The following is a 72,089-nucleotide window of genomic DNA, read 5'->3' on the forward strand; positions in this document are numbered from 1 at the left end:
TTACAATTGTTATGGAATTCAACGGAAGTAATAAATGTAAGAGATTATATTGCTGCTTCGTTGCCTCCAGACAACATATTACGTGTCTTGTATATTGAGGATGGTACTTTACCTATATCATATATGTCTTTATAAAGATCGTTTTATACAATACGCTATTATTGATAACGTGTCTTTTATGTATTATACTGGTCTCTTCTGTTTTGATATATATTCCTCTATCCTAAGTAAGAAAAGGACCAATATTTAGCCACTTCCGCACATGCAGTGGTAGTCGTGCAACAAACGACTACCACTGCATGTGCGGAAGTGGCTAAATATTGGTCCTTTTCTTACTTAGGATTGACTTCCGTAAGGTAACGCCTGATTCCATTAAATATTTCTCTATCCTATTATATCGTATACTATTTCAAAAACTAACAGAAGTTAAAATCTATGTCAAATTTAAATATATCTGTTATCTAAATATAACTGGAACTAGTTAGGTAAAACCTATTTATAATATACCAGTAAAGCCTCATAAAAAGGTTCGAGGTAACTCAGAGAGTAATGGAAAAGGCTACGCTCGGAGCTTCGCTGAAAAAAAAATCACCGACGTAGCTCGAAGTATAGCTCATTTAAGTACCAATGGGTGGGAAACATTGTTCTCAAGTGATCACGAGCGAAGCTTCGAGCATAGTCTTCGCCATTGCTCTCTCGGTGATCTTGCGCCTTCTTATAAGGCTTATCGTAAGCGATCACATCGTGGATCCGAATGTCATCACCGGCAACACACTGGTCAAAGACCTTCGGCTTCACTTATTGCGGTATTTTGGCCAGGAAGATGTTTTTTACTTCTCCTAACGTCGAGTTTGATTCGACGTATGACCTTTTTCTGTTGGATAAACCAAGTTGGACGGTTTGTCTCATGTATATAATCGTCTACAACTTCGAGCGTAGCACTTTCGACATCTACTTGAGTAGGAACGACATAGACGTTAAAAAATAACTTCGTCTTGTCCATATTTATTTGAAGGCCTTCTTGTCTAGAGGCTTTTGCTGAGATCACAAGGCACTCATTAAACAAATAAATTTTAATTATGCAGAAACAAATAAGCTGGTAATGGCATAGAAAGAAGGATTAGTTAAACGAACGAATTAAGGAAGAGAAGCAAATGAAAAATTATTAAATAGATAAATAAAGTCTCTATTCCTTCCAAGATATGGGTACACGAGAGAGTTACCAATAACAGCTATAGTTTGAAAATAATCACTTTATAAAGTCATCGGTGAATCTGATATGGTTTATTAGGACTACATTTATATGAATGCTATGGTTATTCCAGTATAGCTGACGAAATATGTTTTCTAGTGTTGGTGAGAAAAGTTTCGGTGATGAAGAATCTCATTGAATAAAATCCGTTCTTAACTTAGACTAGAGAAATTTTCGTAATAATATTCTTCAAGGTTAAAATTATTACTTTTAAAGCGCCTAAACCAGTCTCTGCACGTTGTATTCGACAAAGCATTGTCACCATATGTCTCAACGAGAATTCTGTGTGCTTCTGCTGCAGATTTTTTCTGAATAAAGCAGTGCAATAAAATTCCCCGCAAAAACACTTTATTTGGCACAAAAGTACACATTTTCACAAAAGGCAAATAAATATGTAGTTGACACTGTGGTAAACTCTATTCTACTATAATTTGAGGTTACATATAGCACTACTTTGGTGATTTGTTACCGTACGAAATTCCAGGCACAGAGTGCCGCAACGCCATCTTTCAAAAAACAGCGAGAACTTATTCAAGGTCCTAATAAATCGTGGTAAGTGAAAACATAGATGGAAATCTATCGTTCATGTATATATATGTAACGAATATAAATATATTTGTAATATATATTGAAAACGACAAGTAAAGTATTTAAAATTGTCGATATGTTGTACTAATACCTAAACATTTTCAAATTCTTATACCGATTACTTCAAAGTATAGTTATTTCCTATACCCCGTTCGGGAGTTGTGCATGTTCGTCCGTATTACGTGCATTAAAGCCTTCTGTACACTAGGAAAATCCGCAATTTCCAAGCAAACGCATAATACCAAAGCTTTCCTATTCACTGGGCAAGCTCTCTATGTGCATGTCAGCTGAGCTACATGTATACCATGCTTATGTTACGTAAATGGGCGTGGTTTAATACTTTGTGGACTCGTGTTTAAATTTAGAACATATTTAAATATGATGACTTTAGATTTATGATAATCATCGTCGTCTGCCAGGACGTTCAATTCTGGATATAGATTTCTCCGGGCAGCAGAGGCAAAGGCGACGTTGGTACAATAAACATCTCTCTCTCTATATCATAAATTAAATTTTAGTTTAAATTTTAAATAAATCAGTAAATAGATACACACACATATACACACACACATATATATATATATATATGTGTGTGTATATGTGTGTGTATCTATTTCATGTTATCTATTTACAAATAGATAAGTGTATATATATATATATATACACTTATCTATTTGTAATATTAAAATAATCGCTTTTTACTTGATACATCTGAATATATATACGTAACATACACCGATATTACATATGTCTGTCTATTTCTCTTGACTTTGAAACGACTGGATCGATTTTGACGAGACTTATACTGGCAGGTAGCTGATGTAATATGGAGTAACTTAGAGTAATTCTATTTCCGAAACAATATTAGATGAAAAAAAACTTAAAAAATTGAATATTATTTTGATAAAATTTAACTCGGGGGAAGTTGGAGCACAGGTAGTACATATTATGTCTATAAAATACAGTATGTTATGTTAATATGGAAGGGCTTGTTTTCAGCCTAAAATATATCTATGGGGGATATACCATAATCGCCATACTTGGTTGGCGAGTAGGCGATCGCAGTGTGGTATTATGGGAAAAAAAATAAGAATAATATAACATTGGATCTCCAGAATCGAACCCGCGTCCCACGATCGCAAGTCTTGATCCTCTACCGCTGGGCTATCTTTCAAAATCACTGGTCACTTTGATTGCATTTAAAATTCGAACTCCGATTCTAGTTGAGAGAGTCGTGTTATGTTACCGTCAAAATTGAATATATTACATGGTTGTATATATATATTACCAGGGCCTTTTAAAGGCTTTTCACCGCATAAACCTTTTATTGGTGACCCGCACGTGATATGACGGTAGCCCACTAGGAAGACATTGAGCCTTGCTATCCTAGGTCGTGTATTCGATGCCCGGCATACAACCTTATATAATTCACACTTTGTGCATTAATAATTTAGGATTCCCACTGCTCAGAAATAATTTTCAACAGGATGGTGTACCATACTATCACACTGCTATCGCCAACCTGCTTGCCAAGCATGGAACCTTCTGGTATAAAAGCTACATACTGTATTTCGCATATATTAAAATTTTTTTTAATTTGTAATACTATGCAGTGGGCGTCTTTGGACTGAAACACGAGGAACATTAAGCAAGAGAGTGAGTGAGAACTATTCCGACGTTCATCCAAAAGGTGAACAGATTTTGTTAAATCAATTTAAAAATGGTGAAAGTAAGCCGCTTCCAAACGAATCCTGATGGAAATCTATGGTGGAAGTCTACATGAACCAGTGGACTACCCACGGCTAAGTTGATATAAGGATATACCAAACATGAACTAACTACCAGCTATTTGAAATTAGGCATTGAATTTTGATATAGGATATTTCTAAGCGAAATAAATTCATCATTGTAATGTCAGCAGATAGACTTTCCCAAAAGATCGCCACGACTATCATCCATCTAGCTACATCCCGTGGTTCTCCTTAGCCAAGAACATTTTAGATTCAATAGCAATTACGTTCCTCGATACATTACATAATGTTAAATAAAACGAAGTAATTAACTACCACAAAAGAACACGAAACGTTATTAAAACGGGTAGAGAAAACTCTAGCGAGTATTGTGTAAACATCAAATATGATCCTATTATACCTCAACAAAAGGCAACGTAATGAGGGGAGATTGAAAAACCTCTGCCATAAACATTATTCTTTGTAGTTGATAATTTTCTGTATAAAAAAAACATTACATGTATTTTTTTAAACGTAACAGAATTTGCTTTACATAAAATTAGGCCACCTTTTGCATTATCGCGATGAATAATAAAAAGGCCATTTTTTAAAGGTTGCTCGTAAAATATTAATTGTTTATTTTTATTATTTTACACATTGAATACATATCCATATCCAACGAAACGAAAGACTGAAATTTTCAAAACATCGAAGACATGTCGAGAAAAATACGAGAAAGAGATTTAAATTTATAAATTGTTTTGGGCCGCCCATAAAATAACACTTATTAATAATCTACACAACCTTTCTTGTGTATATATATATATACACACACATATATATATATATATATATATATATATGTGTGTGTGTGTGTGTGTGTGTGTATATATGTACATCAGAATAAAAAATGTAAAATTAAAAATAAGTAAAATTTTTTTATACAAATTTAAAACAAAAAATGCGCAGACGCATCTCTATGTGAGTAACTCGTCACAAATAGATTGTTTTGGATTAGTATACCTACCTACCTCTACTACCTCTTTTTTGTAATAAATTTTATAATATGTACTTTAGGCAGATAGTCGATAAATTAAACTCAATTTTCGAAATGCCAGGTAGACTGCACAGATATGTTTAAAAGGCCGAAAGTGATTGCGAGTTGTTCATTCCTGTTTTAGAGGATCATTCGTCGAATTCAACTCAACTGGCTAGTGTTCGAGAAACAATCCCATCATCACCATTATCATCAACCCTTTTAGTGCATTAAGTCGAAACTCTACAACCAATGATTTACCAATGAGACAAACATCTCTCTCTTTGAGTCTCTCAACGGGGTATGGTGAGAGATATGGAATTTTAATATCAACATTACGTACTTCTAGATTGTAAACGTTTATTGTACTTATCTCTACCAGCATTTTAACTTTTAAAAAGTAAAATTTATACTATTTATAAAAATGCAAGCGTAAATTTGATTTTAAAACTATATATAAACTTTAATTTGAGAAACATTTTAAATATTACATTTCCCTTCATAATATCAAACTTCGTAAAGTAACTTCAGTCACTTAACTACCGATTTATCACTTAATATTAATCTGTCTTAATCGCCACCTACAATATTAATCTAGACCACACCAAAACTTTCTATGGCAGTTACCAAATAGTTAGTAACTAAACACTTGTTAGATGCTTTCGATCAGCTTACGTGTTATATTGAACGCTCTCGGGAATTCTCGGGAGTTCGATTCCCGATATACAATGTTATATAATTCACACTAAGTGCTATAATTATGAAGGATTGCAACTGCTCACAGACGATTTACTAGAGGATAGGCAGCAGCTTCCTTTGCGTACCATACCATACCAATACCACACCACGATCGCTAGCTTGCCTGCCAAGCGTGGCGATTATGGTTTATCCCTTGACCCACACACACACACACACACACACACACACACACACACACACACACGCACGCACACACGCACGCACGCACGCGCGCGCGCACACACACACACACGCACACATATATCTTTAGGTAGGCATATATCTTGCAGTGGGCGTGTATGAGCTGATAAGGCGACGAATTGTAATTGAATTGAAAGCAATAAATAACATTCCATCGAAGACATGACAAGTTTTCAAGATATAGAAGCCTAGCTTGAAATAAAGAACCAACTAAAAGAATTAACTAAAGGTTCAAATCAATTAAATTATTCTCAATCTAAAAATGAATTAAATACTTTTTAGGTCTAATTATAAAAAAAATATGTTAACAATCATAACAGTGGAAAATTTATAAGAATTGATAGGCTTTTAAACATCAAATCAAATGTAAATAGACTGACAATATTCCAAGAAAGTAAGCCGAGGGACTGAATAATTGATATTACAACGTAATAATTCTTTGTTCCGCCAATCTTATTATTATAAAATATTATAATAATTTTCACGATAAAATACGAAATTTATTCTCTGATAATGCCGAAAGCAGTCTACCAAATAAAGTGGATAATTCTACGAGATTTATTAATAGTCACCTACAGTAGTTTTGGTTGTTAATTTCCTTTTAAATATTCAAAAAAGAATTTACCAAAAAAGGCACATATTTTAATATGAACTGTCCCTACAGGAAATTTAAAAAGGAGTCCTTTGTCCAGCATTGATCGTGGGAAATTAAAAATTATAATCATGATTTAGTGTCTGGTTGTGTGTTACCGTGAATGTTACGAAACATTCAAATGTTTATAGAGCGGCTTTTGCCCAGCGGTGGAGCATTGAGACTTTCGATCGCAGATCGCGAATTCATTGACTGTTAAGCGGTACGAAGTTCGCCGGGTCAGCTAGTTTTATAATAAAAAACTTTTGAAAAGAATTTGCTAGAATTTTACGAGATCGTTTTTTCTACTTCTTTTCTCCTGATGAATGACCACGGCAATATTATAATTATTGGTCCACATGCGTGTAAGGCTTTAGGGACTATCTGTTCTAAGCGCGTCTACTGTCACATATAACTTGCTAGTTCACTGGGCACTGTACTAAAACCGATATGGTTACTTTCGTTCGTTCTGATTACATTTCAGATATCCTTCTAATGAGAAGTCACTAAAATAATATTAATAAAAGTAATACACCTATCCCCCGATTTACACGGTACTTGTTTAACACGTTTTCGGTTTGGCACGGTTTTCGAAATAAGTTTTATTTTGGTTTTTATCGCACTCTACTAAATACTACTGTTATTGAACACGTCTGCTGTGTAAACATATCACGGGGAATCCCGAGCTTATGTGTTGACTTGGCTCGATATGAAGAAGTTTACAAAGATCTTACGAAAATTCGAAGCAATTGTTAATAACTGATTTTATTACCATCTCTCATAATGTAAATATTTCTGCTTCAAACATCGAATCGGCACAAATAACTTTGGAGTGATAAAAGTGAATTCGAACCATCGATTCCGAAAAAAAGAATGTAATTAATTTATGACAGTGATAAAGGATAATAAAACACTTTTGGTTTTATTTCTTGTTCTTCTGTTTAATGTATTGTAATAAAAAAAAAACAGTGTTTCCGTAATTTATTAAATATTTTAACTTGTCAATGCATTTTATTTTTATTTCTGTGTACACGAGCAAGCTTTTCGATTTACACGTTTTTCTCAGGAACGTATCTACCGTGTAAATCGGGGGATAGGTATATATATTTTACTTTATAAAAAAAAAAAAACTGTTCATATTGAAAGTAAAATTACGCGAAAACTAAATATAAATTATATTTTTCTTAGTAAAATTATTAAAGATTAAAAATTCACGTAGTTATTTTACGAAATGAATTCGATAGAGTTTTCAGTTCTTCGGCTTAGTGAGAAATTGTATTATGCTCGGTTAGTGAAAACATACCTGGATACATTAATTAGTACTCGCTTTTCGGAAGCTTCGCCCCTGTAGGCGAAATATCTTTTGATAAATTTTAAACAATATTATACGCTAATGAGATTTATAACTTGTTACCTGCTGGAGTATTTTCGTCTTTACATTTTATTCGATTTATTATATAAACTAATATATTTTCACATAAAAACATCTGCGTAATTTGATATATGTTGCTATATATGGCTCTTAGATAAAAATGGTGATGGGCTTAATATGTGAAGCGTTGTAAAGATAAAAGGTGGACACGTCTGTCATTGAAAAGGTCCAATTGATAAAAAAAAGTTGGATGGCCATACAAAATATGGAAAGATGAAATTTCGGAAATCACAAGAAGGGACTGGGTGATGGAGAGATGATATTTCAGAAATCATGCAAATGGACTGGGTGATAGAAAGATGATATTTCGGAAATAACAAGAAGGGACTGGGTGATGGAATGGTGATATCTCGGAAATCACAAGAATAGTCTGGGTGATGGAGAGATGATATTTTGGAAATAGTAAGGGACTGGATGATAAAAAGATGATATTTCACAAATCACAAGAAGAGACTGGGTGACGGAAAGATGATATTTCGGAAATCACAAGAACGGACTAGGTGATGGGAAGATGATATTTCTGAAATCCAAAGAAGGGACTGGGTGATGTGATAAATAAGAAAAGTAATAAGTTGACTAGTAATAAGACGTCTGTTAAAAGTTCCAATGTCGAATAATTTTTTTTTTCTTTTTTCTTTATCATTTAAAGTGAATAGATGTTTTTTTTTTTAAAAAAAGACCATATACAGTTAACATCCTTGCCATCAGACGAAAAAGAGTTCGTGAGAGTAAGTGAGGAAAACACAGATAAATAAAATATACGAAAAATATTTATGAAAAAAAAAACGTTTAACCAAATTGATACACATTTTTAAATTATTTTTATTATATGGAAAAAAGATATAAGAGAATAAATAAATAAATTAGAACAATAAAGGTTCAAAAAACTTAATGGTGACAACCCTTAGTGCAGTTTTATACGAACTCGTTACGAGAGCTCTATAGACTTGGCGAGCACGGTAATTTGGGTCAGTGGATACATAAGTGTCAGTAACAATTAATTTTATTATACATCATGCTAATGAATTTTCGATGCGTTTGTATTTTTTAATATCTTTATTTAACCATAAAAATAACGAAGTTTTCTTTCAATATTACTGCATATAGTCTCTGTTATTCCCTTATAAAGATATCCTTCTACTTAAAAGCCTGTAGACGCTGCCTTCAAAGCATAGGCTTCGACTAAGGGTATCTAAAGAAATTTAAGTTTTAAAAGTAAAAATGTGATATGTATAATATCAAATTCAACATACCAAACACGGAAGTATATATGTTATATGTTTTTATAGATCGATCCGTGCAAAGCTACTCCTGATTCTGGGAAAATCGTATGTGCAGTAGTGGATCTCTAGTATATACATAGCCGAAATGTCGATGATGATGTGATGAATAAACAGTTTTACATTTTTTCTTAAAAGAGATATTTGCAAAAAAAGCTTAATAGTTTATGTATATAAGTAAGAAAAGGACTAATATTTAGCCACTTCCGCACATGCAGTGGTAGTCGTGCAACAAAGTGCACCGCCCGCCAGCTCGCTGATAAATGCGAAATACACAGCTACCACCGCTAAATCACTCCACACGTGTTTCACCCCTCCACGGAGCATCTTCAGGAGTTATGTTACACCGATTCGTGCCAAACACAGACTCTGTGTTAGCGTTATCAGCGGACTGGCGGGCTGTGCACTTTGTTGCACGACATTGCAGTCGTACTGCATGTGCGGAAGTAGCTAAATATTGGTCCTTTTCTTACTTAGGATGGACTTCCGCAAAATAACGCCTGATTTCATTAAATAATTTATGTGTATATTAAAACCACAGGGAAGGATATACTTTCAAATATAAACAATAATAAAGGTTCCTAACAAAATGTTTACAATTATTAACAAAATGTTTCACAATTATTCTGCCATACGACGATGACGTTCAAAGGGTTTTACGTTGAAATATAAACAAAGCTTAGCCGAGTAGGTTCACAAAATTAACAATTCAACATTCAAGTGGACAATGCTGGAAATTTCTGTTTACTGAATATTACAATACCCTCGTGTAGACGTGTTTAATTCGTAATTAGCTTTTAAATTTTACATCTTGACAGATACTTAATATGTCCTGGTAAATTCAGGTCCAATTTTGTGTCAATGAATAATAATTTTTTTATGTCTATTCTCAATGTACTGTTTCTTCATGGCTCCGTTTTAGATGCCTCTTGTAGTTCCTAGCATATCGAGTATAGATAATTTGTTATTTTAAATAATTGTTTGTGTATATTTAAATAAATACTTCTGTGTTTGGCACTAATCGGTGTAACATAACTTCTGAAGATGCCCCGTGGAGGGGTGAAACACGTGTTGAGTGAAATAACGGTGGCAGTTATGTAATTCGTATTGTTTTCCGCATACGCATTTATCAGCGGGCTGGCGGGCGGTGCACTTTGTTGCACGACTACCACTGCATGTACGGAAATGGCTAAATATTGATCTTCTTCTTACATAATTATTAGTGTTTTTTTTATCTTCTCCTCCGTTCTTCACAATCTTTATTATTCTCCTTCTTTCGTTCTCTTACTATTTATTATTTTGTATCGAATAATTTTACAAAGTAAAACAACTGTAGTAGACCAGTCGGTTAATTTTAATGAATTAAACCTTACCAAATTATTGTTTACAGAATTTACTGAGTATTTTGATGGACGAATGAGTCGTAAAATACGTGACTTTTGCGGTATTCGAGCCGGGTCGAACTGACGATCGATCGAGTAGTGTGACTCTTCCTCCACGACCATAAGAGATACCAGTAAACATCTTGCTTTGTTTGGTTTTGGTTGAAGTTGATACTGTTACCCCGGGGGCTTTTACAGCTTCACCGAAACTGGATCCGTGAACCATGAACATCTGGTATTCAAACAATAGCGTTAATTTCACACAATTAAATACATACCATGATCATGTCATTTAGCACTTGATGGTTATTTTAAGGGGTCATGTTAATCATTGATTCATATTTATTGTCATTTGTCGGCCTATAGATATAAATGCAAGGCATAGACGCCAGAGATCGCCACAATGACTAATCCTGTGCTGCGCGCATCCAGCCTCTTCCTGAGACCTTGACTATTTAAACACAAATGCCTTCCAAGATAAAGGAGGTTGCTAAAACTAGTCGTGATATAGTTCACGGACCCCTCCGTTCCGTGAACTCGTTTCCGATGAAGCTGTAAAAGCCGCAAGGCTACCAGCATAAACTTCACATGAGACAATAGATAATAGACTAGTCGTGACCTAAACACGGACTCCACACGCCCAAGCAAGGGAATCACCCGAAAAAAATAGATTCTAAATTAAGAAGACAAATGAAGAAGAATCCTACAAGAGCACGGGAAGAAGCGATGAAGATCGATAGCGGAAGCGAAGTACCGAAATCATTTCTCCCAATATCACCTGGAAGAACAATGTACCAATGAAATAAGCCACATATCACCCAAGTGGAGTAAAAGAGAGAGAGAGAGATAGAAAGAGAAGGTCATAATACACTAGAAGTAGGAACGTTGATTTCTAGCCCAGAAATCAATGAAGCTGTGACATCTCCACAAGGCTAACAGTGTCAAAGTCAGATGATATGAACTAAAATAAAATCGAGATGCATAAAATTCTGGTTACTAAAAGGTTGTACCGCATAATGGAAGCGAATAGTCCATTTAAAATTTACGTTCGATGCACTTAGGTGATGCGATAGCAAAATGAGTGTCTACAAGCAGGAAAGTAAAGAGAAATAACGACGTCGAAAGAACATTTTATAACGAAAACATTGAAAAGCCTTTAAAGCTAGAAGGCTCTCAGTGGCTTTAAAAGGACGAGGTCACCTTTTAACGTAACACCCTAAAAATCACTCTCACGATGTTTTTTTTTCCACTAAATGTCTGACCTTGGAGAAATTCATTTTGTATGTTTAGAATTTAAAACAATTCATGATATAATTAATTCTTGATAATGTATTTTTGAATTTAATTATAATAGGCTTTTATACGTGAATTAAGAAAATCTCTATAGCCTTCGGGCAACATATAGGATCATTTTTCATCTTGTTAAAAGCGAAGTCAACACAAAAGCAAAACACGGATCTATTTTTAAGGTATTTCCAATTAAGATAAATTTACAAGGAAGTAAAGTATATTAAAAGGTTTATTTATTTTATAATTAGGCTATCAATTAGAATACGGAAATTTCCTTGTATTGATTTTCATTGGTAAATAAATAAAACATACATAAATGGTAAAGCATGAAGTTATTTTAAATGTAAAAAAATATATAGTAATCTGTCAAGAATAAAGTTGGAGATGAGAAATGTTCTTTACACACACACACACACACACACGCACACACACGCGAAGACACGTACACACATGCACGCACGCACGAAAGCACACACGCACACGCGCGCGCGCGCTCGCACACACACAGGTACAGATAAGAAGAGATGGGGAGAAACTCAACAGTTTCTCTTTATAATTACAGTTTCACAAGGAGTGCTTGACAATAATTAGCTTCCTGAGTAAACGTCAAAATTTAATTCGAAGCATTAATATCAGGATAGAATAATATACTTTTTTAATTACTTTTATTTAGATATATTTAAATGTATATTACTTTTAAATTACTCCAGTGACAGATGTGAAATTGTTCGTGGAATTTTATTACACATATATATCCTTGCGCCATAAAGAAGTTTAAAGTGTAAATATGCAATAGTAACATATATATGTTTAATTCTAGCCATTGGTATGTATCGAATGATTCCTATCGACATAATTAAAGGATACTAACTCAGATCTTATCATACAGACTTTTGAATTTTGAATTTGAGTCTGTTCTACTTTGGGACAAAACATCACCCGTCTAATTAGGCGAGGTAATTTGACAATCTAGTCAATTGTACGCTACGATACCTTTTAAATCTGAACACGGTTACATTTTCGCAATGTTACAACGACATAAATTGGTACTGTTTTGGTATGCATTCACGTCTGCTGTGTTTTAAAGATGATACCTCTAATTAGAAGTAATGTATGACTGAATTTCTAAGTAATTTGGATTTGTGAAAACCAAAAACCAAAACAAATATCAGATTTTTTTAAGTTTCTATGAAATTATACGCAAACGGGCATGATCGCTATGATTAACGTCGAGGACCTATCATGACATAAATTCTATCCAATCTATCTCTAATTACAATGAAAATTATTTTTTCCATTAAAGTAAAAATGATCTCATACATTACATGGTCGAAAACATTCGTTTTCAATATTCAAATTAGATAAACACGAGAGTACATCGCCGAAATTTTCTAGACCTCTGTAAAAAGGTTATAGAAACTAAGATGAGAGCCGAGAAATAAAGGGTACAGTTGAAATAATTAAAATAAAACAAATAAATAGTATATCGTGTAGCATATGTGTAGTGTATAGTAATGTATGTTTATTGGAATCAGGCGTTACCTTGCAGAAGTCCATCCTAAGTAAGAAAAGGACCAACTCAACACGTGTTTCACCCCCTAAAGATACTCCGTGGAGGGATGAAACACGTGTTGAGTGATTTCACGGTGGCAGTTGTGTAATTCGAATTTTTGCCGCATACGCATTTATCGGCGGGCTGGCGGGCAGTGCACTTTGTTGCACGACTACCACTGCATTTACGGAAGTGGTTTAGTAAAATACTTAGTAATGTTTTTATCCAAAGGTTGTCTGGTAGATATCACCTCGAGCGATAAGATCGCTTGTACCTGTATATAAATTGTTTCTTTTTTATTTATTATCTGTGTTATTTGGTAACATATCCTTTTCTGTTTCTATATAGAGTTTTGATATACAATAAAGTTTAAATAAACAAAAAATATATATAAAGACTTTCTATTTTACTAGAAGATATCTTTTTAAAGAGTGATGTTGAAGAATTGAAATAAAAATCATTGTTTACCTCTCACGAAATTTATTTTGTCTTATATTTTAATTTGATAGTCCTCATAAGATTCATAGTAACGGTTAGATAACATTTTATTAATATAAATGATGAAAACATTTTGCTTTGCATTTTTAACTTGACGATACTCATATATATAACAAGAAACATGATACCAAATTATCTCATTACAAAGAATATAGAAAGTAAATATATTAAAAGATGTTTATGCAAAATAAATTTAAAAAGTTTTTTCTATAAATTCAACGTAAATTTGTTTAATAAAAACAATTTTGTAAGCCTACTATACAACAATAAATGAGGAAGCACTTTATAGATTTTATAAACAGCTCTACAGGGACATAAAACAGATATATTTATAATAATTAAAGTTAATACACTTATGTATTAACTTTAATTATTATAAATATATCTGTTTTATGTCCCTGTAGTATACAATAACACAATACAAAAAGCCGAAAGTAATTACATTTCACATTACAATTACAAAAGAAAAATATAATAATTATTAATAATACAGTCTTCGAAATTCTAAATTATTTACAACGCCGCCATTTTGAATGACGTAACATCCGAGCGGAATTTTCATTATTCAAAATTGTCTGTTATTTCAGGTTATACTTACAATATTGTTATTGTTATTGTTATGAACAGTTTGATTAAATTGACAACCATTTTATAGGTGCGTCAATTTAAAACGATCTCGTTCAAATTTTTTTTGTGTTCAATTAGTTTCATTTTATTTACATTTCGTATTATTTAAGTTAGTTATACCTCTTAATTGTTAGCTAGGTTTATTGAATGTCTATTTACACTTTCACTTTACGATATTTACAATTATGCACCGGTGTTGTATTGTCTACAATATTCACTTTTATACATAATTGTAAATATCTTCCATTTCTCATACGTTCATTTCTGACATTGCGGCTTGGGGTACCCTTGATTTTTGCGTGAAGTGTTGAGGTGATGTAGGTATAGCAGAACCGTTCCCAGGGGATTGTGTTTGTCCTGTTTGAGCTTGTACATCTGGTAGATTACTCGCACTCATGAAAGTTGCGTTTTTAGGTAGCGTCATACAGTTGGATGGATTGCAAATTTGATTTTGGTAACTAAAACCTACTTTTCTTGGTAAAGTGGTGCATTGACCTCTGCTTGATGGAGGACTATTTTTCTGTCCGAGATTCGTTATTTGCATACCCGTATGACATACATTAGGGCAATTAGAGCTCGTGAAATGTGGTACTCGATTTGTGAGTGCGATTATTGCGTTTTTATCTTGGTGATCTATGTCTACAATTGTGCTTGAACTTTGGGAATGTCCTACGAAATAGTGTGGATGTTTAGATGACACACTATCGAACGTTGAATTATGATTTCTCTTCTGTTGTTGCTGTAGCGCTTTCACTTGTAGTCTTGTCTTATCTCTCTGATAATATACTCCGGCGAAAATAAGAACATTGAGTATCAGTAAGGAACAACCTATGGCTATTGTTACACTTAGCGCTGTGGAATATGCTGTGTATCCTGCCACTTCTAGATTTGATACATCTTGAGAGTTATTTGGTGCTTGGTTCTGTGTGACCGCAGACCCAGGACGAGCGGAGATCACACTTACGCATGTTGTTACATATGTATCCATTGTTGTTGACGGTACGTCGAGAGTCATGTTGTATGGCTTGCGATATAGTTCTAGAGTTGGATCGTAATAGTTTGGACGGGTCAAAGGGTCGGCTCTTACTAATCCGTCGTATAGCTCCGGGTCGTTGTGGTTGCGGAAGAGGTTATGTTTTGCGACGACATCCTTCATTCCGGCTCGGTGAATTTCGGGTATTAGTCGCAACCATACGGATAATTGATGCGCCCGATAGTGGTTCTTCATGCGCGGTTTCATACCTGTAATATATTTTTTCATTTAATTCATACAAATATTTATATATGAAAAACAAAAATTTATTGTTTTTAACAGAAAAAATATTAATTGTACCATGCGTGGGATAAATATTCCTTCATTTATGATATATTGGAAACTAAAATATATCATATTAAGTAAGAAAAGATATATATTTAACCACTTCCAAATAGCCACCACCTTTCCACCTTTCCATTAGCACCTCCGATTAGTGCCAAACACAGAGTCAAGGTGTTTGGCAATAATCGGTGTAACTCCTGAAGATGCCCCGTGGAGGGGTGAAACACGTGTTGAGTGATTTAACGGTGGCAGTTGTGTAATTCGCATTGTTTGCCGCATACGCATTTATCAGCAGGCTAGCGGGCGGTGCACTTTGTTGCACGACTACCACTGCATGTGCGGAAGTGGCTAATATATGTCCTTCTCTTACTTCGGATGGACTTCAGCAAGGTAACGCCTGATTCCATTAAAAATTATATTAATTTTGAAATTAATCTATACATATGAATATAATTAAAGTGTCTGTTTGTAATATTAAAACAACCGCTTTTTACTACATGAATATGAATGTACATATGGTACATATTTCATAAAACCCTCTTTTTTAATTTTTGGTCTCTCTGTCTGTTTGTTCCTGCTAATCTCTGAAATAGCTGTACTAATTTTGACCGGAAACTGGCAGGTAGCTTATGTAATAAGCAGTGACGTAGGAAGACGAAGTTGCGGGTACAGCTAGTATATATATATATATATATATATATATATATATATATATATATAAAGTTTATATTAATATTCGGTGTGAAGGCATTGCAGTGGGCAGGCCAAATAGCTCTCAAAATAGCTGTTGGGGTCTTAAATGAAGAGACCACGGAGGTCCACAAAGTGGACAGACAACCTTTTTGACGTCATCAGAAGACGTTAGATACAAGTTGCTTCCAACTGGTCCTTTTGGAAATAGAAAAGGAGGCGTTTGTCCAGCGCTGAATCAGTTACGGCTGTAAAGACAAATTATTGTGTTTCTATATATCTACTAGCTGATCCCGCAAACGTTGTTTTGCAAAGAAATAATGTTTTAAATTTACAATTAAAAAATAAGGGATGATCATAGAGGGGTGAAAATTTAGGGTTGTATGTGTTTTTGTATGCTGTATCATAAAAAAATTAAAACAAAAAATTTCGTCAAGAAATAAAAAAAAAATATTTAGGGGTGGACCGCCCTTATCACTAAGGGGTGTGGAAAATAGATAGTAGCCGATTCTCAGACCTACTGAATACGCATATGAAATTTGGTAAAAATCGGTCAAGCCGTTTCGGAGGAGTTCAAGTTCGAACACCGTGACACGAGAATTTTATATATTAGATAAATAAATAAGCAAAAACAAACTTTACCTATTTCCAAATACTTCTGGTGAAGTGTATCGTATTCATCCCAAACTATGCTCTTAAACTTGTTGCGTTCCCTCGATATCGGAAGAACGGATTCTTGACGCTGCAGCTCGTTCGGATTTCTACATATATTATTGGATACTTTAATATACCTCTCTCATTTATAACTTCAATCAATGCTTAATATATATACAGGAAACTTTAATTTGAATATGTTAGACTAGTAACTTCTGGCATTAAAAAGTCTACAAGGATAGACAGTAAACAATAATATGTAGTTGAACGAATTTTGAAAACGGTTTTTTTATTTATTATCATTACGTATTTATAATTTTTTTAAACTATTGACTTTGATCAGATGTACCATGCAATAATTTATTGCTACTTAACTGTACATTCAGATAATAACAGCTTTTACTTACCACTAATCAATTTACATACTTATAACCTATCAATTTCTATGTCTGTATTAGTTCTTATTTATAAGAAGGTTAATAATTATTGTAGATTTAGTTGGAAATGGGTATATAAAATTTATTTAAAGTTAAATATGGGATGAACATATAAATAATATCATCCCTTCAATGCCATTTAATTAGACTTAATATCGCCAAAAGTATGTTAAAAAAACCATCATACGATGTCGTACGATTTCTTTGATATATATAAAATTTTACAATAAATAATAAATAAATAAATATTTTATTTTTATATTTAGGAAGCTCCTCAATAATTATGTACATCTATGTAATGGCAACATATAGAATTATTTCTTCTTATCGTCTTATCGTTCTTATTTATTTATTGTTGAAGATGCGGTTCAAAAATATCAGTTTCAATTTTATTAAAAACTGAATTATACATATGTCTGTCCCTTTTTTATATATAGGTGATCCGAACAAACTGTGGGTTTTATTATTATTTTTACAAATGCCCTCCACAAATAAACTAACGATAAATTAAAAATAATACAAACTAATGAAAAAATAAACATTGCAGTAAAAAAACACGGTAAAGGTTCGCGTGTTTTCGCAAAATAAAATTATTCGAATTAACTGATATCTCGACAATGCGGAAACAAATAACTCTGTATTATTTCAAAAGGTAAACCAGCTCAGCCGTAATAACAAAGTTCGCTTCGAACGGTAATTTTCTATTTTATGCGACCGCTGAACGAAGCAAGGGAAGTCGTTCATTCGTCTGTTGGATTTCTTTGCGCGTTTTTATACTCCGGTCAATTCATAAGCTAATTTACTATCTAAGTTAACTGCAAATTTAATACATTATAATATTTTTTTAGTTAAAAATTCACGGAGGCCGAACAATCACATGGAACCTCCTTTCGGAAAACTCAAGAACTTAAATCATGTGGATCGAATGACACCTTATCTTAAATATCTTTCAGGGTTTGAATGCAAAGTTAACTCCATTTTCTATCGAAATATGACTTACGTATACATAGTGATAGGTTGTAGATATAAAATATTTTAAGAGGTTAACATATAGCTCACTTATCAGCGAAAATTTCATCTCATTTACACCTCCGTATATAAACATGTTGTATTTTTTGTATTTAAATGCGACTGGCAAATGACTTTAGGAAGTATAGAGTAAGCAGGGAAAGATATTAAACAATAAATAATTTAAGAATGTAATAATTAGTATTTTGAAAAATCTTCTTACTATATTAATACTAAAACTTTTCATTTTTCATGTAAACATTTTTGAAGTTATTACAATAAAAAAGTATAGAATCACAATATACTGATGGCTACTACATAACATAATTAGACATAAATACACCATAAAATATTTATTTATATATCTACATATACTATATGTATATACATATGTATATGTATATATATATATATGTATATACATATATATATATATATATATATATATATATATATATATATATATATATATATATCACTAATCACGATGTAAAGCGAATACCTAATATATTGATATAGAGAAATAATTCATTCTTTAATTAAATATATATGTATACATTTAAATGTAATTCTTATTATGTATAAGAGTTACAATTTTTGATAGAAAATAGCTCAAAAATCCAACTATATTCACTACTATCTTAATCGAACAATGTTTTATATCATAGAACATCAGACATCATATCCAAATTGTATATTTTCAAATTGAGCTAAAATGTTGCCCAACGTGAAAGGAACAGTTATAAAAAAAGGTTATCCCTGGTAAAAAAAAATATTTAATAGCGATACGTCTGACATCTTTATTTTTAAAAAAGGAATTTATTTTAAAAATTATTTAAGTAATTATTTTATTTGTAAATGAGAAGAAAATATAAAATATATGCATTTTATTATTTCCATTGCACTCACCCAGTTCTGGCGAAGTTCGCTATGTACAAGATGAAAGCTTCCGAAAGTGCCACTTCGGATTTCGTATAATCCTTTGGAAAGTGTCCGAGCCCCTCAACTAGGGGCGCTCCAAATAAATAGGGCAGCTCTTCTCCGTGCACGGAACCCATCCTCTGGAATTTCGAATCATTATATTTCTGTACCGGAAAGTTAAGGATCATCATGCAAGGACATTTATTTATTTTAATATAAACACATTTTTGTATATTAAATGTCGAGTCGGAACTTCTTTGTAGTATATTTATTACAAAATACAATAGGAAAAGTGTTTACCATTTTTGACTCATTATATTTTTTAATCGGAAATGTACATTAACGCAGTTTTTATTGAATGACGAGTCTGTACTCTTTTTAAATTTATTTATTACAAAATACAACGGGAAAAGTGTTTATCAATTTTGACCCATTATATTTTGGAATCGGAAAGGAAAAGACCATCATACACAAATTTTTTTTAATATAAACACAGTTTTTTTATTAATGAATCTGGACTTTTTTAATTTATTTATTACAAAATGCAATAGGATTTTTTTTTTCGATTTTTTTTTAAAAAAATATTTTTAACAAAATACGCTTGCAAAGTGTTAACCATTTTGACCCATTATATTTCTGAACCGAAAATTTAAGAGACTGTAAAAGGATCAACAAGGATCATTTATTAACATTATATCTAATATTTAAACTGAATATTTCGATCTATTTTATTATCAAAATACAATTATCAATGTGTTTTACTTTAAATCAACATAGATTTTCAACTATTTTATTCTTACATTACAAGATAATTAAAAATTATTAGCGTTAAACTTTCACTTCCAACTGGTTCCTGTTGAACTATGGGGGAGGCTTATGTTTTGCAGTGTATATCTTAAGGCTGAAACGGTTTCGATACGATAGTATCTAATTGTATATATTTTCCTATAGATATAATTTAACATAGTTAAAAACAAATTAAACACTAAAAAAATAATTCACATTTTGCTTGCAAAACTATTAAGTAAAAGTAAGTAGTCTTTAAAAGAGGAAATCTATAGCTCATTTACCAGCAAAAAACCTTTGAAGGTTTCAATGAGCACCTGTTTTCAGTCAACCTGTATCAAGTGATCTCTCTGAAACTCTATCGGAATGTCACAGGCCGATAAATTCTGGCAGTGCAGTAAATATTATAATTATTATTATGTATATAATAATTCAATAAAATGAATTTTGAAAACTTTTTTCTCACTATACGATCATTAATTTATTTGGTACCGTTGATTCTTAGATAAGGTGTTGTCATGTTTACAGACATACATAGGCCTCCTTGAAAGGTATCTATGGGAGTATATGCTGTAATTGGTGCAGGTACGCAGATGACGCATCTTGTCAACCTTTGAAACCTTTATGTGAGCAGTGGCAATCCTATATAAATAATGCATAAAATCTAAAGTATGTAAAATTTTATCACGGGAATCAAACTCGCGACCTGCGATCGCTATTCTCAATCCTTTACCACTGTGCTGTTACTACTTAGTATACAGGATGTCCGGTAATGAATGGATAACCTTGAAATGTCTTATAGTACAACTTATGTCCGTTTTGAAAAAAATACGAAACATAATATATCACAAGTAGTACCTTCGATATATATTTTTTTAAAGAAAAGTCGATTTTTTTTCTATCTTATTTTACTGTCTTGAACACTATGACCAAAAATGAATGATTTCTATTGGTTTTTTGTTATTTTATTATTATACACTAACTGTGCTAATAGATAAAAAGTAAACAGTATGAATAGCTTTTGCAGTTTTTATTTAAAAAAAAATTCGCAAATTAATTTATTTCTGAAAAACATGCAAAAAATATTATTTAAGCGAAGTTCAAACCTCTTGGGTATGAGAATTTGACGATTTGGCTTGTTTCTGGACTAACGGTAAATGCTTAAAAATTCTGTATAAAGTTAAACTAAAAATTTTGTACAAAAAATTCAAGTTACTTACTTGAGGATAATCTCCGTCTTTCGTTTGATAGTCGAAGACGTAAAAGAATGTGCTCGGTCCTGATTCAGTCGAACTTAAAAAGTCACCAGTCTGAACGAGCGGCGCGACATATTGAGCGTCTGACAGCGCCAACACTGCAGCGTCTCTGGTGTTTATTGGATGCTGTTGAAAAACAAATAATGCATGCCGCTCTCGTACTTCCGCTCCGTACGTATTTCTGCTTTTATTGCACACGTCACTTAAGTTTATTGCTCGTACACGAATAACATGCGATCGAAAAATAAAAAATAATAATAAATTTAATTTATCAGTTGTCAGTGAACAAAAGCCTTTCTTTAGTGGTGATCTCGGACAAAAAAGCGTTGTGTTTTTACAATAACAGTTTATACATACGTATTTCTCTCTCTCTCTCTCTCTCTCTGTCTATATATATACATACACTTATATATATATATATATATATATTACAAATATATATATATATATATAAAGGTCATATAAGCGTATAAGTAAGTCGCTTAATATATGTGTATATATAAACAATTTCCAAAAATATATATATTAATCAATACCTGAACCGTTCTCTCCCAATCGGTATATTCGTTAACTATTGTGAAAAATATTTCACTTAAATGATATGTGTAAGCATTCCTGACGTATGTCCTGAAACAAAAACATATTAGACTTGTTTTTACATATATCTAGTATTCGATTAATGAAAAATAATAAAAAATCTAAAAGTATATAAACAAAACAGATCATCTAGATATAAAAAGAAATTACATTTGAAAAAACTTGAAGTAACTTATCATATAGGAAGGAAGTTTGTGTATATAGTTTAAGGAGACAAATAAGCCAGAAGAATGTAAAACATGGTGACGAAAAATAAATGATTAATGAAAGAATTTGTGAAGAATGTAAGGAGAGAAATAAAATAAAAATATTAACGTAGTTCATTTCACACAATAAAATACACTGTTCCTATATAGGGACGAAAGGGTAAATTGAATAAAAAGTTTTCGATCAAAGGTACATATTATAAGGCCTATTGCAAACTCAGATATATGAACTAAAGCTAGATATATTCAAGAGAAATTTATTATAAAATTTCTACAAAATACAGACTCGACCGGTAGAAAATTCAAAATAACAATAAGTTTAACAGCAGAATAATCTTTAGTTATTTACTAATTATAAAGAAGATTCAAATGTTATTATATATTGAAGATCGCCACGAAGACTGGCGCTGTCCGCATCTAGCAACTTCCTGGAACCTCAACTATGTCATCTGTCCCCCTGGTGGGAGACCTGCTCACACTTCTGGTCGAAAACCTTTTGGCCCCAACGGTCATCGGTTGCATGAGTAATGTAACCCGCCCACTGTCACTTTAATATCTAATAGAATCAGGCGTTACTTTGCCGAAGTCCATCCTAAGTAAAAAAAGGGACTAATATATAGCTACTTCCGCTATGTAGCAGTAGTCGTGCAATAAAGTGCACCGCCCGCCAGCCTGCTGATAAATGCGTATGCGGCAAACAATGGGAATTACATAACTACCACCATTAAAGAACTCAACACGTGTTTTACCACTACACGGGGCATCCTCAGGAGTAATGTTACAACGATTAGTGCAACTCTGTGTTTTGCACTGTATTGCACGACTACTGCTACATAGCGGAAGTAGCTATATATAAGTCCTTTTTCTTACACTGTCATTTCAGACGAGCAATTCTTCAAGTTTCGCATTTCTGATTTAATCGTCGTTCTCTGTGTGACTGATTTTATGTAATATACTTATAGAAGAGTCTATTTAATTTAAAATGTGTTTAAATAATTGAAAAGTAACATCAACACATCTAAAAAAAACTGTGTTTGGCACTAATCAGTGTAACATAACTCCTGAAGATGCCCCGTGGAGGGGTGAAACACGTGTTGAGTGATTTGATGGTGGCAGTTGTGTAATTCGCGTTGTTTGCCGCATACGCATTTATCAGCGGGCTGGCGAGCGGTGCACTTTGTGGCACGACTACCACTGCATGTACGGAAGTGGCTAAATATTGGTCTTTTTCTTACTGAGGATGGACTTCTGCAAAATAACGCCTGATTCCAATAAAAAAAATAAACAATTTAAACCTTTTGAACAGGAAAATGATATTTCACTGTAAATTAAATGTCAATTCGCTATATATATATTCACCTCACCTTATTATTCTGTCACGTCTCTCCCCTTCGAAACCGTTTTGTATATCCTGAGCGGAAAACTTCCAAAGTGCTTCGCTTGTTACAACACCGAATAGTAGGTCGTATTTATTTTGTCCGCCCCTTATCCCGAAGATCCTGTCTCCTGCTCTTTTGTCCGCTTTGAAATTGTTCACTCCGGACACACTTGTGAAACCTTGCAAGTCGTTAGGTATAAAGAAAGTCAACAACTCCTTAGCGTAGTCTGTTTTAACAACAACTCCGTCTACAGACGGCCCGAAAGCAGTTAAGTAACTTGGTGTGCTTATTTCAGCTGACATCAGCTCTTGAAGAGGCACTTCGCGGAGGCAGTCGACGATAAGTTCATGATCCTTGACGATGTCATCTGGCAAAGTACAATTTGACTGCCTTGCAAGTTGGATGGAAAAGCTCACAGGGTCTTCCACTAACGCCCAAGAGCTTAATGCTGAACCGGAAAGGAGTATTGATCGATGGAACAGACCTGAAATTATTGTCTTGTTTATTTCTATTTTCTTATATTAATCCTTTTTATTATTTAAGGTAAACAAAATTTAAATTCAAATTATAAATACTTTATTCAGGTAGATACACGTACTTTTAAATCATCAATTATTTGTAATATTATAAAAATAGTCATAGTTGCTCTTTCAAAATTAAATTAAGCAAAATCGAGTGTTGTCGTTGTAATATACTTTTAATTTTAGATTTTTAATTAAGAAAAATAATGTGCGAGATATATTTTGTAATTTGATTATATTTTCGATCTTAATTAAATTGTAATGTCTTAAAATAATATTTGATTTTATAGTTATTCAAAGCGCTTTCCAACAATCTACGTATTTACCAAAATATTCACGAATCGCAAGATTAAAACATAGAATGGTACGTCAAAAGATATAAACTCTGTACGTGTGTGGAATTTCGAATGTAAATTGAACTCACCCGGCATCACAGTTGGTGAGATCATAAGAAAATTTATGCACGCGGCACCCGAGCCGTGTCCGAGCATTGTGACGTTGCCGCCGTCGCCTCCAAATAGAGCTATATTTTGTTGGACCCAATGCAACGCCGCTATCTGATCCATAAGCCCGTAGTTTGCTACCCGAGCTTTTACGTGAGGCATTGGATTTGCATTTAAAAAGCCTGACGACAAAGTATATGAAAATATTTTGTATTTACTAAGATATATATTTAAATTGAAAATTTCTTATTTACTTTATTGGAGATAAACAGTAAAGACAATAAGAAAGTACAAACTTAGAAACTTAGATATCTATAATTAGTTACAATTGTTACCTTATAACTATCTCACTGAGAACATTTAATGATTTATAGTCAAACAAAAACAAAACAAATATAAACATTACTAAAAAGCTCCATAACCATCTATATGAAATTTCATCAGAATATCTCTGGAAATATAAGGTATATAGAATTTAAATTTTGTAAGAATGTCCCGTTTGTCGAATATAAGTAGATGACTGAGACATGCAATCGTGTCATGGGTTCAAATCCCAGGAAACCGACTTGTATAGTTCAAACTTTGTACATTAATCATATAGGATTGTCACTGCTCATATATAAGTTTAAACAGAATTGGTAGCAGTGTTTTGCGTATCATAATACAACAACATTATGGTATATATCTCCCTCCATTTCTAGATATCTCTGAGGGTTGCCCAGGACATGCAGTAGGCGTCCATGCGCTGAAATTATAACGAATCCGATTGCAAAGTAGAGGTCAAATGTCAGATACGAATGTATTTTAAATCATATCCGTAATTGAACCTCCTTTGTTAAAAAAGTGCCAGGGTTAAAATGGTGAATTTATGGCACGTTTCTCAACAAAAAGCTACAAAACTTTTACACTTATTTCCAATCTCTCGATATAAAGTTATCTAATGTCATCTCTGTAATATAAACCACTACTTTTATATTACAATGCGAAAGGTTAGTAAGAATAGTAGTAAAAAATAAATGATTTTAATAGTTATTCGAATTTTGAAAATGTTTTTTCTTAATGTAATATCATTACTTTATTTATTATTTTTAAAAGTATTTATTTGATTTAGGATATACATAATTTGACAGCATGAGCTATAAATTCACCCCTTTCAGGCTTTTACGCTAAAGCCAAACACATTTTATTTAGGAGATTTCCACCGATGCTATGGATCATTAGAGAGACTAAATGGGTAATATTATTACGTTCCAAATAGAATTTTACGAAATTCTACCAGCAAGAGATGATAGAAGGTTAATTAAAAAAGCATATTTTCAAGCTATAGCTCTTGTAAGCATAAAATATAATCAGAACAATTTAAAAAAATATATTACTAAAGTTTTTTTTATTAAATTACTCTAAAAATGATAGACCACGAGAAACGTGAGATGGCCAGTATTTCATACAGTTATACAATACATTTAAATACAATACAAATGTATATTAATATCTAGATTGATTAGAACTGTAGAGCAGACATTACCGCTTACCTCTGTATTGAAAAAAAAATCTACATTTATGTGATATAAAAACTTTTTACAGAAATAAAATTTAAAAGTTACAATTTTTTGTTTATTAAGACATTTTTTAAATTAAATAATTTATTTCGTAAGATCTATTTGATATTAACAAAACAAATTATGAATATACTTTTGATACTAATGCACTTGTAATTGATATTAACAACGTAATGTTTTTATGTTTATTTTATATGTTTTAATAGCGTTGTAATTGTACTATTTTATTTTGTGTTCTTGTGGTCAGGCTTTACCGAAATCCTTATTTAAGTCATTAATTTTATTTATATCTATGATCTGCTGCACCAGTTCTTAGTAACACCGTAAAGTTCGAAGATGAAATATGATTAGGAATATTCGAAAGTGTTTCATAAGAAATAACTTACCTAATATACCAAGCCTGTAGTTGATGGTGATGACCACAAGGCCGGCATAGCTTGCAAGGACTGCGCCATCGTAAACATTGCCTGAATTCCATTCGAAGGATTCACCGTGAATGAAAATCACGACAGGATACTTCGCCTGTAGCGTCGGACCGACTACAAAGGAGAAAGGTTTATTATAAAGTAAATTGTTCAGTTAATAATAGAAAATTTTAATAAAAGTTTATTCTTAAACATAATTTACTATTGAATGCTAAAATTAGAAGTTGTTTTATTCGATAGTACATTAACAAAATGATATAGAACCTCCATTAAAAATATATTCACACTAACATATTTAAAATTAGTTTGTCTTCGGATGTCTTGTATGTCAATGTAGTCAAGTTTCGTAAATCTTATTCTATTGTTTAACTTATCTAAAAGTCGATTACGGATTCTGTGAATCTGAGGTGGTACTCTGGTGAGCACCAGTTCCCCCGGAACCTAAACCAGAACTGAAGTTATAACTATCCGATGTCTTTCACGTTCTTGAGTGTCTTGGAAGGTATGTCGGTTGTTAGTTTAATTTGCAGACAGCTTATTTGGCAAAGTAAAGTCTTGTAAACAGATAAAGCTTCTTGCCTAGTTTGCACGTTTTCTGTAATAAGCCGTCTGGTTCTCCGAAACATATACCTATATATTTTTAGCTACTATTTTGGTTACGAACATATTTAAATGTTGCAAGGTTGTGAACCATAAAAATATACGAAAAAAGGTCATACAAAAGTTTAAGACTTGTCCAAAAGTTAAAGATATATATGAAAAACATCTTGATTTAAATTTGGAACAGACATTATACTAATAGAATCCATAAATTTGAAAAAAAAAATGGCTAACGAAAAATTTATAATAAAAATCAGTGTGGTGTAAAATCACCATTATTATAAAGTCGTAGGAACACGCCAGATTTTAACTGCTTCCTACAGGTTTCATTTTATGTTATATGGTACCATCTTTGGGATCTTTCATTCAACCACGAGTTGACAGGATTTTTATTCACATTTTTTTTGTTTCTATATACCTCTTTCGTCCTTCTCTACGTCTTTCATTCATTTCATATGTGTATATAATAATGATGATAAAGTAAACCATAGAATCTATAATGTTTAATATCTCATAGTATTATTTCTAAATGACGTCATCAAGTTACATACAGTAGGTATATATCAAGTAGTATGCCAACAGTTAAAGTTAAAAGTAGGCTTCGATTTACAAAGATATATAAATGCATTCTTTAGAGGTTTGGACAGCAAGAATAATTGTCTTAAAACTTGTTAGATATATAACGAAAGCGATAGCGAAACTTTGAAAAAAAAAAGTGGATAATAAATCACACTTAAGTCAATTTTTACCGTACCCTTTTCGATATCTCTTCGTTACTTGAAAATCTATCGATATAACTTTCGCAAGCGTGATTCAACTGTTATATACTTTTAGTATTTCTTAAGACAAGTTGTTTTAGTTGCTATAAAGCGTGTTTAGCTTTTTACAGTACGAAAGGTTCTCGAGTGACGACTAACAAGTGCGGGTAAGCCTTTTTGGTGGACCAGCGACACAGTTACGGTCGCGTGCAAGAAGAGACATGGTGGAGAACATTGGAGAAGACTTACGCCTTGCAGGCCATCGGCTAAAAAGAAAAACAAGAAGTTCGAACACATACCAGGGGTTCGGCACGTGGGACCCACGCCCCATAGGAGGGCAATTCGAAAGTGAACTCATCACGAGATTAGCATTTCCGCTTTAATGAAAAGTTATGTACGTTACATAGGGTGATGATAGAATTTTAGAAAAGCTAAGGTAGAAGCATGGCACAAAAAATGTTGGTAAATACTGCATTAGACGATTGTCAAAAAAATATAATTACATATTTCCTCCCAGGTTGATAAATTAGATTAATAATGGTAAATTACCATAGCAACATATTTAATCTTATTTAACATTATAGAATATTCTCTAAGATAAAACTAATTTATTCAATTTGACCTTTTAACAGAACTCATATTGACCGTCAACTTTTTTTTAAATATATTTTATTTTTGACTCTAATCTGCTTCTCAAAGTGTTATAGTTGTGAAGAAAAAACAGGAATAAACTCCACAACAACACATCTTTTGATAAAGTTTAACAATACGAATGTATATATATACACTTTATCAGATATAGCCTAAATGAAATCAAAATAATCAAGCGACATCATTGCCAAGGATTCTTGTCATTTTAATATTTGATTATTGAATAATATGTCTTTTCAATTGACTCACTTTTAATATGCGTATTGAATTCTATAAATGGCAGTCCAATAATATTTTGCGGAATTTAATTAGAAAATCTGTTTATATACAGTTTGTCCGTACGTACGTATCTTATTTCTACAAAGTTACGATGTTTAACATTAAGTCTACTGGTCTCAACATATTTGGTACATCATTATGCAGGTTACAAAAACAGGCATTAAGATATTAACATAATAAATAATATACATAATAAATCATAATAAATAATATAATTAAATTATCGTGATATTTACTAATTCTCGATCCATTAAATACCATTTATTCTCTACTTATAATGTAATGATACTGTTAATATTATACACTAATTATAAAAAACCTCACAATCACTCAAATAACTAATTGCGTAATATTTTTAATTGTTTATCACGTATAGAAGTAATTTATTTAATTTATGTGATTCTGGTATATTTTAAATAAGCGTATTTTCAATTTCGTTTGGAAAAAAAATATCCGTAAATAAAAATTCTGTATGTCTTTATATATAGATATTTTAACAGTTATAAAGAATCGAAAATCACATATATGACGTAACAAAGTTAATGGAATACATAGGGAGTGACGTAATATCAAAGAGATGGATCATATTCGTCATGTTCACGAAAAAATTGTTTTTTTTTTCCTATATTTCCGCTATCAGCGTCTTGCATGAGAGATTCTTCACGCTCCAAATAAGTTACTGGATACAATCCAACAATACAGAAAATATTTTCCCCCGATTAATAAGAACAGAAGCGGTCGCTTTGTTTCGGGCACCGCTATGCAGGGGTTCAGAACATTTTAATAATTATTCTTTTGTAATTGAACTTTTATATAAATAATATGATATTATAAATATTAATTGTGATATTAATTACGCTCATTCATTTATTACGCTTATACTAAACATTCGAATTTTTGTCACCAGATTTTATTTTAAATTTTTTGGCAGTTTTTTGTCGTTGGAGAAATTCCTACATTGGACACTCAGCTGCGGGAACAACTAAAGGTTAATTACTCCTAACGGCTATAGTACCGAAGTCTTAAACGCCTTTGGTCAAAATCTTTTCAATCATTTTTTATAAGAATTTATATTCCACAGACATCACTGTAGTGCCTTACAACTGCATTTACGTTTGATATTTATGAAAGAAAACTTGTTTGCTCATGTTTGTGCATGTTACAGTATTTACTAAGTCTCTTGATCTATTTTAACTACGCCTTAGTAATGTCCAGTTTTTAAAATTATGTATGGTGCGACCACTTCCTCATACCTACTCCATATTGTCATCATCAGGTTGTACGACAGGATTTGTGAATTTCAACCATCACCCACTGCTGGCCTTGGGAGAATATGGGAAGCAATCATTTTCTTTAGGACCAATTCTATACTATTTTGTATAAAATTTTTAGATTGAATGAAAGCTTTTGAATAGCGAACTATGTAGATTCAAAATCTCATTCATATGAATCATTTTATATCATATACTATGTATTTTATGAAAATTCAATATCATTACACATTTATAATTAAACTTGTATTAACAACGAATTGATTTAGATTAGTATTCTGAAGGTTACAAAACCGAACATAAAAGGATTTTTTTATTATACCTAATATTTTTATTGAGTAATTTATGTATGTTATTTCTAGGAAACATTAAAAACAAATAAAAAATAAGGGTTGATCATAGGGGGATGAAAATTTAGGGTTGTAAATATTTTTGTATGCTGTATCATAAAAAAATAAAAAACAAAAAATTTTGTCCAAAAAAATTTAAAAAGTTAGGGGTGGACCACCCTTAACATTTAGGGAGATGAAAAATAGATGTTATCCGATTCTCCACCCTGGCCGATATGCGCGCTAAGATTGTCGAAAATCGGTCGAGCCGTTTCGGAGGAGTTCAATCACGCACACCGTGACACGAGAATTTTATGTATTAGATTTACACAGCTGTGTATATATTATACAGACAGATTATAGGTTTAATACCGCTGAGCTAACATAGCTTAATTGACGTCTTTATGGAGTAAAGTAAAAAATGAAACACACAATTTAACTTATACGTAAGTAACAAAGCGACAAAATGGTTGCAAAGCTAGAACTGTAATCCAATGTAACAGTATTTAGAACTTTCAAGGCTGTTAATGATTGGATAAGACAAAAGTAAATCGTGATGTAAGCGAGTCTTTTGCCTTGCGGTATATATATATATGTAGCATATACATATATGTATATATGTAGCAATTTTTCTGCACCTATAAGAAAAAATAGTTGATAAAGTAAGGTAGGTTTTTGCTGATTCGTGACTTATACATTTTTAGAGGCTGTGTTCTTGATGACGTAGTAATCTTTAGTATTGCATACTTTACTTTAATAATGCTTGTTGATATTATACTATAATAAGTACATAATAGTAAAGAAAACAGTACAAAGGGCAGTGTTATCACACGAGGCAATTTCTTCCAGACAACTATAATATGGAAACAGTAGAACTATAAAAAAGCGGTAGTCAACGTGCACATTTATAAAAAACATACATATATAAATACACATACATACATATTTTTATAGCATAAATACTTATAATAAACGGTATTATAAAAATGTGTTTTTAAAAACAACAAAAACATCAAACTGACTAGGATAGCACTTGTACAAAAAATAAAGAAGCAGAGAATGATAAATAAATAAAACGAAGAACAAATAATCATTGATCTAGCAAATATATCTTAACCGTTTTCTTAAAAATCGGTAGTGAATTAGCACGTCTTGTATTCTGCGGTAAGTCTTTCCACGATCAAATGGCCTGTGTGGTAAAAGATTTGACCATAACAGAAGAATATGCCGGCATTTTTAATTTCAGATTATCTGATGATCTCAAAAACCTCTCGTGTGTCACGAAGAAATTGACAATTTTATTCGTGATAATGGAGTGAGAGTATTGAAAATAATAATAATAGGTAGATAAAGGATTAATAATGATCCAAGTCAATTTAATATTGTCTCTACAATGAGCTTGACTTAATAAAATGGACGGTGAATCAAAATTAATCAAAAATATAATTTATATTACAGATTCTTGATGTCAAATAACGAAATTATTTTTTTATTAATATAAATCCTTATAAATATTTGTATAGAGTTTATTAATTATATTACCAGCCAGCGAAAGATCCTATTTGTAAATGTCATGAAACGTAGATCACAAGGGAGTATCTCGGAGACCAAAATTTAATCATAGTTTACAATGGAGTAAACGTCTTTCAAAGTGATAATTTAGCAAGGTAGCGAGAGAGTAATTCTTTGTAATAAATTTAGATTTCCCAAAGCTTTTAGTATATTAAATTAAATAATTTATATTACAATTATTTACAACGTTAGATATAAGGTATTATAAAGTCCTTCTTTCATATTTTTATCTAATACCTTTTTTTATATTCGCACAACATTATTGGACGTAATTCAAAATGCATATTAAAAATTAATGGACAGCCTTATTATTTTCATTTAGGCTATATCTAATAAAGTATGTATTTATAAATCTGTGTTAAACATTAATAAAAGATGTGTTGTTGTGGAGTTTCTTCCTGCTTCTACACAACCATAACACCTTGCGGACCAGAGTAGAGTTAATAAGTAATTTATATCTATGTATATATATATATATATATATATATATATACATAGATATATATATATATATATATATAAATATAAAAATTGGTAACAATTGACAATCAATAAGAGCTCTGTTAAATGCTACGATGTTTAATAAACGTATTTTATCTTTTATTATAATTTCTTTTTTAATTAGTATTTTTATGGCCCCTTTTTGGGGCATCTCGTTCAACCTCTATCCTGCCAGGATCTTTGTCAGAGTTTTTATTTACATTACTATTTTTAAACAATTTTAATAAATTTCCATTCTTATTTTTCGTATTTATCGATATCTTTCATTCTTTTCTCTAATTTCCTTCACAATATTATTCATTATTTTTCATACATTCTCACCGTCTTGCCCTCCCTCCAGAATTTTACTTTTATTAAGTTTATTATTTTTATCATTCAACAGTTTATTTATTCCTAATTCTTATTATCTTACTATCTATATTGCACCTACACTACATTTCCAATATTACAGTTATTTTATCACTGTTGTTATTTATTTTCATTATTCTTGTCATTTTTATTGATTTATTGTTTTTACTTATTTCAGTTTGTACTACGAAAGATGACTAAGAAATTTCAGAAACAGATTTCTGGAGCAGCATTGGTAGGATTATTCACTTTATTTAGTTAGGCAGGTAGAAAAGTATTTTCAGTTGAGGTAAATGCCAATACATTGCGAACATACCTTTCTTAACCTACTACCTACTTACTACGTAGTTCGGTAGACCCCAGACCCATACCCGACCTCTCTTACAACAACAAGAATTTTTTAATAGACTATAGGCAAATCATTTGACGTAAGTCTCGCCTGGTATTAAACATAGACAAGATCTGCGATGCTACATGCTTTCCTGGAAAACTATTCTCTTGATTTGAAGACTCCTTAGTTGGAAACAATGCCGCTAGGTTTGTAGGTTTCATACCTTGAGTATTTGCACTATTAAAGTAGTATTAAAACTCTTAGATATATATGTATATATTTCGTCAAAGATAACCAGCGAGGAGGTTTTGGTGTGTAGGAATCTCATAACACATCGTACATCCTGAAAGATTACTCCAGATACAAAAAAAAAACGTACAATCTTTTTAGTTTAATACAGACAATTGCTGTCAACTAATTTATGCTGCATCATATTTAAAAATCAACAATTTTAGAAAAAAAACTGGCATAATCATAATATAGTAAGAAAACGTGATTTAAAAGCTCGTATTACTGCATGTTAAAATTAAAACTATTGTTTATTATCTGTCTCTGAACTTCGTACTGGCAGAAGACCTGCCTGTCGAATTTCAATAGAAAAAATAAATTAATGTAACTTATATCACAGTGATCACTTAATAAAGTGTGACTGAAAATAGATGTAATATATTTACAGTTTTTGCTGACAGATGAGCGGCTCTAGTTTTTACACTTATTTACAATCGCCTTGTATTGAAGTCATCCAATACTTTTGAAGTCAATCAATCAAAAGGATATTAGGATGGTATCATTAATAATAGATTTTTTATAACATTACAATTAAAGGTTTTGCTAAACTTTTGCAGTTTACAAAGCAAATAATTTGACAAATACTTAGATATTAAGACAAAAAATAAAATAATTAATGTAAAAGTACACTACAGAAATAAGTTGTGATATTGCTCGAATTTTCAAGGAAGGAGATAATAGTGATTTCAATTGAAAAATTAATCCAGATGATAATGACAAGTTTTAGAAAGATATTTAGTGGAATCAGGCGTTACCTTGCGGAAGTCCATCCTAAGTAAGAAAAGGACCAATATTTAGCCACTTCATGCATGTGCGGAAGTGGCTAAATATTGGTCCTTTTCTTACTTAGAAAGATATTACAATGATTGAAATGAATACAAAAGATTTAGAGATATCCGTTTCAAGTAAAAGACTAGAATTAAAAAACTTCGACGATCTTGTAACATAAGTTGGCACATTCTAGCAAACTCGACATTTGTGTGAAGAATGTAGATAGTTTCTCAGCGAGATGGGAATCACGGAACGTTTGCAGAGATGAAAATAAGGCTCTGTATTGTTTTAGCAACGCATTCATTCATCTCACGACGAGTCGGTTAGTAATCACAACGTAAGAAAGAGTTTTGTAACCTACTTTGCTTTGTTCTTCGCTTTATCCTACTGTCCGAAAAGCAGCGTTATTTCTTTCTCGAAATGACTCACTTGAGTAAGCCTCAAACACAGTCTACTGATTTATTTTCAAGTTATCTTCAATAATACTTGTGTTCATATTTAAATACTTTAAAATATCAATGTACAAGTTATAAGTTAAAAAGCTTTAAAGATGTGAATGCATACTTCTTTTATTACCCTTAACCTTTTCCACTCCAATGCTGTTATGTAGCATCGATAAAATTTAATTGAATTATAGTATCTTGCGATCCTAGAATATGTTTCATTCATTCGTGATTCAAACATTTTAGTAACAAAAATCTTTCCTGTTTTAAAATTTTCCGCAAAAAGAAGTATTACACCATGTCGAGTATCACTCGACAGTGGAGCTTGTGGAACAAAATAAGTGTCGAGTGACACTCGACATTGGAGTGGAAAGGGTTAATAATAATTATGTTCTTGATTTCAATACTTTAAAATATCACTATACAAGCTATAAGTGAAAAAGCTTTGAATCTTTGAGCTGAAATTTTGAACATGTGAATGCATACTTCTTTTATTATCTTTAAACCTTCTATTGTTATATTTTTTATTATTATTAGGATCTGTTCCACAGACATTAGCGTTCGTGCCTTTGTTTTTATATTCACGTTTTTGTATGTCACTTAATCTATTTTAATGACGCCCTAACATTGAGTTTTTAAAATTACATTTCGTGCGACCATCTCAACCCTACTCTATATTGTTCTCAGGTTGTACGCCAGTATGTGCGGCGGTTGTCGTATTCACATCGATGAATCTTGCGTTCGCATCTTGAGTCTCATCCGTGTAATACACGCACGTTTATTTCGATTGATTTTTTTTTCTAAAATTCGACGAATCAGTAACTCCTTTCAGTACAAAAAATTATTAATTTTAACTTGTAATAATTCAAATTTTTAAAATACTTTATTGTACAACATTAATATAACGATATTTATTATTTCTAAAATCATTGACTTTAAAATAGGCAGTATCATACATTAATTTACAACAAATGAGCTATATGAACCTTTAAAAGTTCTATACACCTATAATTAATCAATATATATATATATATATATATATGTACTTTAATAAAATAGTAAGTTTGTGAGTTGTTTTGAATGAGCCACATGACCAATTTAATTAGAAAGCCGTGTTCACGCTGTTTTGTTCGAGTACCTTCACAACGTGCTTTGATCAATAAATCTGTTTGTTATAACATTTTAAATGAATATTATATTTTCAGCTGTAAGATGTCCACTAGACATAAACTTATCCCATCGATTTTTAATAGCGTCTCGCATGTAGCGTATAGCGATGACTTCAACAAAGAGGTCTGTTGACTTCATAGATGAAAGTCTTGCTGTACTTGACGGTCAATAGTCTGGATTCCAAAATCTTAGGATTTCAGAGGATATCTCTTTATGCAGTAATTGCCCTGCTCATTATAGATTTTACTAACCAATACACATTTAATACATATACCGAACTCGCTTTAAAAAAGTCATTAACTAAAATTTTTAATGTTTGTACAATCTTCTGTGTTATATTATCAATGTTATTTTATATTTAAAGTCTATTTGATAAATATAGACAATTTTTTTTTAATTTTATTCAATTTATGTACATTTATTATTTTCTATATGTTTTATTCTTATATATATCGGATTATCAAACAATATATGCAGCGGTCCTGAACACAAGCCTTTATTTTAGAATAAACAGAGTAACAAACTTTTTACTTTATATTTCTCGTGACATTACATCCACACACATACACACACATATATATGTATATATAAATATATATATACATATATATATATATATATATATATATATATATATATATATATATATATGTGTGTGTGTGTGTATATATACCTTCGCCGACGTTTGAATCCTCTAATCATTTAATAAAAAAATATTTATTTGTAAATATGTTTAGTTACTTCTTTGTCTATCTCCATTGACCACTTTTGTTTCGGAAATAAGTAAAAGTCAGAAATATCCAGGTTTTAACAATACAGTATCGGAGGCTTCATTAGTTTGTTATTTTAAACTACAATCGCACTTGCAACGATATAAACTCAGTATCTTTATGATGTTAAAGCCAATTATTTCCCCACAAATCAATGAAACTCTGGTAAATTGTTAGGAACTAGCTCATATATATAGTACTCTAGTTCAATGGATGATAATATATTTTGTAAGGATATATTAAGTCAAAGTATAGTTCACTTTATACTTCGTAAAGCGTACAACGAAGCATTGGAACTGCGCTTCATCACGAACAGCAAAGTGAACCGCAAGGAATATCCGCAACAAAGGGATACTCGACTTACATACTTGAAATACGTATCGATCTTATTTGCACAAAGTGTCTCAAAAGAAAGTATATGCTTGATATCAAATTTCTATTTGCATGATTAATTGTTACTCTTTTATTTAAATATAAGCCAGCATTATTACAAAATGAAAACTACAATTATCACTTTTCACGACTGTCATTACTTCGTGATTTTGTGTAATAGACTCTTTATAAACTAATAGAATAAATATTTTTAGTGTTGGCCGCTGTTTCGGACACATTTAGCGTTGCGTGTTTAAAGAAAGACGTTTAAATTGAGAGTGATTTTATTTCGAAAAATGACTTTTATACAAATAGAAGTAAGAAAAGGACCAATATTTAGCCACTTCCGCACATGCTTTTGTTGGTTAATTGTAAACTAGTCATGTTTTTATCCGTGGGTAGAAAACATGATCAGACTGCCCGTCACCATCACCGGTTCTACCACCGTTACATCCCCGGGACCAATATTTAGCCACTTCCGCACATGCTTTTGTTGGTTAATTGTAAACTAGTCATGTTTTTATCCGTGGGTAGAAAACATGATCAGACTGCCCGTCACCATCACCGGTTCTACCACCGTTACATCCCCGGGACCAATATTTAGCCACTTCCGCACATGCTTTTGTTGGTTAATTGTAAACTAGTCATGTTTTTTATCCGTGGGTAGAAAACATGATCAGACTGCCCGTCACCATCACCGGTTCTACCACCGTTACATCCCCGCACTACTTCTCCATGTACACCACCATATCTACCACCCTGTTGAGCTAATGGTAACCTACGTAACTTATGTGTTTGAACTATATATTTATCATGCGCTGCCTGTGAAGCGAAAACTCTTGCCTTGTGGTCTAAAAGGTCAAATTCTACTTTATGTAAATTAAAAACTAACTCGGCATGTAACACTTTTAAATGTAATTTTAGATTATTTCTAATCTTAAATCACCGGCAAGATTCCGCCTCTAACGAGACCTTCTGAGCCTTGAGTATAGCCATATCAGCCGCATGGCTGACCGTGTTGGAACGGATATTAAGATGTTGTTAAATATTGTGGCTAAACAGGAAAAAGTTAAATAGTGGATAAATATTGGTCCTTTTCTTACTTAGGATTGCCTTCCGCAAGGTAACGCCTGATTCCATTAAACAAATAGAAGTCATATGAATAAGCGAATGAGGGCGCTTTTGGCGTTACTCTCGTAAGTCTCTCTCGCACACTTTAAAAAGGAAATAAAATAAAAATAAAGACATGAATTCTAATCCATGTTTTTTTATATTTTTAATCTTTTGTTGCAGTATAAGTATTTGTTAAAATACTTGAGTTTCTATGGAGTATTCAAGTGATGATTTCGTCCAAATATATGTATAGAAAACGTATTACTAAAAGATAAAATGTTTAATAAGTAGAAAGATGTCTATACTTTGTGTTAAGCAAAAAAAAAATACATACGTTTAATATTAATAATTACCTTACCTTGTACGGGTGTATATATATTCATATACAAGCAGTCCTCGCTTTGATTCTTCAAGCGTGGCAGAAGGCGGCGCAAGTACTCGAGCCGACCTTTCGGCATCCTCTCCAACGCTTGCGTCTCGTTCGAGATGTCTGGCAGCCGTTGAGGGCATACAGGTCCCATTTGATCCACAGTTTTCACGTCGTCCCACGGTGCGGGCGCGCGTGTTGGAGCAAATCTTAACATCCAAAAATTATTTAACTCAAAATACATTTTTATCTAAAAAGTTTAACACGTTCACTGCGGCTTGAGGCCGATTCAGCCTCATGGTAGACTTTGCACTGGTGCGGCGCGTAAAACTCGTGTTTTCTCTCTAGTGCGGCGGCTGTTTACACTCAACCGAAACATGAGGCAGAAAAGGCCTCAACCGCACTACTAGGAAGTTCAGCTTGAGGCTGATTCGACCTCAGCCGCACCAGCTGAAAGTTCTTCAAAATTGGGCCCGCAGTGAACGTGTTAAGTACTTTTTCACGGAGATTGTTTTATATGTAAGTTCGTTTTAAACACCTATTTCTCACTCTGAAATATATTCATCCTTTCACATATACACGTACACTGAAAGACGTAGGGCTGCCCTAACGATATCTATGAGTGGATTACCATAATAACCACGCTTGGCAGGTAGTTGATATTATTGTACGTGTGAACACCAATCATCTTGTATTAATATAGATTTGGCGACGTATATATCATTACCTTTACGCTGATGAAAGACCATTTTCCGGATTAGAACTTCTTATAAGGATTATCGCATGTCTTATATGAAGTTATTTTCGTCGATAATATATTAGAGATTATATATAATGGTAATCCGGAGAAATGATTTAGTTAGGTGAATAGAGTTGAGTAATTTGTTTTACGTAGTTGAACGTAGATTACGTGGTTTTTATTAAACGGTTTTATTTAGTTCGACCCGTACGGAATTTATTTAGATCAAAATAAGAAATTGAAATTTAAGCACCTTCCCGTTGTCAGATTGATCTGAAATTTGGTACACACATTTAATTTAGATGACAATACAATATAATAAAATCAATAACATTATAAATCTAAGATGGCCGCCGATACAAAATGGCGGATTACGTATTTTTCCTTAACCCCCTCAATATCGGTATCAAATGAAAGGGCTACACTAGTAAAACACGATGATTATGTCAAAATTTAAAATTCAAGATGGACGCCGTTCCAATATGGCGGACTAGGTACATATTTTTCCACAACCACCACAATATGGGTATCAAAAAACCGTTTAACTTAAAAGTTTTTTACTCTAGTGTAAGGGAGACAGGTGAAGGCTTGAGGAGATACGAAATTAACAGTTCCTGAAATCAGAAGTGTCTAAACTTAAGTACCATGTAACAAAGGTATGGTCATGATTTGATAGAGTATGGTTCTTATACCAGGTTCCGAAATTGTAAGTGTTCACCTAAACCTTCAAAGAGAATGTTGGTGATGATGCAACCCTCACGTAACAAGGTGATAAGAGTGGAATAAAAATCAATATTTGTCGTAATTACTCAAGTAATCGCCAACATACGAGGGTAATACTTTTCTCAATAATTACATTTCATGAATAAGGTGTTTTAATATTGTTACGTATATATACTGAGATTGGCGACTGGAAATGATGCAATGAATTGTAAATGGTGCCAGATAAAAGACGTATGTTGAGTGTTCTAATTGTTTATTCACTTTTTAAATATATTCCTTAAAGTCCTTTTTATTGGGGCTTATTTTTGGTTATTGGAGACCTCTGCTTCCACCCATATCTGGTTTGGTACAGGGTTGTTTTTTATCTTTACTTATTTTAAAAGTCATCTTTCACATAGTCAATCATTCTATTCTTTCATACCACAATTCGTTCTTTCTCTTCCATTCTGGTTGCCATTCGTTCATTTCTTAGTTTTGACAAAAAATACATTAGTTTTTTTTTTATTTTTACATACTATTAATATTATAATAGTATCTTATTGTAGTTGATTCAACATTGTTTCTATAATCTTCTTCGTATCGTAATTACACGTAATGTCTGACCTATCTTGCAATTTTAAATAATATCTAGTGGAAAATGTATAAACCAAAATAATCATATGTGTGGAAACTATTTATAACCGTTATTTAATCAAATAGAATTAACAAGTTATTAAAATTTATTGATAAAAGTTAATATAAGCATACATATGTATACATATGTACAGGTAACAAAATACAATAATAAAGTTTATAACATGATTTATTATCTGTCGCCAAAATGTAACTTTAGTGATTTGTTCGTAGATTGAATTTAAAAGTTCGTGAGGATACATAAGGAAACTGTGAGAGAAAAATGTAATATGTAAACGTATTGTTTTTAAAACTTATTTATAATTTACTTTCGTTTTAGTTTATTTTTATTTATGTATGATTAGTATACAATAAATATGTATTTAAATTATTAATTATGGATAATTTATATCTCATTAATTTATTTATTTGTGTGCAATAAATACTTTTTTAACAGCTTTTTTAATTTATTAAGTAATTTTATGTTTGATAATAGTTGTACGTAGTTTTGATGTAATTAATAAATAATCCATTTTAATTAAATACATCTTGAATTATTTATTATCCACTTAGGCTTATTTACAGTAACATATGTACTTCACGAGAGCCTAATTTAATTTAAAACTAGATTTAAATTTAGTTTCAATGACATCAGTTTAAAATTATAAGGTTACACGCGCTATTTTGAGAAGAAATGTATTTCTATAGCATTTATGATTACTAGTGTATATATATAGATGTATATATAGTATTTATGTAATAGAATATTACCTGTTAGAGCCAGTGGGTGGTGTTGCATACGGAACACCGAGATACGCTTCGACCGGCTTCAGATATTTATGTTGGTCCATCGGCAAAATTACACCTTGCAATTTACCATACCTTGTACCTATTATTCTAGTTCTTAACATAGAATTTCTTCCACCACTGTAACTGTTACCGTTTGAATTCACACTTAAAAGTAAAACTAATAGTACAGTCAATTTAGCTCTATCGTGAATGTCTAATTTGAATATTAACTTCGAACGCGAGTGCTTCCGAAATCTCTTGTCTAAGCATATTTCTATAGCGTACAGTAATAGTTTGAACGAATTTGTTAAATGTAGCGGCAATCTATGATAGGCCATTTTAATTAAATATCACCTCTCTAGTTCCATTTCTAGTTATTTTAATAAATCGCAATTCAACAGTTCCATAGATCTATTCAATGGGTTCAGCATTATTGGTATTGTCTTCTACTGGTTTCATTTTCATTTCCAGTCATCGTGTTATCTGTAACAAAGAGAAAACACTATTGTTTATTTATATTTCTAGATTATTAAATCTGAGTGACGTAATATTTAGTTTTTGGACATTACGAATTTGAATCAGAAATTTGGAAATCTACAAAACTAAGGTAATTGAATAAGGGTAGGTTACATTGCTCGTGGAACAGATGGTCGTTGAAGACGAAAAGCTTTCGAGAGGCGACCATAAGCCAGAGGACGCGACGGAGATACGCCCCTTACTAGGTCGCGGAGAGTCACCAGATGCGGGTAGCGCAAAACCAGTTATCATGACGATCTGAAGGTGAAGCCTATGATTTGCAGTGAGTGTTTATTTCCTGATATTACTATTATGAATATAAGCATAAGTAAGTATCCGATGGCTGGATTTGTGATGTGAACTGATGATACAGTTAAGATCGCATTAAGTAACTAGATGCGGGTAGAGCAAGGCAGATCATCGTTATGATCCTTAGAGGAGGTATATGCTTTACAGTGAGAGTTCATCAGCCGAAACGAAAAAAAAAGAAGAATCAACAAACGTCAAAGAATTGCTCATCTAAATTGTCAGTGAGATCCAAAGGCTGTTGGGGGTCAATAGACTCTCGAATACTACAATCCAATAGACGCAAAGTAGGTATGCACTTCACAATGTACACCGACGACATGTTCAAGATCCCTGGAATTTACTGACCGATCATTGTGACAATCTTTGGAAAAGGCCAATGCCTTGCAATGGTTGTCTATTGGCTGACAATAATGATGATGAATTTCTCAGTATTTCATGGATTTACCATCAAAGTGATTAGTACATCACTTTGTCAAGAGAAGAGTTAGGTGCGGTTCTCGGGGCTGACGACCCACTTAACAACAGGTTTAGAATGGATTTTTACAAATCATATAAATTCACATTCACTGAACATGCTCCTGTTTTAATCAAACTAAATAATATATGATTCTGCCAGTGATGTTTTAATAGCTTGTTTCATAACTCGACTGGTAATCTCTCTCGTCAAATTTAAACCATTCAGCAATTTAGTAGATTACTTCGATTTGACTCTATATAAATTCTGTGTTTAGCACTAATCGGTGTAGCATAGCTCCTGAGGATGCCCCGTGGAGGGGTGTGACACGTGTTGATTGATTTGGGGGTGGCAGTTGTGTGATTCGCATTGTTTGCCGCATACGCATTTATCAGCGGGCTGGCGGGCGGTGCACTTTGTTGCACGACCACCACTGCATGTGCGGAAGTGGCTGAATATTGGTCCTTTTCTAACTCTATATAAATTGATGCAAAGTAATTTTGTCGACTGTCTTAGTGTGATAGATACATTTCCCAGGTAACAGTTAGTTGTAAAGTACTACAATATTCAATGTGCTTTAACAGGAACAAATACAGTCTACATCACGTCACGGCTATATCTTCAGGGATTATGTCTTGCTTCTCATACATATCTATCGTAACTGTTTACTCAGGAGCTGTTATTGAACCAGAAGATATTTCGTGTAAGATTTAACGATTTTGATATGAATTAATCCTAATTTGGAAAAGGTTTTTCTAACTACACCATCGTTACGTTTTTTGAAGTCCTTTATTTTTGGATAAGTTGTTAAATAATATCTAGATAGAAGGTAAGCATTACATAGTACAATCGAATATAGTAGTAAATAAAAAAATTAAAAATGAAAAGATTAAAAATTTATAAAACTTAAAAAGTGACTACAATATACGGTATGATTTTTAATCCTCTGCTAGAACCTTTCTGCAGATGAAAGCCTCCTCCAAAGATGCCCAATGTTCTCTAGATTTGGTTTTTGAAACCAATCTCCACCGGTGACTATATTTACGTTAATTCCATCTTGCGCAGGATCTTTTTCTCTTTCTTTTTCCAAGTGTACCTTTCCACGCTGTAACTATTTGGTCCATTTCTGATCCTGCACACGTGCTACGTAACGGCACCATTTCCATTCAAAAGTCAAAGCTTATACTTGCCCACCTTTGGCGTTTGTAGTTTCTCTAATTTGTGTGTCGTATTTTATAGATGTTTGGAATCCTACGCTGTATTCCTCATTGACATGTTACTATTTTTCTTTTATCGTTTGTTTATAAACTACCATACTTGGAAGGCGTGTAACAAGCATGGTAAGATGCAAGAATTCATCACCTTTGCTTTTATGTTGATTGGTTTGCCTTTGAATATTTTCTTTAACTTTCAGTTGTGGCGTTCATTAGAACGCACCCAAATTTATTATCTGTGAACGCATCTGTTTTTAGCATGCCCCTTCTTACACTCGGTACAACTTGCTCTCTCTCTCTGACCGAGCGGACGTGTCGCTTCAACCGCTGTTCAACAAAGGAAATACTTGTAACTCAGATTGAGATTTATTGTTCTGTGATATTATAAGTTTAATTATCCGGCAAGTGTTTTTCCTTACATCGAATTATCTATTATGGGACGAGGGGCCCGTACGAACGACTTTACTTGTTTCATGTTAGTTGTGTCCTTCGTTCAGCCTCTCGTTCGGATAGGGTGTACTGTATATTAATTGACAGAAAATGAGAAATACATTCACCTCTTTGAAGCGTGATCACCTATAACAAATCACACTAAACGACGACTCAACAGTTATTTTCATCGGATCATATAAATAAATTTATTAATATCCCATATATGTAATTAACAAAATTCGGTTAGCGAAAAATGAATTTATGATATATTTTTTTCATTTTTACTGCTTCCCGATGTACATTTTAAAATTTAAGCCGAAAAACTGGACAGCTATCGCCTAAAACACGACCGCGCTGTTTGAATTAAATATGGTTTGAAAATTTAACGTACCATGTCCGTCTTTATGTCATATTCGTTTTCAATTTTCCACGTTACCATTTCGCTTGTTATTAAATAAGTACCTTTATTTTGCTCTTTTTTAATAAATACAGATAATCTGGTAATTTCACTCGTAATGACATTAATTTTCTTTTTTTTTTAACTTAAGTTTTAACCAATCTGAGTTTAGTTTATAATATAAAATCAGATGTATTAATATAGTTTAAAATAATGAAACGTTATAACAATTCAAAATTCTGATGGTGTTGCTTATTTAAATTGTGTACAACATTCATAATACTTATGATGTTTAACATCATACACACTCATACACGTACACACGCATGCGTGCATGCATGCACGCACGCACGCATGCATGCACGCACGCATGCACGCACGCACGCACATATACTGACGAAGCGAAACGGATACAAACTTTAAAATTGTAAAGTATGTAGTTTTAACTTGCATTAGTAAAAGATATAACAGAAAATGCATCAAGAAAGTTTAAGTTTCGGATAACGGTGCATTTTGAACTCTTGCAGTCTGGTAAAACAAATCGATACATTATTAAAAAAAAGCGATCTCATATCAACTTATTGTTTTAACATATGATAGATATGACGTCACAAAAACATAAATATGACGTCACAGTTATAACTAAAAGATTGTTAGAAAGTTTTAAATCGCTAAAAACATATATTTCGACGATTATAAAGATAAACGTACAAAATGTTTGAAGTTATAAACACAACTTATGACGTTAACAATGTATTATCGCTGCCAGAAATTTAAATGGTGCATTTTGCACTGGGAACATTGCGCGATGATTGTGTAATAAATAGCTTCAATCAACTGCATTGAAAATAATTGACTAACTCCTCCGGGTATTATGTTCGTTCGTTGTAGTTACAATTCAATTTTATTATATATATTTTTGATTGTAAATTCGTTAAAATATTTGAACTAAATATAAATATATACTAGCTCATTTCCTATAGATAAAAAGCTTTTAGGAGGTCAATATATAGTTCATATCTTGTAATTAATATATGTAAACCTTATCCAAAAATCAATGTATTTAAAAATTGTAAATAACAATTTTTTATACACTTTAGGTATAACATTTGACATCTGTCTCGACTGATGCTTGTTTAGAATAAATTTATTGATTAAGAAAAGGACCAATATTTAGCCACTTCCGCACATGCAGTGGTAGTCGTGCAATAAAATGTACCGCACGCTGATAAATGCGTATGCGGCAAACAATGCGAATCACACAACCGCCACCACCAAATCACTCAACACGTGTTTCACCCCTCCACGGGGCATCTTCAGGAGTTATGTTACACCGATTAGTGCCAAACACAGAGTCAAACACAGTCACAGAGTAAATTTATTGACTCTTGACTTAAAGACAGCCAAACTGGAAACAACGATGTTGGTAGATTGTTCCATCCCTGTTGAAACTATAAGTAGTATCAAAACACTTAGCGCGGATTGAAGAGATGTCAGTCGTGTACAGGTGCGAGAATCTGTGCGTCTTATTTTCCGATGTAAGAAAGGATATGGAGAAATGAATTGATTTAACTTCGTCGCAAATTTTTAAGACTGCAGTCTATAGGACACCGATAATCGTTTTATATTACAAACATGCCTCGAAAGTTAAAGGTAATGTGAAAAATGAAAGAAATTGTGAAGGACGAGAGATAGAAGTATAAGTTCTTGTCCAAAATAGGAGAAACTATAGCCCCCCAGAAGCAATTGTCATAAAAAATAGAGAACATGTGAGGTACACGGTATTGTTGATCAAGCATCATCTCAAGTGGGAGACGGTCGACGAATGGAACAGGAGATACGTGGAAGGTAAGATTGCTTCGATAACAAAAGAGAAAGAGGTCAAGTCGACCTACAATAGGAGATTGTCAGAGTATCTACACAAGTTTTAAGCTCATGTACATCGTGTAACTGAACTCCGGCGGTGGACCAGAGAGCAGAGTATGACATGTATCTTTACAGGATATAGAGCGGCAGCATTGATTTCTTAATGGAAGATAGCGATGGCCGTCACATATTCTTACACTACTATAAACAGTAATAAACAATAAATATAATATAAGAATTGCGGAGAACAATGGTAGGTGACGCAACGAAGGTTCGTTATTAAAAGTTTGGAATAAAACTATAGAGGAGAAAATTCTGGAAATTTTTAAAAATATTAATAGTTAAATTACTAGAGAGTTCAAAGGGGATGTCATAGGAAAATAAATAAAAAATATTTAATGGAAACAGGCGTTACCTTGCGGAAGTCCATCCTAAGCAAGAAAAGGACCAATATTTAGCCACTTCCGCACATGCAGTTCCGATTAGTGCCAAATACAGAGTCACACAGAGTTACACTTATCGGTGTAACATAACTCCTTAAGACGCTCCGTGGAGGGGTGAAACACGTGTTGAGTAATTTGGCGATGGCGGTTGTGTGATTCGCATTGTTTGCCGCATACGCATTTATCAGCGGGCTGGCGGGCGGTGCACTTTGTTGCACGACTACCACTGCATGTGCGGAAGAGGCTAAATATTGGTCCTTTTCTTGCTTATAAATAAAAAAATCCTGTGATATTACTGTAAGATAAAGCGTTATCAAAATTGCTTTATTTTAAAATCTGTACATAGAACCTTTGTACTGCCAAAAGTTAAATGCCTGTCGAATTATTATAGAAAAAAAATAACATGTTTATGAGTGACTTTATATGAGAGAATTTTAAACATGTGTAAAATATTTTAAGCTTTTTGCTTTCAAATGTGATGTACATTTAAATTTGATGCCTTTACATCTATAACCACACCTGTGAATATTACTAATAAATTTAGATATATTTCTTTGCAATTATTGTGAGCATTCAAAACGTGTTTGCTATAAGAAATCGACAAGAATTATTTTCCTTGAAACACTTCCGACAAAACAGAATGAGCAACGATAAGCATTTCACGAAAATCAAAGATGAAAGAAAAATAATGAAAAAAAAATCCAAGTGGGCTCTAATCTTTCCCTGAGCGCTTTTCTTTCGTTCTTCGAGCGAAAAGCCGTCGCATTGTTTTTTTTTTGGCAAACGATAATTTTCACTTTCACGGTTCAATGGTTTGATTTATGTTCGATATGAAATGATATTTGAAATTTTTTATGAAACATTACTAAATAAATTATGATATATATTATAAAGTATCGCAGAATACTGGCCGATGACATTTAAATTTAAATTTTTTTTATGTCTCCAATTAAGCCTAAATACGTCTTATGCAGGGCTTAGACGTAATCCAAAGATAACAATGGGGAGATATACAATAACCTTCATACTTAGCAGGGAGGTTGGAGATCGCAGTGTGATATTATGATATACAGAGGACGATGGTGCCCATTCTCTGGAAATGTGATTGTGTGCAATGGCAATCCTTAATGATTCATCTTTATACGTAATTATATTTTGTCAAATAATAAAGTAATTTCAATCCTAAGACGCCTATCGTAAGGCGTTGGTCTGTCCAAAGATATCAATAAGGGATATAATATAATTACTACGCTTGGCAGAAAGTAAAGAACACTATCACCAATATTCCTGAAACTTGTTTGTGTGGAATGAAAGAAGTAGAAAGATAATAAACAAAGAGCGTGAAAAAATCAATAAAGAAAATAAACGATAGGGTCGTTTATTCCTTTTTTGATTTTGATTGAGATCCTTCCCAAAGATAGGAGTAAAAGAAGACCCTAATAGCGGGGGCCTTTAAAAAATACTTCTTTATGGGTGGTGGTAATCCCACGTAATTAATACACAAAGTATTTGAATTATTTAACATTGCACCCAGGAATTGAAACCGCGACCTACGATCATATGTCACTGTCCTCCATCACTACAAGAGCTGATAATTTTCCGCATGTTTAATTTATGATATCTGTCTTAACATATATGTAAATAATTGTTAATATTTTCAATCGTAAACCTTATATTTTTATTAATACTGTAAGATATATATGAATTGTATTTGCATTAGATATGCGGATTTAAAATTGAATTTATAATATTTTTTGTCAAAGATGGCCGCCACTGCCTTAAGATTCTGAAGTCTCTAATTCATTTGCATTAAACGTAATCAGGTTTTTAAATAAAATTTTGCGAAACTTTATTGTACTACCATTAATAAAATTCAAAATGCATATAAAAAGTAAATTGACGAAAAAAACTATTATTCAATAAACCATGACAAGAATTCTTTGTAATGATGACGCTTGATTGTTTCAATTTCATTTATATATCTGATAAAGTGTATATGTATCAATCTGTATTATTAGTTATCTGTATTATTTAGTTAAAATTTATTAAAAGATGTGTTGTTGAGAAGTTTCTTCCTTTTTCTCTACAATTATAAAACCTTTCGAAGGAGAGACATAAATAAAATAGATTAAACAACCAGTTGAAGATTAATACGAGTTCGGTTAAAAATTATATAAATATCGTTTTGTATTAGTTTAAATTAATAATAAGGTTTAGCTTGGTCAATAAAACCGTATGGAAAATTTTTATATGTACAAAATCCAATCTCTTCTCTGAGTCACGCCATAACTTAGAACGACTTTATCGATTTCATTCAAGTTTGTTTTATTCGTAATACTTTGTTGAAGGTTCTTATGGAAAAAATACAGGTTTCAGTTCAGTTTGCATTTGCGATGTCTCTAAAAGATGTTTAAATGTTCGTGATTTTTTTTAATTTACGCTTTATTGTACACCAAAACTATATTAAAAATAAGAAGATAATGAAACAAAATGACTTAAATAATAACTAAAAAAAGGAACAATTTATATAAAAGTACAATAAGCGGTTTTATCGCTCGAGGCGATCTCTACCAGACAAATTTTGGATGGAGATGAGAGACATGAAGGAGAGGGCAGTTTAGAGTGTACATACATACAAATACATACATTACTATACGCACAAATGTAAATATATTTATATATATATATATATATAAATATATATATATATACACACACACACACGCACACATATATATATATATATATATATACATTATTTAAGTTTAGTAGTAGTATTAAGTTGGGATATGTCATTCTATAATAAATAAGCAGTAGCTAAATATGTTTTAAAAATATCAGAACTAAACCTTACACTTATAACAACCTTCTATAGATTCATATTACCTAATAAAAACTCTGAATATTTAAAATCTACGAAGGTTCCATGTTTATTATAATCCAACCGGTATCACTCACGCAAGCAGTATATAATGTTTTTTTAATCGCCCAAAAACGTATGTTTATCGATTCCAAAATAAAAATCGATATATTGTTAACGTATGTATAATGTTATCATATAATCACTACTACCTTAGCTATTTCAGCCCATAGACGCCCACTGGAAGGTATAAGTCTCCCCCAAAGATATCTATAGGGGATATACCATTATCGCCACGAATAGGGGGCTGGCGATCGCAATATAGTATTATAGTATGTAGAGAGCACTGCTGTACATACTCTTAAAACTTGTTTGTGAGCAGCAGCAATATTGTATTATTAATACATAATGTGTGAATTATATAAGGTTGTATCTCGAAAGACGAACCTGCAGCCTTTAATAGCAAGTCTCACGGCTTCGAGTGCCGGTCTGGCGTTGAAATCAGGGAGGAGACAATACCCTGATAGGCGGAAAAGAAATCATGAAAGAATTCCTCAGTTATTGCAAAAGAATTATACAATATGCAGTAGAAAAAATAAAAGTTAGGCATCAACAAACAAAAACAAAAAAAGATATGTAAAAATAAATAATATTAAACTGTGATAAAGATAAAGATAAAAATGTGATACAACAAAACTAGAAATTAAGAAAATGTAAAATGAAAAGAGGATGAAAGAATGGTAAAACAGAGCAAAAGGGAAAGAAAGCAGAATTGTGGTATAAAAGAACAGAATGAAAGTTTATGTGAAGAATGAAAGAGAAGAGAATGAAAATAAAATAATTAAGTGAATAAATTAAATGCTAATAAAGTCCCTATCCCTCCATAAATAGGGGTACGAGAGGCCCCCAATAGCGGGAGTCATAAAAAAAATAGCAAGTCTCAATCCTCTACCTTTGGACTACTACTGCTCGATCTCTGAAATGTATTGCATTATCTTTTTTAAAATAATGCGAAAGTTCCATAACTTCTAGTAGTAAATTGTCTGCAGCAACAAAGAGTAAATGATAATTGAATTTAATATATAGTATTACAAATTTGTTTTGGTGATCACAGTGTGGTGTTATGGTACATAGAGGGCGTTACTGTGTTGAAACTTGTTTGTGACTTATCTCAATAATTAAACCAGCGACCTACGTTCACAATTCTTAGTCGTTTACCACTGTGCTACTACCGCTCTGAATTAATACGCTATCATTAATTTAAATACACGTGTGGATTTAAGAAAATTGTAAACATTATGTACACAATATCTTCTTTATATTATAGAGGTACCATTCATATGATTTCAAAACTCGGCACTCAAAGCAGTGCCTCCCGTTTCGCTAATTACCTAGTGAGATAATAAGATGTCTCTTTCTATTTCAGTTACTTTAAAAATAACAGGTCAGAAACCTTAACTTATGTAACGTATAAAGACTACTTGGTTATAGAATCGCCTGGTGTGTTAACTAACAAAACGATCTCTATATAAAACTTCTTATTCACAATCTATTCACGTAGATATGCTTAAATTATTTATAAATATATCGAGAATGTATTTAATGATTTTCTAGGCTAAATAAATATTGTCATTTTTTTCTTTTTATTACAGCTATTCAGCATTATTCTCCGCTTATGGCCAAATTTTACCAAAACAGCCTTTAAAATTATGGAATGAATTACCGCCGAATACAAGATATGCTAAATCACATATCTCTAAGAAAATGGTTAGTAAATATTTGCTAGATCCTTGATTATATATCTTTTAATTCATTTTTTTCTTTCTCTATGCAATGTAGGTCAAAATAAATAAGTTATTATAAGTATATGTATAATATATTAGGGGGACAGGAGAGTAATGTCGCTTTCTTAAGTTAAATTCACACGACTACATTTTTAACAAGTTTGTATTTCTAATCAACAATATATTCACCTGAGTAATCAACCTTTTGCCATCGAGTATACAAATTTTCAATGCCGGAGCAGTAAAAATCAATCAGATTTATTTTAGATATGCCGTCAGAAACGACATTACTTTTTGGACCCCCTAATACATATATATGTATGTATGTTCACATATATAATTTTCATTTATATGTACACATTAACTACCCTTTATTTAAACTTCTACTGTTTTCGCTTTAAGGTTCTCTGTAAGAAATTGCCTCGTGTGATAAGACCGCCCATTGTTCTTTTTTTCTTTACTATGCACTGGTGAATACATATTAATTTAGCGTGTGCATTGAAGAATATTGAATTAAATACGCTTAAAAACTTATAAATAAATTGAGAATGTATTCAATGGTTTCCTAAGTAAGTACGAATGGACGTTGGTAGAGTGGTTGCTGTTGGAAGTGGGAATGGTGCTTGCAGTGTTATAAATGTCTGCAACGTGTAGATATTAGTGTTTGGGTTGTGGGAACCCTAAAATGGTATTATTGAATGTCTTTAGGACGCCTCTTGAGGGTGTTTTAGGATAACTAAAGACAGCAAGAGTTATATATATATATATATATATATATATATATATATATATATATATATTCATTCAGTCACCGTCTGAACGTGATAGATACTAATTGTGTGTGTATTGAGGTCAGTGGTGTGATCTAATTTTAAAGCGAAGGTTCGAAAGCTGTTGCTTAACTGTCTGTTGCAATCATCACGATACTCCGACTCTTTTTTATTATTTATATAAATACTATATGTATATATTTAAATACATATATTGTTGTAAATTAATATAAAGTAGAAGCTATAAGTATATTTATATAAGTTATGTTTAAGTGATTCTCTTCCCTTAAAACTTGATTTTACTTTTTTTTATTTTTCGTATATTATGATATTAACTATTTTCATCTACATTAATTTATATCTACACAACAATGCTTTGCGCATTAAATCTGCCGTAACAAAAATGTATAAAAAGTTTTTTTTAAATATATACATAAATTATATATTATATAAAGTTGTATCTTATTATCGATTATTTTTCCTCTCAATTTGTTTCACCTACCTTTGTTAATTTAAAACTGCATCTGTAATTGTTAACTGGCAGATAATGCCTTTAGCATTAATTTCGCCGTTATAAAATTTTAAAAAAAAAGTTTTTAAATAAATATAACAAAGTAGAGAAGAGTTAATTATCTTGAAAGCCTCCCCTCTTTCTCGAGTCATCTTCCTAAATATTAGAAACATGATCCTTTTTTGTAAAGTATGTCGCATAATATGTTACGCTATCTGTGGCGATCGCCGCGGTGTATATTGTTTCGAATATTTTGATACTGAATGTGGTTAGAACCTGATAAGAACAGCTTCTAAGGCTGTAGTCTTATGATAGCCGTCAATATCGTTGTGGCTTCAATGTTTAGAAATAGTATAACATAAATAGATAATAAATTTTTGTATAACATAAAGCTTATATTAATTTTATATAAATTAGTAGTTGAAAGTGAAATAAAACATACAGGCTCTAATATCATACTAAATGCCATATATTAGACTAATAGTTTGTACAAATGTAATTAATTACTTTGAATCTACATACAATAATCATAAGAACTAGACTTATAATTTGATAAAGTAAGTAGGAAATTATGAAAGAAAAATAGATCTCTACCGTTTCAGAGTAGAGTTAAAAGGCGGTCTGTAAGTAAAAAAAAAAAAAACATCTTAGAGGTTTTAAATTAATAATAAATATTTTAAAATGTATTTGTTAAAGATATCCATGCGAATACAGATTGATTCTGACAGTGTACCCGTCGAGTTTGTTATAAAGAATACATGATGAAGAAAAACGAACAAACAAAACTTGTGTTCGCTGTCGTACATCTTTACAAAGTACGTGTACAAAAACTTTGAAAACTTCAATTACGGCCACTCCGCCAAAAACACACGGATACACCGTAGCTTATGTGAAAAAAAGCAATAAAATACAAATGCTTCCCGAAGAAAAGGTTACATAAAACGAAACGAGTTCAAATCACATTTTTTTTTTCGCCCGTTGTATTTTCGCATCAGCCGTGACACTGCCGTATCTTGACCTCTTTCTGGGAGGCGTATTTCATTTCAGATTTTCTTGCTTGGCAGGCGTGAAAGGAATTCTCTTCTTTTATATTAATACTAAGTCCGTAGACAATGCAGGAGGCCAGCGGTTTTGGCCGAAGATTCAGCCAAAAAATCTTAATTGCTTTTTTTACATCTATATCCCTTTATTTATTTAAAAACTTTTGATACACTTTTTATAGCAGCAAACTTAATTCCGTAGGCGCTATCTACCAGTTAACTTCAAGGCAATGCAGATTTAATTAATAAAGGTAGATGAAAATAGTTAATATCATAAAACACGAAATGTAAAATGAAAAAGTAAAATCAAATTGAAAAGTAAGAGAATCACAATATACTGATGGCTACTACATAACATAATATATATATATATATATATATATATATATATAGAAATAATGAAATACAGCTATGGTGATGATTCCAACAGCTTGTCAAGCAACAGTTTTCAAACCTTCGCTTTGAATGCGCAACGATACCTGATCATCCTAATATCGAGGGAGAGCGCGTTCCAGAGAAGAATAGGTTGTATTGCGAAGGAGTGAGTAAAGTCGGTACTACTTATCTAATTTCTACAATTACATTTAATATATATCCTGAACAATATATGTTACTCTAATAACTGAATATTTATTGACTGTTGTAGATTTCAAATTTTCGTATTTTTTTATTAACTTTAATGACAAATAAACAATAAATTTTGAATATACAATTTAAAATAAAAACGGTAATGACCAAATGCATTTTTAAACGCAATACTCGGGAACGGCACGAACAATTAGGTTAATTTGAAAAGAACAAATGTTTTAATACAGGGAAAAATAAAACAAGGGGAATATTAAAACCAACAAAAGTCATTTAAAACGCCGTTTTCCTTTTTACCAGAGATATATGACGTCAACCTAAACAAAAGTAGTTATTTTAAATAATACAATTTTTGATGGAAAAAGTAATAATCCAAGTTTATGATTGTAAATTGGTATTAATTAGTTAATAAAAATAACTATGAATAGTCAACTCAAATAGTGATAAATGGAAAAAAATGTCATTAAAAATGTACATTTTTTGTAGTTTCTATGTTTAGTGCGTAAATATTAATATTTTAACATACAGACCACAAGCAGGCGATATATCACCACGTGAAAAACATGAATTTACAACATCACTGTCATAAATACACAAACTACAATTACCATTATGGTATATTTATCAAAATTATAAATCAAACTGTAATGGAAATTGTTATTTCTATTGCCATATGATCTTCGTTTGCGAGACGCCTTGTTGAGGTAGAGATGATGAAGAATTATCAGAAGAGCCGTAAAATAAACCCCTTGATTTTATTATTTATTATATTATAATATTTATATATATTTATTTATTTAATAACGCTCTTATATTTACCATACACAGTAAATAAAAGAAAAGAAAAACAATTGATATGGTACAAGAGGCGGTCTTAACGCTCGAGGCGATCTCTACCAGACAACCTTTGGATGGAGATGAGAGACATGAAGGAGAGGGCAGTTTAAGGTGTACGTACATACAAATACATACATTACTATATACACATTAATACATACACGAATACTTCCATATACGTAGCAATAAATACTCGTACATTTATATAAATATATACGTGGGAAAGGTACTACATAAATACGAATAATTAAAAGATGCAACACAATATCCTATTTTAAAGACAAAGGAAGTGTACTTTTTTCATTTTTTTAAACGACAGCGACAACAGTAAAAGATTTCTCTATAAACATCGTAGAGTGAGCAGGCGTAGTCAATTTCAAGTTCTCCGATGATCTAAGCAACTTATCATAATTATATTATGTACTAGACATTCCATTAGTTTATTTATATGAGGTGTTTTTGAGTGATTCTATTTCTTTTCAATTTTATTTTATTTTTATATCTTATTTTTCGTGTTCTGTGATATGATTTTTTTTAGAATACCTTCGTCATTAGGATCACCGTTACACAAAAATATAGAAAAAGTTTTTAAATACATCTATACATAAATTAATGATTATGTCAATACCACACAATTACAATTACAAAGTTCTTTTTTAATGTATCGTACAATCACTGCTGCCTAAATGGCATTAGCAGATTCTGAAGGTTAAACATGGCAGACCACAGAGGGCGCTTAGTCTACAACTTTTGTTAAATTAGCGAAACTCGGGTACTCCCCGAGAAGCCTTACTCGGTAAGCTATGTACTACTATTATATCGAATAGTGAGGCTGCCGGTCTCATAGATAGATCGCTTCGGTGGATGTTCCATGGAGCTAGACTCAACTCAACTCACTCAACTCTACTCAACTAAGGCTGTCACTCTTCGATAAAGGAAGTCTGTTGTGTCAATCACTTGAAAAGTTACAAGAAAGTTTATAAATAAGCGAAATTGATAAATATCCTAAAATTATTAAAATTTTCTCGCAATTTTCTATAAGAACTTTCTTTAAACTATGAGAGGGCTTATAAAATATGACTAGTCTTTCGTTATGGCAAGACGAAGTAGATGACATCGTATTAGCCCATATATGCCCGCTGCATCATAGGCCTCTAGTCTTATGACTCATACACGCAATTATTATACACGATACAATACATTTAATAATATCAAAACATTTATATATAAATATATTAATTTATAAGTAATATGTATTAATATAATTGATTTATATATCTTGGATATTGAATATATCCGACCTTTTTACGTCTTAGAGCCGCGAATCTCATGAGAAAGCGATTTAAAGAGGTCAATATTCTTAAAGTGACCTCACAATATATTTGTGATAATATCTTGTACGTTAACAATAATAATAAAAGATAAAAATAAAAAAGGAGACGTAAGTAATGTATATATTTATACATATATATATATATATTTATATATCTCATAAATAAATATATATATATATATATATATATATATATATATCTTCAATTATAATACATCACGCTCGCATCGACTTTATAAGTGGAATAGTGTTGATTAGCGGTAGGGGATTGAGACTTACGATCATGGGTCTTGGGTTCGATTGCTGGGATACAGTCTTAGATAATTCATACATTGTACATTTTTAAATAGGATTGCCACTGCTCACAAACATTTTACCAGAGGATGGGCAGTGATCACCAACCCGCCCGCCCAGGGTAGCGATTATGATATAACCTCCTATTGATATTTTTGAATGAGGCCTACACCTTGCAGTGGGAGTCTATAGGCTTGAACAACGACGACGATGACAAACAAACGAATTTCATAAAAGAAAAACACCGATGTACATCTAAAATATGTTCGGCTTGTAAATTTAAAATTTGGCAACCCCGGCAATTCGGGTGCCAACGCATTTTTATTGAGTTGACCTAAATTATATCGGATGCCTTTTTTATATTGAGATACAACGTACAAAGCTGTTCAGGTCGACGCACCAAGTTGTTAAATGCTAATGGTTTGGGGGTGCGGAGTGATGGAGCCTTGGGACACGAGGTCGGGGGGTCGAATCCGCCATTTTTCGAATGTCTAGAACATTCCACCGGCACACGTTAGTTAAATGGTGCGGTTAAAGAGAAAATTAAAACGGGCGTTTCGCGTAACACAATTTCCCTTAATAAATACATTTTTCCTCTGAATTTTTAGATCATTTTTTCTACCAAATATGTGTTTTAAATAAATAACTAGTGATAAGCTTTATTAATAAAAAGAATAATTAATTGAAAAACATAATATTAACTATTTCTCTCAGCTAAAATGGCTGCTTATTCGATATAGCCTTTCGTACACTAACTACACTTTTTAACTTTTCAATTCTAGTTCATAGTCAGTACACTCTGTATACCCCCTATAGTACCGACTTTATTCACTTCATTGTAATACAATCTATTCTTCTCTGGAACGTGCTTTATCTCTTTATTACAATGATCAGGAATCGATGCGCATTTAAAGCAAGGTGACAAGCTGACGGAATAATTAGGATAATTGGATTTTATTACTCATTATATATATACATACATACATATATACATATATATATATATATATATATATATATATATATGCATTTGACGTGGTGTTATATGCAGTAATCTGAATTTTAGGCTTTTTATGAGCTATGTATTCCACTTGTAATGTTTTATTATAATCACCCTGTATATTTTGAACAAATGAATTGTAAGGAGCAAATTTGTGGGTAATGGTATGAATAAATACATCGAACCTACTTATCCTCAGTAATAAGATATATATATATATATATATATATATATATATATAATAAGATATATATATATATAATAAGATATATATATATATATATATATATAATAAGATATATATATATTTATATATATATATTCTAAGTGATTAGATTCATCAACCTTCATTAATTTATATCTACACCATTATAAAACAAAATTTTATAAAAAGTGTTAAATAAATAAATAAGTAATATTTTTTAATTACCCGACTATTCATAAAGAAGAAATAATCTCATAGTTATCTGTAATGCGGAACGTAAAAGGGATATGGGATGATCACCTACTATCTGGGCTGACGCAATTTCAAAAACGTAAATCAACATCGTGCACAGTTCCTTAAATCTTTCCCAAAAGAAAATAAAGAAAAAATATATGAATGAATGGGAATTGAAAGAATGGTAGCAGTGACTGGCGTGTTCGACCAAAACCCTCACTCGTGGGCAAACCAATAAGAAAAGTAATAATCTACTTATTAAAAGTTACAATATGACGCTTGTAAATAATACTAAAATCTTACTTTACAAATATAATACGTAAGAACAGAAACAATGACGCATAAAAAGTTCACATAAAATGCTATCTGGTACACGCTCACTTGTTAAATAAAAAAATATACATAAATAGTCTGTAATAAAATGGTCGTCAACTATATATATCCTTTTATCTTAAGAGATATTTTAAAACATATCTATTCACTTGACACATCTTAATGCAACATTAATGCCGTCATTGAATAAACTTCAATGTAAGACAATGTTAGAATTTCTATTGAAAGAATATAAAAGCATGTAGCCATTACCGTGTTTATATCTAGATATTATATAGTTAAAACATAGGTTTAAAATAACATGCCATTAAGATATATTAAGGTCCATTGTTAGTTATCTGATATACTAATAACATTTCTATTAGTTTAGAATAACGATGTTAATAAATAATATACAGGGTGTTAAAGTTATGACACAATAAAGAACTTATAAGAGGGTATTGCATTGCACAATAGTCGTTAACACACTATAGTGGATGTTTGAAACTATCTAATGGATTGGAATATGATACGATATATGTTCTAGAATCTTCTTTAATTATAGATATAAAGGCAGCGATAACATTGAATACATGATTACGTAATTTTTATTTGGTTATAAGTAATAGCTGTGATAAGCAAATTCAGAAAAATTTTAGGTGTACGGAATGCTGACAAATTATAATTTATTAATGGTGTTCACTTCACAGAAATCTATAAATTCACCATGAGGATATCGAATTAATAGAGACTTAGTATTATACACGGGTCTAACAACTTGCGTTCAAGTAAGAAAAGTCGTCAATGGCACCAATCGGTGTGGCATGACTCCTGAGAATGCCCCGTGGAGGGGTGAAACCCGTGTTTAGTGATTTAACGGTGGCGGTTGTGTGATTCGCATTGTTTGCCGCATACGCATTTATCAGCGGGCTGGCGGGCGGTGCAATTTGTTGCAAGACTACCACTGCATGTGCGGAAGTGGCTAAATATTAGTCCTTTTCTTACTTAGGATGAACTTCCGCAAGGTAACGCCTGATTCCATTAAAACTTGCGTTCACTTTAACTGATCAGACTCTTACGAAAGCAAATTATAAATGATCATTTCAATGTTGCTTTAGAAGCTCATTTCAGGAATTAACTTATGTTCGCTCTTGGCAGTTCTGTATTCTTTAGCAAGTTATTCGAATTCTTCTTATCAGGTGATATATGCCCACTGAAAGGTAAAGGCTTCACCCAAAGATTTCACGATGAACGGTGTTTCTCTGCCCGTATCCTACGACTTCCTGTAACTTAAACTATGTTGTAGGTCTACCTAGAGAGCCTGCTCACGCCGCTTCTACCGATTCGTGGTCGCAACTCGAACCTGATGAGCCCAACGACCATCGGTTACACGAGTGCTGTGCATCGTAATACCACTTCAGATGAACAATTTTTGGACCTACAAATGTGACATTGGTATATCTAAAGATCTCATTTCTGATATGATCTCACAGCGAAACTCAGAGCATAGCCTTCTCTGGGTGAACCTGGAGCCTTCCTATGAGGTCTATCATAAGCGACTACGTTTTGGATTTGTATGTCATCACCAGCAACACACTGGTCAAACACCTTCATCTTCAGACAATGCAATATAGGAAGATTATGTTGAATATATTGATAAGATTAAAACTACTCCTAAAGTATAGTGTTCATCATCAGATAATGAGTTCATTTTACCCGAGATGGTCGAAGAAGAAATGCAGTTTATAAACTATAAAATGGACTGCGGAAATTGTTCCGTCGCGTGAAAGTTCGCAAAGATATTGCTGGAAAATTCTTTTAATTAATTGAAAACTTTCTGGGTATTCCAATTATAGTTGATAAGGTACAAGTTGCAATGATAAATACACGAAATTTTTATCAACATTATGTTTCTAGGAAGTCACCTATATATGTTTTGTTTAACGTCTTCGCTCCAAATATAAATACGGAGAACCTAATAAGTGCACAAATAAGTTCTCGCTGTCTCTAGTAGTAAATGTTAGTAAATTTTGACATATCCCAAACAGCTTTCAGCTGTTAAACGTTCACTACTGGACATAGGCTACCGCCAAATATTTCCCATTACAACATAAGGAATAACACAGCTTAGACATATCTTAGACAGTTTAGATGATCCTTGGTCAAATGTACTCGCATTACACTGTTCAGTAGGTTCAGGTTAGACTAATTAAATACAAGCTGTTGTAACCAAACAGAAAAATCACATGGTAATAGAATCGATGCTTTAATTGATGCGACTGATTTGATAAAAGGTCACAGTCTTTACTTGGTCTCATGTTGTTAAAACTTACATAGAAACTCTCAAAAAGGAAAATCTACTCTTCCTGCTGTATTTCACAGACATTGCACCTTCTTATTAGAAGTACAGTTACAGTTTCGCCCCTATAAAGACGGACGGAATATAAACGGATTACTTAGTGAATAACCTCAAAAGACGAACACTTTCATTACAACTGTATTCGATGTATGCTAGAAAGATATAAAAAAATATGTAGCTAGCGAACAGACAATATTAGAGTAATATATAAGTCTTACTACTGTTAACTTTTATTAGTAATTTTATTTCGACGCTAACACGTGGTCCCCTTATATGCGAGTTCTAACGATACCAACAATCGACTACTAGAGACATCTATCGGCGTTTTGTGATACTAACAGTGTTATTGTCAATAACTTAAAAAATAAACAGCGAGTACTTAGTTGCACAGTAAATATGTGATTAGCTTTAATGTTTAATGAAATATTACTGTTCTTATATAACTGTTGCTACTACCTTTTAAATCAATTAAACAAAAATGATTAATCGCCGAATTGAAAATTTGAATCGTGGAAATTAAAATACAACAGCAAGGAAGCCCGACGAAAGCTTGGACGGGAAGATTATATTTATTGTAATGAAGGGATGGAAATCCGATATCTGGAAAGCAGCCAATACACTTAGATAACTGGTATAATCCCGGGGACCCTTTTGTCATATAAAAGCTAGATAGCACAGATTGTAATTGTGTTTGTTGAACTACAAGTAAATACGTTTAGATTATCTAATTGTTATTGAATTGAATTGAAATTTATTACAACTATTATAAATCTATTGTATGTTAACAGTGCGTGATTTTTAAATATTATACTCTAATTGCATCATATAGGAAGTAATGTATATTGAGAAATGCAACTTTTTTTTTTAATTTATGGCAAAAAAATAAATGTACTTAATGGAATCAGGCGTCTCGACCTCGCGAAAGTCCATCCTTAGTAAGAAAAGGACCAATATTTACCGATTAGTGCCAAACATAGACTCTGTGTTTGGCACTAATCGGTGTAACATAACTTCTGAAGATGCCCCGTGGAGGGGTGAAACACGTATTGAGTGATTAGCGGTTGTGTGATTCGCATTGTTTGCCGCGTACGCATTTATCAGCGGGCTAGCGGATGGTGCATCTTATTGCACGACTACCACTGCATGTGCGGAAGTGGCTAAATATTGGTCCTTTTCTTACTTAGGATGGACTTCCGCAAGGTAACACCTGATTCCATTAAATTTTTTATTCTTCTTATATATATCTTAAATGTCTCATCAACATCATCATCGTTATTTTGGTCTCAAGACGTCCACTTCTGGACATAAGCGTCCAATATAGATTTACAATAACACCGGTTAGAAGCTACCATCACTCAAAGTTTTTAATGTTTTTTTTTACTACGTCGTTTTTATTTTCATTAACTTTTTCGTTTCTGGAAAATATGTCTTGTTTTCTGAAAAACGCATAATAAAATTAGATTATTGCACATGTATTTAAAAATTACTTTTCTTAAATAAATGTACGGCTAGATTACAACTAAAATTATCATAAGATTAATAAGTGTTACATAAACTAGTTCACATCATCACAGCGGTATTAAATCAACTGCTAGAGTCCTTCTTCACAAATTTCCAAGACGTCTGTCTGGGAGTAGACTGATTCTAGCATCTTCTGACGTCAACAATGTTTCTGTTCCTATCCTATCACATGTCTCCGCTTTTAGATACCCCGTCACCCCTATTTTTGGATCTGGACTTTCATTTCAATATTTTTATTAACATTCTCTTCTATAATCATTTACAATTTCTATTAATATATCTTTATTGGAGAGCGTGTGGACTATAGTTGATTAAGTATATGAAAATTATGGTTGTAATTTCGGTATGGTATTTTAATTATGATTTTACGAAACTAGGTAACAGTAATGTGAAATGTAACAGTAGACTAACACAGAACTAACAAAGATACATAACTGCAAGACGACACAAATTTTCGATGTAAAAAGTGTAAAAGATAAATAAAAATACCAACATATAAAGAGGTTCTATAGGCTTTAGTCAGTTGCCAATAATTTTCTTTCATACTTCATATCTTCTTGTATTCTCTATCCTTTCATACATAATCTTTACACACATGACTTCTCTTCTCCGGCACAGTATTTTACAGTTACTGGCAATTTTAGTTTAGTATCCTTATTTCTATTTTATGTTTTTTATTACGTTTAATTTCTCACGACTTTATATCTCAATTTAATTCCTTATACTTAATTACCTCCTTTTTAATTGTTTAACGGTATTTAATAAATTTGTGGCGGCATTCTTTATTTCCCATAAAGGAGGCGATAGTGCCACTTTTCAACCTTTCACGAAGCTGCACCTCACACTCGAATCTCTATCTTGCGAATTCCTTAACTTCCTCCTCAACTTCCTTTGTTATAGTCTTTGAGTATCATAGTTTAAGTTTTAAACTTTAAATTCTCATTCTTGTTTATTTTTATTTTTTACATTACTTTATAATTTATAACCTCTTTCATGAACTTGTGACAATATTTAAGAAATTTATGGCAGTTCTTTATCTTCCTTTAGCGAGAAAATTGTGCCTCTTTCCTTCATTTCCACATCAAAATCGGATCTTTCTTTAGCTAATACTGGACAGCTTGTTAATTCGTGCAGCTACCATTAACAAAGTCATCTGTCTACCTCAATGGCTCTATGAAGTACTTGCGGGTACGTGGTATCTATTTCACAGCATTAAAGTTCTAGCGCATATCTTTTCTTCACACTATCAAGCCTTCACCTTAAAACTTCAATATGATAATAGCTCGACTGATTTCTTCCTACCTGTATGAACTTACGTTCCTCTACGAATCTCTCATTCATGATTCGATATCGTAAATCCCGAACAAAGCCTTATCCTTATCTCTAAAATAAGAATAATATTGAAGCCTTATTCTTGCAAGCCTATGCTTGTTTAACACTTATAGTATAGGTGTTTTAGAAACAGTATAATATGATAGTAAAACTTATAAAAGAATTCCCAAGAATATAGCGATAGCGTTTTATAGACTTGACTGGTTGACATCGAAACTACCGAGAAAAATGAAAATAGAACTTACTTTTTCCCGAGAAAAATATTAAGCTAAATTCCAAATAACTAAGGCGAACATGTACAACAGCGTATTAAATGATATTACTAGAAATAAATATATTGTGAAATGCAGTGAAGATAGCAGCGAGAGGCATAAGAGAAACTTCTATAAAATCTGCTTAGGAACTTACGCCTATCTAGACCGTATATTAGGTTATTTCTAGAACAGGTTTCTTTAGCAGCATGGGTAGTATTATTTCAAATTGAGTTAGGTAAAGAGAGGAATCTGGAAGATAAACGCTAATTCCTTGTCTTCTTAAATTGATATGCGGGTCGTCAGCCCCGAGAGCCACGATCGTCTTCCACCCATACCATGCGATAAACCCGGCACCCGTACGATGCGGAGCATCCATGTAACGCGTGTGATTAGAAAACTAAACTTTATTTTAATTCCGATAAAATTTATAACATCATCAAGATCATCACCATTTCAGCTGGAAGACTTCCCTTACTGGATATTGGCTTTCCTTAAATATTTTCAATGCAACCGGTTGTTTCAATGGAAAATGTCGTTACATGTTACCACTATTTTGTATACTCTATTAATATTCCTTCATCCGCCATTTTACTAACAAATAGGATTACCAAAGAAAAAACATTTTTGAAAATATTAATAAATTTGTATATATAAATAAAGCAAAAGGAGTAATTGAATATACAGAATAACAAAAAAATATATAAACGCGTTTACGATGTTACATTATATTATAGTTTCAGACGCATTGGACCTCTATCAAATCACAAAAGTCAAACCTATCTCTTTATTTGTTAGTTCAATTGCAAGGGAATGCCAAAAAGCATTAGGCCCAGCTGTTGTGCCCTATTTGAGATCCAAATGTCATAAATTTAACGATCCTTCTAACTTACATTGGTCCGAGGCAAGTTCATTGGTTTCATTACTGTCCACTAGATGTCAGTGTAATCAATTCTTATTACACTTTGTAAAAATAAAACACGGCTGATTTATTTTAGAGGGTTATGCCTAGTTCCTATGAATTTATTTTAATGAATATAGTTAACTTTACAATAAATATATAAATGTTAGAAAGCTCAGAAGCTTTAGGTTTTTCAGATATATAAAAGTATACAGAAAGTTAGGTTATGTTAGGTTAGGTTTGTATCAACCTATAATTTAATTCAAATACATTTAGCCTTTGAGTTTTGTTTTGTATATATATGATACTAAATATTTTTGTATATCTGCTGAATGGGTTGTGACTTCTGAAGCTGTTGTGGTTGATAATATTTTAAGCAACAACGTGCTTTACACAATAGAACAAATAAACACCCTGGCACACATAAAAACAGAAATGCCGATGTTAGAAGGACGCGACAGTCATATTTTACAAAGTACAGCTTCAGTCATTCAATCATTTATATTTTAGGGTTTATTAGTCGTAGTGAAAATGTAAACATAGTAAAATCTATTTAGTTAAAAATTACACGAATTGCAGTTTTAACCTACTGGTGGAGAATTGAAACTTCTGATATTCGGTCGCGGGTTCGATTCCTTGGATACATTCTTTTAATTCACACTTTGTGCATTAATTATATAAAATTTCCAGTGCTCAATAACAAGTTTCTAGAAGATGGGCAGCAGTATCTTTTGTGTAACATCATACCATTTTATATAGCGATTATGGCATATATATCCTTTGAGAAGGCCATCGCCTTTCAGTGTGCGTTTATGAGCTAAAATGCCGACGATCTGAATGAATATGACCAAACCTTGTAAAAATATTTGATTTATGTGTATGTGTTCCAATCGTAATAATTTTGTATACAATATTTAACCCTTTCAGGACCATAAGGTTACGGTACCTTATTTAATTAATTTAGCTAGATGTAATGCATTAATAGGCATCCTAAAAACATAATTTATACTAAAAATTCAAAAAAGTTTTACATTTTTTTTGGAAATTTATGGGACAAATATGTCCCTATGGTCGCTAAGGGTTACTTTCTACTTAAACTCTAAATTTTGGTTTACTTGTTGGTAAGTCTGTTTTGTTGTAAATAATGTACATTTGTTACTTAGTGTACTTTTTTTACTTGTTTATGAATAATATAAATATAATAGGGCAAGTTATTTGTGGTACTCGGCGAAACAATTCCTGTTGTTAGATGATTGGTTAGTGATTAGATGGATTGTTTTTTTGAGACGTTGAAGGTTCAGGTGATTCTTGCCGTTGAAGAGTCGTCGTCTCTTCAACCTCGACATCAAATACCCCTTGGTCATCATCCTGTACTAGAAGTCTTTGGTCTTCGTCATCAAGCACTAAGTCATCTTCCTCATCGCTATTGTCGCCCACAAAAATTTGAAGAATTTTATTTTTTCGAAGTTCAAAACTCCACGTCCCTTACGAAACATATTCTGAGAAAAATATGAATAAGAAAATGATAGCATTTTGGTATATCACCAGGCTAAAAGTTAAGAAATTCCGTATAAAAAGTATCCCTTTACGCCGACAGGGACATCCGTGTCCCATAATCTTTATAACGATTTATCACAGAATACAACATAAATACATTACTACTGAATATTTAGAATAACAATTTACTTACCAGGTAATGATAATTTGACACTGTAAAAACTTGAAAAGCACTTTTACAATATCAATTATTTATTCCAAACAGCAGATCATTCGCGCCAAAAGAACTCTGACGTTCCGATGACGATAAACAACAAACGGTGTTAGTTATCCTATATTGCTAGTAAAAAATAATAAAAAGGTACTTTCCGAAATATTAAAACAAAAAAATAATTTACAATGGTTACGTAAATATTTAATTAATCCATGATTTTTGCTTGGGACACCGGCGTCCCCGTGGTCGTGAAAGGGTTAAATAAAAAATTAATGCTAAGTCACTGGACAAAATGTATGGAAAATGGGATTTTAAATGAGAAACAGAGCATAAAACCTTCGCCATCATTATCGTCACATTTCAGTCGTAAAACCTCCACTGCTGAATATAAGCCTCCGTATATACTTCTAATAGAATTGCCTTATGTCTAGTCTTTTCCAATTTTAAAAAACTTTGTGTATTTTTTACTTACATCAATAAAAATCTTAGGAACGAAAACATTTTAGATATAAATTCTAAGATATTTATTGTATACATCATTCATAGGAATATTATCTTGTTTGTTTTGCAAAAAAAAATTGTATTTGTCCCTCTATATAATTTGATTTATTGTTAACAGAATCCGATATCTCTTGACGTAAAAGTTACTTTATTTATCCCAAAGTCCCATACATTTCCATGCAATATTATTCATGACAGAATCGATATCTCGTCAGATATTTTAAGTGTAAAATCGCTAAAGTTCAAAAAAATTGGATTAGTTTTACCGATGGTTTTATTTTTTTAATTAACAGAAGAAGTTTTATAATAAAAAAACCATATAGGAATACTAATGCTACCATAGGAAAAAAAGATGCCTGAATAACGATTTCAATAATGATCATGTGGGTTCGGCCCATCACACCGCATTTTGTCGTTCGTCAGTCCGGCTCGGCCCGTATACCACAATCGAACCAACTTAAACTGCCATGCATAGCCTAACTTGTATGTATCGTGTATTTTATTCATTTCAAAGACTTTTTGTTTTATTTATTAAATTCAAGCATTAAAGACTATAACTTGAGTTATTGTTTTAGCTTGAATGAACAAGTATCGTGTTCGTAGAACAAATTTCGATCAATCTCGTTGTCCTGCTTGCTCTGTTGGGTGGAAAGTATTAAAATCGTGACACACGAAGCTGTGCTACAGTCACGTGACCCGTGAAATACATTACATATTATTTCAGATATAATCAAATAACGTGCGGAGAGAAACTTATATTGAACTGTATTAACTGAACATATCCTTTACGGTTCACCTATGAAATTTTCTGTTTATTTTATTACTTTTTATATAACACTAATACTAATCTTCGTTTCAGTCGTAAGACGTCCAATGTTATTTCTATATAGTTATCTCTAGTCTCCCAAATAGATTTCTCATACGACTGGTTGAAAGCGTCCGCCAACAAGCGCCTTGCAAATAATTTAACAAGGTAGTCCACTATGAATCCAATGATTCCTTCAGCCATCTGTTCTGCATCCTATGTGAATGAACCTTTATTATTATGTCAGCTGATGGGGATAGGCCTCAGCTAAAAGCCCATATATATATATATATATATATATATATATATATATATATATATATATATATATATATATATATATATATATATATATATATATATATATATATATATATATATATATATATATATACTATATATATATATATATACTAAGCATCCGTGCCTTTGTTTTACATTCACGTTTAATATTTCAAAAACATTTTTGCTCATGTTTTTGTAACAGTGTTTAGTAAGTCTCTTAAATCTGTTTTAACAACGCCATAGCAATGTGTAGTATTTAAGATTACTTTTCGAGAGACTATTTACTCATTTCTACTTCGTATTTCCATCTTCAGATTATATGCCAGTATTTGTAAGTCTACCGATCTCGTCTTTAGTTTCTTCCGTCGCTACCACCGCATGATGGACACTGTTGTACAGCCCGAGGGTGTCTGTTGTTAGACAGACAATGATGACCGCCTCACTCTTTAGCCCCTGAGCCTCGTGGATGGTGAGCATCGAACCTGTCTCTATACCGTAGCCTTGGCTAATGAGAACTTGTTTATCAGCTTGTGTGTCAGATACAAGATGTTCCTCCGTCTCAGGATATTCTCCCCAGGATAAGGATGCCTACTCAGGGAGTGCACTAGATATAATTTCAGCTATAAGCTGTTCACTGATGAGACCCGAGTAACTAGGTTTGAATGTATTCGGATAATGAACACTGCTATACGACCCGACGCTGTCTGTTGTTCGACAGACCCTTAGCCCTGGACCTCGTGGATGGAGTCCTTGAACCTGTGTCTGTATAGCCTTGCTAATGAAAAATTTTTTATGGGCTTGGGTGTGAGTCAGGTACAAAATGTTGAATGGTCCTCTAGGATGACAGACATTATCGGCCTAGTATAAATGAAAATAGATATATATGTAGTATAAATAAAAAAATATATGAAACGTGATTATGTTATATATATCCAACGTATGTACGTACGAGAACGTAGACATACAAATTCAATATACGTCAACCGTGCCATTATGTTCGGGTTATGGAGATAACAAAATCGATGTATACGGTTTGGCAATATGCCAAAGGCTTTTACCGTGCGGCGATGGTAACAGTAAAAAAGCTCTGCTACGTGCGTTTGTGCTTTTAAGCGTTCATATTGAATACGTTATCATCTTTCCAAAGTTCTTGCGTCACATAAGTGTTCTGACGTAGACAGGGTAAAATATAATTCACATGCCTTTCTAGGCTAGAAGCTATTGTATGACTCATTTTTTATTAATAATTTCTTCTTCCTTCTTCCTTCCTTCCCTTTTCCCTTTATTTGAGGTCGGGTCTCCTTATCAATTTGCGCCAGGCCTCTCTATTCTGGGTTGTCCCTGCATCAAGTTGAAGGGTTTCCAGTTCTTTTCTGATATTAGACCACCACGTAGCGTTTGGACGCCCTCTCCCTCTTGGGAATTCTGGGAGGCTTAAGGCAGTTTTTACCACGTGGTTATCTGGTTTCCGTTGAATGTGGCCATACCATCGTAATCTTTTTTCCTGTAATTTGCTGGGGATCGGAGCTACCTTAAACGAACCTCTGATATATTCGTTCCGTATTTTGTCCATTCTAGTGACGCCACCCGACCATCTAAGCATCTTCATCTCATTGACATGAAGTGTTTGCTCGTGTCTCTGACTTACAGTCCAACATATATTAATTAATAAGAAAGGAACAAATTAATTATTATTTCCGATAAATTAATTATCTATCCTTACAGACTTTGTACCGATTAAAGTTATTATCCTGCCATGATATAAAAAAAATAGTGTTTACATATTTCAAAGTGATCCATTTATACATGAGTAGTAAGTGTAGGATTTACAGCTTTTTACTGACAAATAGGCTGTACATTCACCCCATTAAGGCTATAACACCTATAACCAATATCGCGTATAATGCGACTCTCTTCTCTTAACGACTTGACTTCTATTAACGACTTTCCGTAATGACATTTTTTTTAATTGCCACCGTTTTTAGGGCCCACTCCTACCCTCTAATTTGTGAGGGTCAAAGACGCTACAGTTGCGGATTACATTTTTTTTTTAATTCTGTATATATGACCCTTCTGTAGAACTCTAAACCCCCCGCGACTCTCCTCATTGTCCATAAGCGCTGTGTATACTGGCTTAAAATCGCCATTCGGGAAACATAAGGCCCCACTTCCTTTGGTTGCAGGAGCCAATATAAGTATGTCATTATCGCTCAACTTGATTCAAGTTTCGATTCGATTGAGCTCTTCTGACGAAACGTGTATATGTGATCACTATTGTGAAATAAACTTAAGTGGAAAATAACGTAAATAAAAATAAGAAAACGTACAATTATATAACAATTGTATTTTTTCCATATGCTTTAATTTTCATATTATTTGCGCTTTCGTCTTTTTTTCTTATCAATGTCTTTTATTCATTCATCTTTACAAAATTATAAATTCTTTTAGTTTTTTCCCAATCCTTTTACCGCACTATTGTAGCATTCCCATCAGAATACTACAAGTAAGCGTTTCGTTCTGTTTTGTTTTATTTTAATTTCTGTGTTTGCTGCATTAGTTTTTATAATGGAGATCATGAGCAAAAAATCAAGAAAATAGCGGGTGCAGACTTCAAATCAGTAATGTTGGAAGGTTATGATGAAGACCAATTCAAATGAAGTATTGATCTATCATGAAATATATATATATATATATATATATATAAATATTGTCTAGGTATTTCTGCTACTCGAAATAGTCGAAATAATCGACAATAGTGGATATCAGTGAATAAATCCTTCTATGATTCCAAATAGTGCTCCTATAGATAAAACATAATCAAAATGAGCTACTACATAATAAGTATAATAAAGAGTAACATGAATTGATGAATTAACTAGAAATACTCCAGTTATTCCTTCAAATGTAAAAATAAAAACAAATCCTAATCTTCATAAAATAGAAGGGCTATAGTCATTTTGCGTTCCATGTAGCATGTCAACTGCAAATTTAAATTCTTGTAGGTACTGCAATAATTAAAGTAAGTGATGTGAAATAAATTCGAGTATAAATATTTAATCTTACAAATAAATGATGTGCTCAAATAATAAATTCTAAAACACCAATTGATATTACAGCATAAATTATTCCTAAGAACCAAAGGTATCCTTTATTCCCTTTTCTTGTGAAGTAATAATATGTTCAACAGTGGATATACCTGAAAGTATTGTTAAAACAAAAACATTAAAAAAACCTTTAAATTAAACTGTTTTTTGATACCCATATTGTGGTTGTGGAAAAATATGTACCTAGTCCGCCATATTGGAACGGCGTCCATCTTGAATTTTAAATTTTGACATAATCATCGTGTTTTACTAGTGTAGCCCTTTCATTTGATACCCATATTGAGGGGGTTAAAGTAAAAATATGTAATCCACCATTTTGTATCGACTTTCATCTTAGATTTATAATGTTATTGATTTTATTATATTGTATTGTCATCTAAATTAAATGTGTGTACTAAATTTCAGACCAATCTGACAACGGACGGGAAGGTGCTTAAATTTCAATTTCTAATTTTGATCCAAATAAACAAATTCGTACGGTTCGAACTAAATAAAACCGTTTAATAAATTAATTTCTGTTATAATAAAATTCGATTTTAATTATTGCATCGTTACGTCAAAATTCATTAGCGTCACGCGTCAGTTTTAACAATGGCCGTCAATAAAATTCATCGGTGAATGACGTCACAAAAACATGATCACCACTCGATACGCGGTACGCACTAACAAGGTGGATATATACGTAATTG

The 72,089-nt window shown here is 32.2% G+C and overlaps 1 protein-coding gene across 1 annotated transcript; it reads right to left on the reverse strand.

Annotated features, from left to right (window-relative positions):
- Positions 1-14,324: 14,324 nt before the first annotated feature.
- On the reverse strand, positions 14,325-41,572 carry LOC137929383 (neuroligin-4, Y-linked-like). Its single transcript, XM_068772298.1, has 10 exons — positions 41,217-41,572; positions 38,363-38,580; positions 26,399-26,551; positions 24,435-24,635; positions 23,475-23,973; positions 21,844-21,934; positions 21,272-21,433; positions 19,254-19,405; positions 16,888-17,006; positions 14,325-15,479 (listed from the first exon to the last, which is right to left on the reverse strand). Exons 1-10 carry the CDS (start codon positions 41,570-41,572, stop codon positions 14,488-14,490), a joined length of 2,943 nt encoding a protein of 980 aa, XP_068628399.1. The 3' UTR covers positions 14,325-14,487.
- Positions 41,573-72,089: the final 30,517 nt, after the last annotated feature.

The sequence above is a fragment of the Battus philenor genome, unplaced genomic scaffold (assembly GCF_028537555.1).
Source record: "Battus philenor isolate CCGP_79_NKW_IND1 unplaced genomic scaffold, ilBatPhil1.0.hap1 SCAF_5, whole genome shotgun sequence".
NCBI lineage: Eukaryota > Metazoa > Arthropoda > Insecta > Lepidoptera > Papilionidae > Battus > Battus philenor.

Excerpts from the sequence above, each read along its gene's own strand:
- LOC137929383 (XM_068772298.1), bottom strand. The coding sequence starts at position 41,572 with ATGGCCTATCATAGATTGCCGCTACATTTAACAAATTCGTTCAAACTA. Across the intron at positions 24,636-26,398 it reads CTACAGGCTTGGTATATTAG|GCTTTTTAAATGCAAATCCA; the intron begins GTAAGTTATTTC and ends CTTTGTCGTCAG. Across the intron at positions 15,480-16,887 it reads CCAGAAGTATTTGGAAATAG|GTATGAAACCGCGCATGAAG; the intron begins GTAAAGTTTGTT and ends AATATATTACAG.